This window comes from Lepisosteus platostomus, chromosome 5 (assembly GCF_059453375.1).
Source record: "Lepisosteus platostomus isolate fLepPlt1 chromosome 5, fLepPlt1.hap1, whole genome shotgun sequence".
In the NCBI taxonomy this organism is placed as follows: domain Eukaryota; kingdom Metazoa; phylum Chordata; class Actinopteri; order Semionotiformes; family Lepisosteidae; genus Lepisosteus; species Lepisosteus platostomus.
The window spans coordinates 32,841,292-32,913,380 of record NC_142615.1 but is presented as its reverse complement, the minus strand read 5'-3'; the positions used below and the strand labels follow the sequence as shown (position 1 = coordinate 32,913,380).

The following is a 72,089-nucleotide window of genomic DNA, read 5'->3' as shown; positions in this document are numbered from 1 at the left end:
TGAAAGCAAACGTTGGTCGGGTTTCCTACTTTCCTGCATGAAATAGCAAATCGTTACAAAAGCACCAGCTAATGTCCAATAGCATTAGTCATTTTAATTAACATGAATATACTGTAAGGTCTTGGTACATGGGATTGGATTTCATCCACAATTTAAAAAAGGGCAAATTATATTTATAGGCTTCAGACACATTTTAATACAAAAGTGACCTAAAACTCTGTAACTTTCAGGTTAGTTTGAACCTGTAATGAAAAAGGGGCCTGAAACTTCCATTCTGTGATGTAACTGTCTCTAAAGTCGGACGTGATGTTTCACGGATGTGCAGTGTGCCTTTTCTCTTGTCATGTTCAAAATGACTTGCTGTGTAATTTCCTGAATGCGTGTCCTGTACTGCTCTGTTATTTCATTTAGATTATCTATGTGGTGTACAGATAAAACCAAACTGTATGGTCTAATTCCTGGGTTCGGCACCAGCTGAACCTGAACATACATCATCCGATCTCAACATGATTTGAACACACAACCTTTTGATGTGGTATCAGATGCACTACCATCACACCACTCCCCATAAGTGCTTTTAATTCCCCCAAGGAGAAAAATATTTTTTTTTCATTCTCTCCTGTGAGAAGCGCCGCTCTTCCAACGAGGGTCTCTTCTTCCCAGACCACAGATTATTTTTCCTGTCCGGCTCTCACACAGAGAGCAGACACACTGTCTCCACTAATGTGTTTACTACATCTATAGATCTGACCCCCTTACAGCCCTGATATTCCTGGACAGGATCCCATATTGAGCAGTATTTCTCACGTTCTGAACTTACAGTGTGTACACAATGTACTTTATACACAAAGTAAGTGTTTTCGTAACTCTTGGTGTTTTGTCAAAATGTTACTGGCATGCCAAAATCGCCCCCTCAACTGAACAGTCCCACCCCCCTCAGTTTTGGATAAAAGGTTTGGATAAAAAGTTTTTGAACACTTTCACTTACTTAACTTGAGCCGTAAAAAATAGTTGTACTTTGTCAATGGTCAGATAACTACACTAACCCCGAATTCACAGTTATTACATCAGACTGTTTGATGTGCAGGAGGGCTATCTGTCCAGGAACAGCACGTTACATAGTGTCTATGTTTTGGGGTGTCAACATTATTATGACCTTATTTGCTCAGGTGGACCAATGCCTTGCAGTAGTTTATCCTTATACTTACAATCGTTATATAACTAGGACTGTAGTTATAGAAGTTTGTACTTTCTGTTGGTTTTACAATGATTGCTTAATGATTCAGAACCTCGTTACCGTTGATATTGTTGCAAAAATGAACACATATGGTTGATGCTCCAGGCAAAAATAATCACGTGAGTTCTGATGAACGTGGAACTGTTCTTCATCACTAAATACCAGATTGCTTGTCGTTATCTTCTAACATGAAATACTAATCAGTGGCATGCTTGCGAGAATTCACTTGGATGGTTGCAATGGCTCCGTTTAAACCGAAATATCACTACCCCCCTCAGGATTTCAGACCCCCCCCTACAGATCATTCCCCTGGTGCCAGTCCTGGGTATAATGATGAACATAGCTGCCTTGCAAGCAGTGAATCTGGGTGTGATTCCCACCTGACCCATCAACAAACCTTTTCCAATGAATCTTTGATCAATTTAAAAAAGTCTTGAAGCTGGTAGGCTAGGGAAGAAGCACTGTTTGAGTGCACTGAGGAAAATGTGCTACTGTGCTGTGCTGCTCCAGTAGCGCAATTGGTCAGGTTGTGGTGCTTTTATAGTGGAGTTATACCGAGGTTGTGAGCTCAATCATCACGTGGAGTAGGTTCTGTTTTCAGCTGCAGAAACGTGCTGTTGAATTTATGTCGGTTCTTGTGTTACTTTTTCCTCTCGATGGAGCTGTATTAATGCAGGCACACCTGCTTCCATGTCAAGTTATTTTATCGTTGCTTACAAACCAACACACTGCAGACACCTCTGATATTGTCACTGCTTGTGGGCCACGTGTTCCTGCTGTCAGCCTAACATGATCATACACCTATAGAAATATTACTGCTGTAATACAGGAGCGAAGAAACAAAACGAAAGCACACCAAGTTTAAAAAGGTCAAAATGTGTCAAAGCCCTTCCTCGAGGAGAATGGGGTTCAAACCTACTTGTGCAGAGTATCATGTATTAAGAGGAGATTGCCTTAACCACTAGGCCACCTCCATACACACTTCAGCACCCTCCGGACATGAGTTGCCTCTTTCCCCATACTCAAGGGTAATTTTCCTCTTCCACCTACAATTTCAACATTTACCTTGTGAGATGTCAAACCACAGAGCCTGTGCTGCGCTTCAGTGTTAGCTGTAGTGGACACCCCATTGAACATAAAAAGCATATTGAACTCCTTGGACATAAGCCATTTCTCGTCACTTGCCCAGCGAGCAGGCTCAGCGCACACTGAATGCAGGTGTCTCAGAGCAATTGAGATGTGTACAAGTGGCTGTAAAAGGGATATCTGATGCCAGTGCCATGGCTTAGTTCTCCGACGGCAGGCGTAGCGGCGCGCCGGTTGGAGTATTCTCTGTCGCATTTAATGGCAACGTCATGGCAACGTCAGCTCAAACCACCAAATGGAGACAGGCGTGCCGACAAGCTGACCCTGCTGATGCGGGATTAACACTAGGATGCGAGAATGCTGTGGCTTAGTTGGTTAAAGTGCCTGCCTAGTAAACAGGAGATCCTGGGGTTGAGTCTCAGTGGTGCCTGTCTTGCCACACAGTTTATCATTATGGAAAGCAACATGCTTCTACATTAAATTTAATGGAAGTGATCATTTAATTTTTGGAACAACTTGTTTTTAAAAAAATCCATACAAATTGCGAAAGATAAAATACTCATCTGTTTTGTCAGTGCAGAGGAATTACTGCCAGCTGGCAAGGAAACAAAAACGATATTTTTGTCTTTAGCCAAAAACCTGTGAATGTAGAAAAAAGGTGATGTGCGTTAGTTTTTATGGCACAGTCAGTCCGCATATCCTTCAGTTAAACATAACGTTGGTAAATCAAAAGTCCCCAGAGACGCATTTCAAATTAATCGGACCTCAACACCGTCTCCCCTAAATGTGATGGGGTTTCTTTGGATGTCCTTAAGCATCCTGATAGTTGCAGAGATTTCAAACTTTTGGCTAAAGTCAAACTACAAGAAGTTAATAGTTGAGCGCCTAAGTCAATATTTCTGGGAATGTGACTATGTAAACTTAAATAGTATTCAAAATATTGCAATTTTGTTGTAGTTTAAAAAGATATTTTAGCTGGGGATCCTCAAATGATGAGGGTAGAAAAGAGAACTATTCGACACCATCAGGAGTGCTAAATGTGTGATAAAAGTGTTTTTTAATCACAAAGTGAAAATAGTGAATTTGTCTTTCACTTAGATGTTCATCAAAAGCTCATTAAACAATGAAGGAGAGGCTCGTGTTCCAAATTCACTTCGTGTCTCATTATCTTGCTTTGATTTTTAAAATGTTCACTGTTGACTATACACTCTTCCTAACACGATTAAAGAGCCAAGTTTAGTTCAGAGGTAAAGCATCTCATGCATCGTATGAAGCTCTGTTTTCTATCACCAGCGTCTCCACTCTGATTTCTTTTTAAGCGCGATATATTTTCTGTGATTTCTTTCGTTTGAATGCCCTCATGTGTGAATTTCAGCACAACACATAAACTCGTTTGTTTTAAAGAGATGCAATTTTTAAAACAGACAAAATGAAAGACTTATTAACTAAATACACATAGAAAACGTGCACCTAATTGAGAAAATTTGGACTGGGGCGATGTATTATTGTAGCGGCGCAAGCTCACAGTGGTGCACTTGAGGAATGCGGTACAAGGGCCAGTGGTACATTGGATAACGCATCTGATTACGGATCAGGAGACTGTAGGATCGTAATGCTCTTAAACCCAGTACCATAACCGTAGTGTGTTCAGTCCTACACAACCTTTCTATCGACTGAATAAGCCTCCTGTTCCATCTCCATCTTCTTCCCACACATTCCGGCTATTTCAGCACCGTTATTGTTGGACCACAGTCACAGATACGTAAGGGACACTATTCTGAAGAACCGTCTTAAATAAATAACGTTGCAAAAGGTAACAATAATGTTTTCTTAACGTAACCTTACATTTGGCCGTACAATACAATTTTCTGTACCCTCAAATAAAACAAAATCTTACTGCTTTCTCCTGAGAAACACAAGTTTAGTGTTAAATCACAATAAATAATACAACAAATATACTAAACTAACACCCAGATATGACAACACACAGCTATGACAAAACACATTGAAGACTTAAAAGCCCTTTAAATTTGTATTTCCTTAATTTCCATGCTCTTCCCTTTCCATTCTCTTCCCTCGTAACAACTGAAAACTGTTACGAGTTCGGTAATAGGGACCGAACTAGTGAGTGAACCCACTTGCAGGAGCGAACAAAGCCAAGTCGTAAACCGAAAGTAAACCGTAATCGTAGGAACGAGCCGAGAGTCCAGGGGGAGCAAGATATCCGAAAGGGAACGTGTACCGAAGCCGAAGTGTGATCCGAAGTCGTAGTCCGTAGAGCAATCCGAGAATCCAGAGGTAGCCAGTTATCCAAGACAGAGCGAAAGTACCAATCCAAGCCGAGATCCGAAAAGCCGAAGTCCAAAGGGAAAAACCGTAAGCCGAAATCCAAGACAAACACAGAGTGGAAGAAGCGCAACCAGGAAGCTCGATAGGGAAAACCAATCCTGAGCAACGAGGTAGGGAAGGACAGGTGTTTAAGTAGGATGAGACGGGGGTGTGGTGGTGAATGGGAAAACTGATAGGTGAACTGATGGATAGGGGCTACACCTACTTCTGCCTCCTCCGTTGCCGAGAGGCAGGGATCGTAACAAAAACGAACTATAATAAAGACTGTATATGCATTACTTGTAATACAGCTACTAATAAAAATATACATGGAACTTAATTATTAATAAATAACACTTTTATTAGTAAATACATGTAATGATAACATTCATTGTGAATATTTGTGGTGTCTGGAAAGCAATTTTAGTTAAATATAATAATAATTTTCAAGCAAGTGGTGCATAAGCTTGTTACTTAATGAGTACATTATTTCCATTACATTCAAGACAGTTCTAATGTGATCGATTGTTCTGCTTAGTCCGCTACTGAGTAGCTTAAAACCTATGAAGAGGTGGTTTAAGCTAGACTCCTAATGCAGTAACATCTAAAGGGCAGCAGCTGTTATTTTAGGTTTGTTGCAATTGAGAACAGGTTTAGTACAGAGCTGCTGACAAATTTCAGTGGAGTTTATTGTATATGGGTTTATTGCAATTGATCCATTGTAGCAGCAAGGAAAAACAAACTTCACTTGTGCCTTTTAAAAAAAGGGAAACAGAGTAGTAGTTTATGTGGTAATTTCAGGTACAATGTAAGAACTAAAGTTATCTACTCCCATAGTAATGCGTGGGGTCCTATAAATAGAAAAAAAAAATGTAACCCGAAAACACAACAAACACAAAACGAGAAGTCTTCCAGGAACCTAGGTAAATCCCTGTAGTAGTCTAACAACTACAAAAAAACAAAAAACAAATGCAACAACTTCAAAAGAAAAAGAACATTAAAAACAAAAACACAGAGTCTAATTCGAGAGCTTTTTCAAGTCTTCAGTGCTCCTCTCGTCTCAGTAGACCTCTCTCATATATTTGTGTACAGGTCAGCTGGAGGTACACAGCTGATGTTAATTTAAGTAGGGAGCTGCGTCAGAATGCATGGGCTTCAAAGGAAAAAGTCAAGGTTTATTCCATGCTGAAAAGAGAAGGAAACACAATGTTTCAGCTGTGGAGCCTTATTTGATTGTGACTCGAAGTAAACCTTTACTTCTTCGTTTGATGTTAATTTATCTCCATCAGATACCTAATAATATCTAAACTTGACAGTTGCTTTCAGTAGCTAAAGACGCTGCTCCAGGTGAGGCTCGAACTCACAACCTCGGCATAACTTCGCTGTGCACTGCTGTATAAGTACCGCGCGCTGACCGATTGCGCCACTGGAGCTGTGCAAAGTGTGCTCCTCATACAGACTGACGGTGCAAAAACACAGGGTGAAAACGGTTTCGGTTGTGGATCCATCTATACATGGGAAACACTGAAATAGCAAGGAGAATACAAGAAAAGAAACTGAAAGAATTGTGCTAACAGCAAAGGGGGACGGAGGGAGGTGGTCGGTAAATCAGCCTGGTAGATTGTTTGTAGCGACATTTTTGAGTCAATCGGCACACTGATTTCTCTTCATGTGCCTTGAACTGTGCAGTTTGTATTTTCGTTGTAGATAGGTTTCTTCAGAAGTCCAGTAAATTGACAATAATGGAGAACTAGCTGACGCACCCCGTCGTGAAGACCCTCTGTAAGGTGATTACACGTTTCATTTTCAAGTCGCCTCCTTTACACGCAATTGCTTCCTCGACACTGAGAGAACATGAGAAATGGCTTCAATTTCAATGTGAAGCGCAGTTCAGGCTCGATGGCTTCATATCTCCAATCAATCAAATAAAATTGCAGTGAAGCGATCTAAATAAGACTCTGAAGTACTGGGAAAGATGATTATTTTGAGCGTGCCTCCCAGGGTCTGCTACGAGGCTGAAGTTGGCTTCTTATTCGCCAGCTTCTTATGCGTGTTTTTCGTTCCACCTTAAATGCTGCTGCTGTGATGTTATGTCGCCTTTCGCCTGTAGATGGCTCTCTTCGATCAGTACTAATCCGGCTGGAAAACTGTAGACATCTTCACTGAAAGGGAATATCCAAATAGCGACTGTCCAAACTATATTTTTGTATGGAATATATTTCAGAAAATCGCAAACCAATTTTAAAAACTCACCATAACACAGACTTACACTGGGAAAAGTGATTGCACTTTCTGCTTATTTCTACGGCCTCCCCCCCGATTATGAAAATGTCTCACAGTTCTGACAGTGACGTGTGAAAGACAATGTAACAGACTATCAAAATCCTGAAGTACAAACAATTTTAATGCACCAGTTTTTTAAATATGACCCTCTGATCTTGGCATGTCAGAATACATTGGGAAAAAGTATGGCACGAATTGCAATGGCACGCATTGTTGAGAATATCACTGACCTTGCCGATATTTGCAGGGGATACGAATGTTTTGCACATGTTGAACTACAACATGTAAAAATTGAGCTCCTTAGTCAATATCACTGGGAATGTCCAATAATGACGTACATCAGTAGCCTCAAAGAAACTTAGACTCACACATGGAGTTTTATCTTTGTATGGAGATTGGGAGAATTAATTTATACTCTCGTTGCTCATTAGCTAAATTATTTTAAAAATATGACACAGATTTGTTTGAGAAACTTGTAATTGCCTTAAAGAGAGTCTTCTTGAAGATGTGCACCAGCTAGCTCTCCACTGTCAATTGACAGGACTTGAGAAGAAACTGTTCTCATACAACCAACATACAAATTACACATCTTAAGGAACATGAAGAGAAATCCGTGTACTAAATAACATAAAACTGTCGCTGCAAATTATCACTAAGCTGTTTTATGTATCTGACCACCTCTTTCCTACTTTGCAGCGAGCACAATTCTTTCTGTTTCTTCATTGCTATTTTACTGTCTCTTTCCCCCATGGGGAGATGGATCCACAGCCGAAACTTTAGGTCGGTTCCTGTTACTCTGTCCGATTGAAAGAGCTGTATGAAAGGCACTCCCATCTCTGCAGGAAAGTTATTGCTGCTCTCAACACAATATACTGCAGCCAAATGTGATAGCGATACTGTCACTGCCTGTGGACCACGTGTTCCTGCTGTCAGCCTATTATGTCATGTTCATCCACACCCAGAAACATTACTGCTGTAGCACAAGAGTTATAGGTGCAGTCGACAGAGCATGAATCTCTTAATCTCAGAACTGTGGGTTCAGTACCCACATTGGGTCCCTCTGTGTCAGTTTGATCCCCCAAATCCTCCTAGCATGACCTGATGGTATAACAGTGATACCCAGTACCCAGTGTAATTCAGCTTTCTTTCCACTTGATTCAGATTTTGATCTGAAATCATCGGCCGAACAAAAGTTTGTCTAAATCGAGGGAGATCTGCTCTCAATCAAGTATTAAACACTTCAGCATTTACTGTTTGAATACCGCACTTTGTCAAAACACTGCCGCTTCTTAAGCTAATAAGTAACGGTTTTTGAGCACGCATTGTATTGTTAATGCTTATATTAAAAAAGCATAAATTCACATAATGGAATTTGGACTGAACAAAGTAGTCCAGCCCCTTTACAACATTACATACCCACTGATTAAAGCTTAAAACTACAGTAGCAGGAGTAATAATAATGGCAAGAACATGTTTGGAGTTCGGCATTTCATTTATTCTGCGGAAACATCGTATCGGAATGAACTGCCCAAGATAAAAGAGTAATTGCGGCTTCAGATCATATTTTCCAGAGCATTGCGTTGTTCTGTTCATGCTGACTACACGCTTTAAATTTGTCATTTACTGCAAGCGTTGCTTTTCCAGATTTTTCTGAAATTCCTCGCATTTGACTTGACTTGAACTTTATTGCCATATGTAACCGGTGCTGGTACAATGGAATCCTTACTTACAGAAAGTCTCTCAATTGTAAAACAAGTGTTAAAAAAACAAAACAAAGTGCAAACAGTGCATCAAGACAATGTACAAACAAACAATAGACAATGTGCAAGTAAACATGCAGACAGTTTGAATATAAACAATACAGACGTGTAAACAATGACTGGAGACGTACAATAAATAAATTAAAATGAGGTAGATGGTGATGGTGTAGGTGTGGTCAAAGGGGGATGGCTAAATGTGTTCGCCAGTCTCACTGCTTGTGGATAAAAGCTATTGAAGAATCTAGTGGTAAGTGTCCGTATGCTCTTATATCTCTTGTCTGAGGGCAGTGGGGTGGGCCATATTTACCATTCTCTGCAGTGCCTTTCTTTCTCGCGAAGAGGTGTTGCCATACCACACGGTGATCCCGTTGGTGAGGACGCTCTCGATAGTGCAGCGGTAGAACTTCACCAACACATGTATTGGCATCCCCCATCGCTTGAGGCACCTCAAGAAATAAAGGCGCTGCTGAGCCTTCTTCATGATAGAGTCAGTGTTCACAGTCCAGGTTAGATCTTTAGAGATGTGAATTCCCAAAAACCTAAAGCTGGTGACTGTTTCCACTTCCGTTCCATCAATACTGAGTGCGCTGTGAGTGTGTGGCCTGTGTCTCCGAAAGTCCACTATTAGCTCTTTCGTTTTCTTTATGTTCAAGTCCAGGTTATTGCTATGACACCACCTAAGCAGCTGTACAACTTCATCCCTGTAAGTGGACTCGTCATCATCACTGATCAGTCCTATTATAGTGGTGTCATCAGCAAACTTAATGATGTGGTTGTTGCTGTGTCTTGCTGTGCAGTCGTGAGTAAATAGGGAGTACAACCTTGGACTCAGACAGCAGCCTTGTGGGGTTCCAGTGCTCAGGGTGAGTGGTGTTGATGTTTTATTGCCTATCCGCACCACCTGTGGTCTCTCGATAAGAAAGTCCAGCAGCCAGTTGCAGACAGAGTTGCACAGACCTAATCCCCTGAGCTTTGTCACCAGTTGACTGGGTATGATGGAATTGAATGCTGAACTGTAGTCCAAAAACAGCATTCTCACATACGAGTTCTTAGTGTCCAGGTGTTCCAAGGCTGTATGCAGAGCCAGGGAGACAGCATCATCCACTGATCTGTTGCTCTGGTAGGCGAACTGCAGGGGGTCCAGGGACTCTGTGATGGAGGAGTTGATGTGTGACAACACCAGCTTCTCCAGGCATTTCATCACCACAGATGTTAATGCTACTGGGCGGTAATCATTCAGGCATGCCACTTTTGTCTTTTTGGGGGTTGGAACAATAGTGTTTTTTTTAAAGCAGAGCCAGCACTAAAATATTTCATTCCCGTCGCTGAATACATCGTGGAAACGGTATTTGCAGCGGAATGCTGTCACACATGAAACCTTTTTGTTTTTCGGTTCTGAAGTTTGAAAATGAAAATAAAACGGGGGTCACCTCGTTTGGAAAGAAGTCCAAGCAGCATAAAAACCCGCGAATTCTCACAAATTGTGCTGCATTGTGCTGCACCTTTCTTCTGCTGCTTTTTTAAATCAGCCTTAAACATTTGAATACATACCTTACTGCTGCTAATCACATTCACATGTTTACGAAGCTTTTTTCTGTCCGTTATGTTTTTGCTAAGCAGTTTCTCCGTTTTCCTCGTACTGTGATTGTCAGCGAGCACAACAACACTGAAACAGTGTAAAGACAGATAAAAAAGTCAGGGTAAAACGCCTGACTGTCGGGAGTGGGATTTGAACCTGCGCCTCTATTTGGAGAGCGAAACACAAAGCTTAAAAGACACAAAGCTGTGAATTTGCTGTTTTAAACCGCTTGGTTATTCTGAAAAATGTGTGCTGATTGTACCAGTCGCATCCGATTTTCCGTAACTTTAGAACGATTGATATGACTGGACGAACACAATTTATGGCGTTTAGCATGACATGTAAAACGGTACCGGAGCATTCACGTCCGGACTACCAGACTCAGAAACAGTTTTTACCCCCGCACTATCAAACTATTAAACTCCCAGCCTCTCTCACTCTCTCCTCACCTCTCACCTATGATCTGAACCTCACAGTGCCTTCTTTCTTACCAAAAACCCAAACACACATTGAAAATCTATCTCTACCATACATGTCAAAAGCTCACTCCCCATCATTTCTATCCCTTTATTTCATTCTTTTGATGCATGTTTTTGCACATAACCTGTTACCTTTTTGTTTTTTTGCACACTGCCTGTTGTTGTTTTTTGCACATCGGCTGTTGTCTCTTTCTTTTGTTATACAATTGTATTGTTGTTGTGTTTTTTTCTTTGTACTACTTATGTCCGAGAGCTAGCTAAATACCATTTCGTTATTCCATATACCTGCGTATGTGTATAATGACAATAAACTTGAACATGAACTTTTAACTTGAATTTGAACTTGACATAGTCTTGCAGGCAGTATATTATTTTATCGTTTACTCGTATAAAAAAACATGGTCTTCTCGTTCCTAAGTCAGATTTTTAGTGCTTTCGAACGTTCCTTCCAACCTGGACTGACAGCTTACCAGATCTGTTTGTGATCAGACCATGGAGTCGGGGGCTGTACCAAGCGCAGGTTCCTTCCCAATGCTGAGGCAATCATTCAGAAGATGGGTGTGAAGAGAGATAAGCTTTGTCGACTAAAAAAAGAAGGCAGGATATGCACGAATACTAATCACTGGCGACAGTTATGCTCTCTTACTATTGAGATCCCTACATTGCGAGTTTTTTTAAGACTTTGAAACTAAAGGAAAGCGGTGACAAATGAAACAGGCACGGGTGGGGTTTGAACCCACGCTCTTCAGTTTACGAGACCGACACCTTACCACTTGGCCAACACGCTTTTGAGTAAGCATGGGAATAAGGTTGTTCAAATTATTTTTTTCTGAATCTGGTTTACATCGCCTGGATGCAGCAAAAACAGTAAAAGGTATACTTGTCCTTAAACTCGGACGTGATGTTCTGCAGACATGTGCACAATGTCCTGTTTTCTTGCAGTGTAGACATTTTGCTGTTCACGCTCCGCATTCATCTGCTTTGTGAGTTGTTAGTCCGCACCTGTAACATGTAATGTCAGCCGTCCCCTGTTCTTCTATTTCTCTAGCATGACTGTGTCCTGCTGCTCGGCTTTTGTTTGTAAAGTTTGAGCGAGCGCCCCGTTCAGTGTCACTTTGTCACTGTGGTCAGAAAGCATTCTTGATTCTGCTTGAGCTGCTTCATGAATTCTAGCGACTGTAAGAGCTCCTTTTAAAGTCAGCCCTTCCTCCTGCAGCAATTTATAGTCTCTTATGTGCACATTTTTCCACAAGTTGATCTCTTAACATGTCAGTTTCCAATACTCCAAAGTCACAAGATTTAGCCAGTTCTCTTAGTGCAGTCACAAAAGCATCAACAGATTCGTCCTGAGACTAAGTTCTCTGCCTAAATTTATGCCGTTCCAAAACCACATTTCTCCGCGGTGTAAAGGAAGCGTCTAAGGCAGCTACAGTCTTTTTCTCCAGGGAGGTTGGCGAAAATCCGCTGCACGGAAGCCCCGATAGTGCAGTAATGTAGCACGTCTCACGGCATCCTCAGCTTCTGTAGATCCACCGGCTATTTAAAAAAAATCTGTACGACTCCATCCATATCTTGTATTCCGTATACAAATCCGGAGCTACGAGGTTCAGTAGAAGCGGTGAAAAAAGCCAGGCATAAGCAAAGCTTCTCGGCGCGGCTGCCATATCTTCCAATGGGCAAGCTAAACGAACAGTCAGAAAATTCAAAAGTTCGTTTCTACCAGCAAGAGAACTAAAATCTGCAGTGTTCTGCTCGCTTTGAGTCCGTCAAGCACTCATCTCTCGTCGCCATAAATGTTGTGTATCTTAATAAAGAGACGTTTTTATATTATTTTAACTATTTTGTTAACTACACAGATCACGCCCTTACACCATATATTCCTGCCTTCTACTCTCTCGTTCTGTTGTCTCGCGATGTCTACTCACTATCCTACATTTAGCATGACTTCTTGTTGCAGTTGAGCTCAAAGCTGGAGATGATCTCCATATTCTACCGCCGTAACTAGTCCGAAACGTAGTACACAGTACACACTTTTTAAGTGAACTCAGGTTGTTAAAAAATTAAACCAGCGCCCTGTCACAGAAACGTACCCCAGTCTCCCGCGCAACAAGCGGGGGTACTCAGCACTATACTGTACTAACGAGGAGCGCTTGTCTGCAGCTGAGCGTCAGCTCTGTTTACTGTCGGCAGTCATTTCCTCATTTCCAAAGACTTTTTCACCTGCTCTCAACTTTTAAAGACGGTCATAAACGCTCAAGAAGTAATTCATGTCAGTTGGAAGTCTGTTTCTGTTGTCTCAGCTCTTGATAAAGACAAGCCGTGCGTGGGAGACTTCCTCTCTGAAGACGTTTGCCGTCACCCTGCGAGGGAGAAGAGCCATCAATCACCGAGGCAACCACTGAGACAGTTAACATTAAACACGTGAAATGCGAGATGTTGTGATTTTTTCCCCCGCTTAAGGCTTCTATCGTTTCTACTCTAACGAGAAAGACCTCTTTATTAGAAGTGAGATTTTAACAAACGTCTCCAGGGGTAACTGCGACCTGAACGCAACGCCTTAGACCACCAGCCATCTTGCCTGTGGTACTTATAATGAAGTATATATTTTATTTCTTTCTACTCGTTGATAAGAAAAAAAGTGAAATCATGTAATTAGGGATATGTCTTTTTTTCATGGGGAAAACTAGCCCGAGCAAATGTAAAGTTTAGAGCAGCTCTCAATAAAAATGATCAGAACCCGAAAACGCTTCTTATGCGGATCAGTATATTCCGATACCACTGGTTCTGCAGAAGAAATAAGAAAAGCCGAACTCAAAGCAGAAACGTGTTGCCATTACGGGTACTCTGTCTGCAGCTGCTTAAAGATCTACTCACACCGCGATGCCATTAAGGCTACCTAGTTAAAAAAAAACATCCTCACCTTTTTGAACGTGATTATTAGACACCCGTTAAATCTCAACCGAGGTTTCTTGAGAGATCGTTCAGCGAGCGAGTAATAAAAAACTACTTCGCTTCCAACCTCTGCTGTCACTGTAAACTCGGACGTGATGTTCTGCAGATGTGCAGTGTGCCTTTCCTCTTGTCGTATTCAAGAGTACTCACTGTGTGAGCTCCTCACTGCGTGTCCTGTACTCTACTGTGATTTAATTTAGATAATTACGTGGAGTAGAGTGACAAGATCTACTTGAACATTTTCGGTTTGTGAAATGAAACACTTAATGCACTACTGTAAATACAAGTAATGGACATTTAAAATAACCACAGTACAGCTAGAAGAGTGAAAGATAAAAGACTACTTAGAATGACATTCACAATAGACTTATAAATAGCACAACCGCCCGAACAGGGACTTGAACCCTGGGCCCTCAGATTAAAAGTCTGAGCTACCGACTAAGCTATCCGGGCTCTGAAAGAAAGTCAACACTGTTGGGATCCTCGCAAGTCACGTGTACCATTCCCAGTAGAATGAGTGAGAAATACAGCATGACATGGGTAGTTAAGGGGCTCCCACAGTCCATCTTTCCTCACATTACTGATTTTTTTCAATAGCATTTTGACCTTTTTTCACATTCAGATTTTTTTCACATTTAATAAAATCTTTTAATCAACAACATTAAAAAGAAAACAAATGGAACATTTTTTGGAACAATAATTTAAAAAAAAAACTTTCAATGCCTTGGTTGTATACGTGTGCACATCCTTTATAAAGGGAGTTGCACTGTGCTGAAATTTAAAGAGCATTTCTGTAGAGAAAACAGCCTTGATGTTAAGCTTAGGGAGCCTGTCTTTTAGAAATTCTATTTCTTAACACCTTGCACAGCCTCCCGCCAGACTAACAAATATTTTTTTGGAGAAATTGACTCACACACCGGAAGACACTAACGTTTATTTACGTTAGAGCATGTGAATAACAGTTTAACCGAAAAAGTTTGTAATTGTGATTTTGTTAAAATTCAATAAATCGTCTATCAACAGTTAGAATTCATTAAGAAATTGTTTTATTTCATAAACTATAAGACAATTAAGAGAGTTTATAGGTCATATCCGTCGCTTATGTTCTTTTAACTCTAGAGTTCAGGATCCAAACCCAGCTGCGGACGATTGTGTTTCTTGAATCTCTTGTAATCATCAAAAGTCGATGTGTAGTCCTTCAGTACTTTCTCGAGTTGTGCCATGGATATTTTATACGATCAATACTTGTCATGCTCTTTTGCATTTTCCTTAACAAACGGAAAAAGTTCAAGGTGTGTTTACGGCTGTGCTTCACATCTACACGAGAGCAGTACAGGACACGGAGTGAGGAGTTCGTGAAGCTTTCAGTTTAGTGCGGAGTTCAGAAGGAGGATTCGCTCGCTGAATGATCAATCAAGAAATCCCGGGTTGTAATTTTTGTTCTTTTGTTAAGCATCAATAAAAAATTTAAAAAAAAAATCTGTTTAGCTTTTGGTTTTTTCCCTCCCCCCCCCCCCAAAGTTGCTGCTGGGAGAGGTGTGAGTGGGGTCAGCAGGGGGCGCTCTCACCCTGCGGTCTGTGTGGGTCCTGATGCCCCAGTATAGTGACGGGGGACACTGGACTGTAAACAGGCGCCGTCCTTCGGATGAGACGTCAAACCAAGGTCCTGACTCTCTGTGCTCGTTAACAATCCCGGGGTGTTTCTGGAGAAGAGTAGGGGTGTTACCCCACTATCCTGGCCTGATTCCCCCCCTGGTCTTGACCCATCATGGCCTCCTAATCACCCCCCTCTCTGAACTGGCTCCATCCCTCTGCTCTCCTCCCCACTGGATCCCCCTGACCTGGGAAGAGCTCTGAGTGGAGAGTCCAGACGGATTAATTATTATTATTATTCGTGCTGCACTGGGCTTCAGTTCTGGCAGTGAGAGGGGGACTCTGTGATCAGTACAGATACTTATGACTGTATAATAATACACGATAGAAATGGAAAACAGGGTAGCGCTGTAGTCCCTTCGAAACGTTTTGAACTGCCAGAAGAAGTTTTCACAACCTGGACTCGTGAAGGTACAGGTCTTCTCCCATCGTCCGGAGCAAGGTGTATGGTGTCCTGGTGATTTCTCCCGTTTTGAACGGAGTTTAATGTCTTGTTTCTACTTTATTAGAGAGAGGCACTGAACATCCTGTGATGGACTGGTGTCCTGTCCAGGGTGTGTGAGTGTGTGTGTCCTGTGATGGACTGCTGTCCTGTCCAGGGTGTGTGAGTGTGTGTGTGTCCTGTGATGGACTGGTGTCCTGCCCAGGGTGTGTGAGTGTGTGTGTCCTGTGATGGACTGCTGTCCTGTCCAGGGTGTGTGAGTGTGTGTGTGTCCTGTGATGGACTGCTGTCCTGTCCAGGGTGTGTGAGTGTGTGTGTGTCCTGTGATGGACTGCTGTCCTGTCCAGGGTGTGTGAGTGTGTGTGTGTCCTGTGATGGACTGGTGCCCTGTCCAGGGTGTGTGTGTGTACTGTGATGGACTTGTATCCTGTGAAGGACTGGTGTCCTGTCCAGGGTGTGTGTGTGTCCTGTGATGGACTGGTATCCTGTGAAGGACTGGTGTCCTGTCCAGGGTGTGTGTGTGTCCTGTGATGGACTGGTGGATCACAATATTAATTCTCCTCCTTGATTCCCTCCTTCATCGCCAGAGTGAAAGCGGGACATGGCAGTAAAAACTCAGCCCTGCGGGTGGTGGTCCTCTCGGCCACACGGGGGCGCTGTGGCTCCACGGGGGGGGGGGGGGTTATGTTCAAGTTCCGCTGGGAATCGCACCGACGCGGCGGAGTTCGTGAACGTCCCAGACACCAAGAAAACGAGAGAGAAAAAAAAGGTCGTTTTTGGGGTTCAAGAAGCAACCCCGAGATTCAGGGAGTTTCCCCGCTGAGTTTACTCTGCCAAAAACACGCAGGTTTTATTTTTTTCCCGTGCCCCCCCTCACACAGGCCGTTTCTGTAGTGTGAAGTTGTGTTTTTTTGCGCGGCGGTCGGTGAGGGGCGAAATTGTATTTATTTTTTTACCACGGTCTGAAACAGAAACGGCCGGGTGGTGTTGTAGAGAGGTCGACGTGCCTGGTTTTCCTCGTCTCCGAAGCCCGTTTTTTGGGGGGGGGGTCGTGAGGTCCCACGCAGCGCTCGGAAAAGAAAATGCCGTCTCTTTTCCCCGCAGGACTGGGGGGTGGGAACCCGTGTTTTTTGGACGTGGTGTGGCCCGAAATTTCCGCCCTTGGCCGCTAGAGGGGGGTGGAGGTTGGTCTTTCTTTGACTTGGGGGTGGGGGGGTGCTAATTTCACTGAACTAAACCCCACGGAAACCCGTGTTGGACGTGGGGGTGCTGAATGCGCCCTCGACGTGATTTTGTCTTTAAATTCAAGTGCAGCTTTTGTAACCCTTGGGCCGGAAACAGCTGGACCCATTTCCCCTACCTGTCTGAGGTGGCAACTACCGGGGTCGTACAGGGACACCCGGCTGGCCGCTGAGAGTTGGAAAAATAAAATGTCCACCTAAAAAAAAAACAACCGCGAAAAATGTCGGCTATTTTTGTTTCGCGGCCGAGCAGTGAGCGCGTCGGGGGCGACATCTAGGGGGCGTCACAATGAGCCGCCTGACGTCACAGAGCGGCGGAATCTAGCGGGGGGCGGCGCTGGAGCCCCGTGAGCTCAGAGGAGTGAAGAGAGAGGAGGAGGAAAGGACTATATAGCGCTTTCTAAACACGTGTTTCTTCCAAAAAAGATTCGCGGGTTACTTCGACTTCAATCAAATAATAGTTTCAGCTTCAGATTCACTCTGAAGTATCCCCGTGAAATCGGTAAGTCAGTTAAAAATGTCGCTGTCGAGAAATAACAAAATAAGTTGAGAAATAAGTTGTTTTTTTTCCCGTTACTCCACTCTTATGGGTGTGATCGTGCTGTAAAAAGATATTGAGAGGAGGTGCACCACTTCACAGAGAGTGGTGGGGGTGGGGAACAAGCTGCCCAGCACTGTGGTTGAAGCCGATACCCTGGCTCCTCTCCAGACACAGCTGGGTGAGCTCCTCCAGTCAGGACAGGAGGCTCTCCTGTACACAGAGGGGGGCGGGGGTGGGGAACAAGCCGCCCAGCTGTGTGGCTCCGCCCCCTCCTCTCCCCTCCCCTCCGTGACTCTGCTTGTCTCGGCAGGACGATGGACCGACAGAGATGCCGCACGACCGTGCGCGGTCGCAGCAGGACCCGGGCCCGGAGAGGCGTCGTAAGTCCACCCCTCCCGCCCGCCGTCCAGCGTCCAGCGTCCAGCCCTCCTCCGACTGGCCTCTCCGCCCCCAGCAGCGCTCGCTGTATTATAATAATAATAATAAACTTCACTGATAGAGCACCTTTCACACACATAGCAGCGCAAAGCGCTTGACAGACCAGGTCTCACGGTAACACCTCCAGACGAGGAGAGACACTTCCAGTGGTGATCTTGACTGAGGACACGCCTCGGCTCAAGAGACAGGGTCGCGGGTCCGAGGTAAACCAAGCTGCAGGTCCATTATGGCCTTCTGAGAGCACAGATTGCCTCTGGACGTCCTACACTCTTCCTGGACACACTGTAGAGACTCACCTGTCTAGACTCTTACTGGACACACTGTAGAGACTCACCTGTCCAGACTCTTACTGGACACACTGTACACAGTCACCTGTCCAGACTCTTACTGGAGACACTGTACACACTCACCTTTCCAGACTTTTACTGGACACACTGGTCAGACTCACCTGTCCAGACTCTCACTGGACACACTGGTCAGACTCACCTGTCCAGACTCTTACTGGACACACTGGTCAGACTCACCTGTCCAGACTCTCACTGAACACACTGTACACACTCACCTGTCCAGACTCTCACTGGACACACTGTACACACTCACCTGTCCACACTCTCACTGGACACACTGTAGAGACTGCCCAAGGCCCCTAGTCTCAACACGACTGGGCTTGACTATGTGGTCAGAGCTGTCTCGGAGATGGGCTGTTTGGCGTCTTCACAGGTCACACCGGTCAGGCCGAACCCGGACTGGCAGCGGGAGAGGTCCCGGCCCAAGTCCCGGTGCTTTTCCGTAAGTCTGACCCGGTCACCTTCCGCGAGACTGGACCGGCCGCCCTGTGGTGGGCCCGGTGCCCCACATCTACCCTACAGCTCCCCCCACTGACCCCTAAACTCCCGATACCCTACAGCTCCCAACACTGACACCTAAACTCCCGATACCCTACAGCTCCCCCCACTGACCCCTAAACTCCTGATACCCTACAGCTCCCCCCCCTGACCCCTAAACTCCCGATACCCTACAGCTCCCCACTCTGACCCCTAAACTCCCGAAACCCTACAGCTCCCCACACTGACCCCTAAACTCCCGATACCCTACAGCTCCCCCCACTGACCCCTAAACTCCCGATACCCTACAGCTCCCCACACTGACCCCTAAACCCCCGATACCCTACAGCTCCTCACACTGACCCCTAAACTCCCGATACCCTACAGCTCCCCACACTGACCCCTAAACTCCCGATACCCTACAGCTCCCCACACTGACCCCTAAACTCCCGATACCCTACAGCTCCCCACACTGACCCCTAAACTCCTGATACCCTATAGCTCCCCACACTGACCCCCACAGTCCTGATGGCCGAGAGGTCTCTTCTTGCTGTAGTGATTGAGTGAGCTCTGTGGACCTAACCTCTGTCTTGTGTCCTCATTTCCAGCGTCTCCTAGTGGTCCGGCATTTCACCAGACCTGAAGGTGAGATCTGGGGAGGAGACAGAGCACCCCCTAACACCCCTGAGCTAGGTTTCCGGGTAAGACAGCTTCTTACTGTTGGACACACCTGTCCACACTCTTTCTGGACACACTGGACACACTCGCCTGTCCAGACTCTTACTGGACACACTGGACACACTCGCCTGTCCGGACTCTTACTGGACACACTGTACACAACCACCTGTCCAGACTCTCACTGGACACACTGTCCACACTCACCTGTCTGGGCTCTTATTGGACACACTGTACACACTCACCTGTCCAGACTCTTACTGGACACACTGTCCACACTCACCTGTCCACACTCTCACTGGACACACTGGACACACTCACCTGTCCAGACTCTTACTGGACACACTGTCCACACTCACCTGTCCAGACTCACACTGTACACACTCACCTGTCCAGGCGTAGTCTCTGCTCCTCATCCCCCCTGCGTTGTGTCTCCCCCTCTCCCCGCTGGACAGAATCCCGTGGTGTCTTCTTGTCTCCCCGAGCTCGTCCAGAAGCTGGAGAGGGCGGCCGAGCTGCAGCTGGAGCTCCCGGGGTCGCCCGGCTCGTCCCGCTCGGGCTCACCCAGCTCGTTCCGCTCGGTGTCCCCCCCCTCCTCGCCCGAGAGCCCCCCCTTCATCCCCGCCATGCCCCTCGAGACCCCCCTGCTGCCCGGGGCGGTGCCCCTGCCCCTGCCCCCGCCCGTCCTGCCCCCCATCGCCCGCCCGGCCCCGCCAGGCCCCGCCTGGGGCTCCCCGGTGCGGAGGGCAAGGAGAGAGGCTGAGATGTCTGACAAGGCAAGTGGGGCAGAGTCTGTCCGTCTGTCCGTCTGTCTGTCCATCTGTCCTTCTGTCCGTCTATCCTTCAGTCCATCTGTCCCTCAGTCCATCTGTCCGTCTGTCCTTCTGTCCTTTTCTCTGTCCTTCTGTCTTTCTGTTCTTTTCTCTGTCCATCTGTCCTTCTGACTTTCTTTTCTTTTCTCTGTCCATCTGTCCTTCTGTCCATCTGTCTTTCTGTCCTTTTCTCTGCCTTTCTGTCCATCAGTCCATCTGTCCTTTTCTCTGTCTTTTTGTCCGTCTGTACTTCTCTCTTTCTGTCTTTCTGTCCTTCTGTCTGAGTCTCTCCATGTCTCCCTGCTCTCTGTCTGTCCTGCGTTGTCCCAGCTGGGTCTCTCTCCCTGTGTCTCTCTGTGTGTCTCCCTGCTCTCTGTCTGTCCTGCGTTGTCCCAGCTGGGCCTGTCTCCCTGTGTCTCTCCGTGTGTCTCCCTGCTCTCTGTCTGTCCTGCGTTGTCCCAGCTGGGTCTCTCTCCCTGTGTCTCTCCGTGTGTCTCCCTGCTCTCTGTCTGTCCTGCGTTGTCCCAGCTGGGTCTCTCTCCCTGTGTCTCTCCGTGTGTCTCCCTGTCTGTCTCTCTGTCTGTCCTGCATTGTCCCAGCTGGGCCTGTCTCCTCTGCTCTCTGCCTTCAGCTCTGTTCGCCGATGTCCCGCCAGCCCGTCACTCTCTCAGCCTGTCTCTTGACTTGCAGGAGGAAGAGGAGGTGGAGACAGCTCTTCTGGCAGGAGAGAGGAAGGAGGTCAGTGCTGGTCCCACCCTGCCCCCTGTCCTGTCTGTGGTGGAGTTTTGCCGTCTTGTCTGTCCCTGGGTCTCAGTGTCTCTCTCTCTTTCAGCCCTGTCTGTCAGTGTCTCTCTCGGCCTGCTGTCTGCCTGTCCCTGCCTCTCTGTCTCTCTCTCTTTCAGCCCTGTCTGTCAGTGTCTCTCTCCTCCTCCTCTCTGTCCTCAGTGTGTCTCTCTCCTCCTCTCTGTCCTGTGGTGTCCAGGCAGTGTGTCTTTCTCCTCCTCCTCCTCTCTTTCCTTTGGTGTCCAGTGGGTCAGTATTAGTGGGCTACACCCAGGCTCACTCACTGCGAGTGTGATCTCAGCAGAGTCTCTGTGCTCTTGGGACACTTGACTCACCTGTCTCTCTCTTTCTCTCCCTGTGCTGTCCCTCTCCTGCCCCCTCTCTCCCTCCACGGACTCCAGCTGGAGGAGGTCCAATCACCACCTCCTGTGAGACAGAAGAAAAAGAAGGTGGGTAATGCTCTGATCCTCTCTTTACTCCTGTCCAGTGTCCAGTCAGTGTGTCTGTATGAACCCCTCTCTCTCTCAGTGCAGTGTTCATGTACTGGAGTGTCCAGTCAGTGTGTCTGTATGAACCCCTCTCTCTCTCAGTGCAGTGTTCATGTCCTGGAGTGTCCAGTCAGTGTGTCTGTATGAACCCCTCTCTCTCATTGCAGTGTTCATGTCCTGGAGTGTCCAGTCAGTGTGTCTGTATGAACCCCTCTCTCTCTCAGTGCAGTGTTCATGTCCTGGAGTGTCTAGTCAGTGTGTCTGTATCAACCCCTCTCTCTCTCAGTGCAGTGTTCATGTACTGGAGTGTCCAGTCCGACTCTTAACGTGACTCTCCTGTCTCTGCTTCAGAAGCGCCGATGCGTCTTTTTGAAGTCCCTGAGCTGCGTGTCAGTGGAGACAGATGATCAGGACGAGCCGAAGCTGAGGGACCCCAGACTGGACCGAAGCTGAGGGACCCCAGTCTGTGCTGGACCGAAGCTGAGGGACCCCAGACTGCACTGGACTGAAGCTGAGGGGCCCCAGACTGGACTGAAGCTGAGGGGCCCCAGACTGGTCTGGACTGAAGCTGAGGGGCCCCAGACTGGACTGATGACCTTTTGTTAAGCATCAATACATTTTAAAAAAAAAAAATCTGTTTAGCTTTTGGTTTTTTCCCTCCCCCCTACCCTAAGGTTGCTGCTGGGAGAGGTGTGAGTGGGGCCAGCAGGGGGCGCTCTCACCCTGCAGTCTGTGTGGGTCCTGATGCCCCAGTATAGTGACGGGGGACACGGGACTGTAAACAGGCGCAGTCCTTCGGATGAGACGTCAAACCGAGGTCCTGACTCTCTGTGCTCGTTAACAATCCCGGGGTGTTTCTGGAGAAGAGTAGGGGTGTTACCCCAGTGTCCTGGCCTGATTCCCCCTCTGGTCTTGACCCATCATGGCCTCCTTATCACCCCCCTCTCTGAACTGGCTCCATCCCTCTGCTCTCCTCCCCACTGAGAGCTGCTGTGTGCTGAGCGGACTGGAGCATCATCCAGGTAGGGGCTGCACACTGGGGGGGCTGGAGGGGATCCCCCTGACCTGGGAGGAGCTCTGAGTGGAGAGTCCAGACTTATTAATTATTATTATTATTCGTGCTGCACTGGGCTTCAGTCCTGGCAGTGAGAGGGGGACTCTGTGATCAGTACAGATACTTATGACTGTCTAATAATACACGATACAAATGGAAAACAGGGTAGCGCTGTAGTCCCTTCGAAACGTTTTGAACTGCCAGAAGAAGTTTTCACAACCCGGACTCGTGAAGGTACAGGTCTTCTCCCTTCGTCCGGAGTAAGGTGAGAGGTCACCCCCTCGGGGCGCAGTATCCCCGATGCACCCCCCCACCACCACCCAAAACGACACACACTTCTGTGACGATTGGGAGACCCCGGTTCGACCAGCCCCTGCGGTGGAGAAAACGACCCGCTGGAGAGAACACGCAGACTCCACACAGAAGGGTCACCTCGGCATTTATTCCAACAGCAAAAGAACACCAGAGAGAAACGGTCTCCGAAAGATAAGCGCACACTGGGAAAAACACGACGGGGTCATTACAAATGGGAATAGGAGTTCTTTTTTTCTTTTCCGGACGTCAGTTGTATCGTGTCCTGGTGATTTCTCCCGTTTCGAACGGAGTTTAATGTCGCGTTTCTACTTTATTAGAGAGAGGCACTGAACTTTGGGGAACGTGACATCCACCCAGTATTACTAGTAGGTTGATAAATATAAATGTTCTTTTTCCCCCCGTATGATACCTCGCGAAATATAACGATGGCCAACTCCTTAAGTCGAAATTTAAACCCTTCTCACGCTACAAGACAGTCCGTCAACATCGCCGCGGCCCGAAGCGGGACCTTCGGTATGACGTTGGCGGAAAAGGGGGTAGGGTAAGTACGTCGCAGCCGGGGGAAGCCCCTATCACGTGAGAGGGGTGCGGCGGGCGACGAGCCCCCGGGGGCAAAGAGAAGTTGATTTGCGTGGGGTGTGGAAACACTACACGACCGGTCAAGCGAGCCGTTTTTTGTTTTGTTTTGTTTTTTCCAGAACATCAGAACAACCGCAGAGATGACCATCGATCCACCTCCGGACGTTTCCTTTTTTGTCCTCTTTGGCCTCCAAAATAAAAAAAAAACTGGGATCCATCGTGGCGTTGCCAAATTAAAACGTCAACCACTTTTCGGGCTTTCGTGCTGTCCATGATGAAACCGTCATGGTTGTGTAAGCATACGTTACGTCACAGACCGGCGGCGCTCGGACGTGAGGAGTGTCGTTACGTTTTTGAAACGGGCATGTCAGACAAGATCTCTGACAAGATCTCCGAAAAACCCAAACCTGTAAGATTCAATTTCAATTCAGTTTTTTTATATAGCGCCTTTCACAACAAGAATGCCCCAAGGCCCCGAACAAAGGAGTTGTTCCCCCGCCACCCTCTGTGTACAGTAGAGCCCCCTGTACTGACTGGAGGAGCTCACCCAGCTGTGTCTGGAGAGAAGCCGGGGTATCGGCTTCAACCACAGGGCTGGGCGGCTTGTTCCCCACCCCCACCCCCTTCTGTGTACAGAAGAGCCTCCTGTCCTGACTCCAGTAGGAAATGTCACCTGGAGGCAACACACCGGCTTCTTTTAACAGATCATCTCGGGAATCGGGAACAACGGAGCTGTGTGCGGCCGTCTGTACGGAGGGGTTCAGCGCGGGGGGGCTCCGGGCTCGGGTCTGGACCTGGGGGGGGGGGGGGGTTGGGACTGTCTGTGTGGAGTCTGCATGTTCTTCCTGTGTTCTCCGGGTCCAAAGACAGGCTTTTGGGCTAATTGGCTTCTGGGAAAACTGGCCCTGGTGTGTGTGTGTCCTGTGATGGAGTGCTGTCCTGTCCGGGGTGTGTGAGTGAGTGTGTGTTTGTCATGTGATGGACTGGTTCCTGTCCAGGGTGTGTGTGTGTGTCCTGTGAGGGACTGGTGTCCTGTTCAGGGTGTGTGAGTGTGTGTGTGTGTGTGTCCTGTGAAAGACTGGTGTCCTGTCCAGGGTGTGTGAGTGTGTGTGTGTCCTGTGATGGACTGGTGTCCTATCTAGGGTGTGTGTATGTCCTGTGATGGACTGGTGTCCTGTCCAGGGTGTGTGAGTGAGTGTGTGTGTGTCCTGTGATGGACTGGTGTCCTGTCCAGGGTGTGTGAGTGTGTGTGTCTGTGTGTCCTGTGATGGACAGATGGTACCAAGCCTGGACACCCATGAGACACTGGCTTCCTCAGAAGACTCTGACGGAGGGCACACTGTTCCTAACCCGGGTCCAGAAGAAACTACAGTGATCTATAATTCCTGCGCCTCGGAAGGGTTTATGACGTCTATGTCCGGCGCCCGCGCCCGTGGACCGGCGGTTTGGCGTCGCGCTCCGCAGCTAGCGCTTCGGTGCGAGGCAGGGCGGGAGGGAGTCGATGTGGCCTCGGCGCCATCTTTGCTGGTGAGTCAATTGTGACCGTTGCGGTACAATAAACCATCAATAAACCTTTTCCCACCCCGTCCAGTATTTCTGTCGCGGCCCACGTCCCTTACAATCGACAAACTATAAAAAAACAGTAGCCCTTCGCAACATTACACGCCATTTTTTTTTATTTTAAACGTCCGCTAGATACGCAGGTGGCCCGATACCTGTCTTATCCTCGCCGGCGTCTTTATACCGGCAAGTGAATTTTATTTGGGGTCCCTCAGAATTGTGACAGAAATGTCAGTGAACCACAATAAAAAACGAAACTTTTTTTTTAAAGGCGGTGAATGGATTTTCTGAGTAACCGTGTAGCGACTAACGTAAGGAAAAAAAAGTTGTCTTTCCCTACGAAGACGTTTTGGTACAGGACTTTCTTTAAATATCAGTTGTGCATAGCGTTTTACAAAAAGTTGATGATGATCTTGGAGATAGTTGCAAAGGAAAATTGAGATAACTACCAAAACATTACGTGTGAAACGACAGGACAGAACTTTGAACCCACAAAGAAACAAAGGTATGAAATATTGCCTCGTCATGGGGGGTTGATAATTGTAGTAAGTGTTCCTAATTTTCGTAAAGAAATGTATATTATGGGAGTCACACGTGAGATTTAGTGTATATACGTTTCATATTGTGCATATATACGGGGTTAAAAAGTGGAATGAGTATGATTATAAACTCGTGTGTCCTATAATCAGATAATTTTTTAACAAGCTTTGATTAGACAGGTGAAAAACAACATCAGATCCTTTTTTTTAATATATTCTCCCAGGTGTAGATCCCAAATTGAAACAAATATTAATTTGTTACTCAGTTAAACAGTTAATAGAAGTGAGTGACCAGGGTAAATAAAGGTGGGTCAGTGTAAACTGTTTATTCTGGACCAGACTTCGTCATGTGTGATATGTCATGACTTCTTATATTAAGTTTTATCTTTATATTTAGTTCTACATGTGTAATAGATGCGATGTGTGTCCATAAAAAGGTTTCTCCAGGGGAAAATCAAGTTCGTTTTAAAACCGTGTTTCCTTTTCAGGGTACGTTTGCATTCCAAGTGTGGGGTTTTTGCCTTTTTATCATATTTTGGATGTGAATCCGTGGTATTTTTGCTGAGACAAGTTGCCTTTCTTATACCCGGAGGGATCTGCTCGTGAGATGTCCGCTTGGTCCATTTCTGAGCTCAGTATAAGGTGTAGAAAGTATGACTGTCATCATAACCCGCCTCTCACCCAGGTGTGGAATAATGTTGTGACTATTGCTTCAGCAATAACATGCTGATTGCATGTTTCTAGATGGGTATAACTGAGATCTCAACTACTGAGGGGCCTTATTAATAAAGTCTCCACAGCCGAAGCGCTGTGTCTCTTTTCAGCTGGCGATAAACGCTGCTTTTTTTCCCCTTGCGTTTTTCTCTTCTTCCCACGTTCTCTCTCTTCACTGCCTTCGTCCCCGCTCTATTTCACTTCAGCCTTTCACTCTTGCTTCCTTCCAATGAGGACGGAGCTGCGGGAGAAAGGGCGCTATAGAGGATCGCTGTGGAGAGCTGCTGCTGTGCTTTGACATCTGAGCTCTGTGGAAAACGATCTCAATACAATTCTGAAAAACGCGACTCTCCGAACGCCAGCCGAACAAGTCTCCACAGCCGAAGCGCTGTGTCTCCTTTCAGCTGGCGATAAACCTTTCCTCGATCCTTTGCGAACTTGTAAAACTGTTCATGATCAGAATAAAAAACGCTCATGCTAATACACAAGCACCCGTATCTCGCCAAAGCTGACAAATAAACAGAAGGACAAGCCGCACTGCACGTGTGAACAGGGGAATGAGCGAGCGGGGATAGGGCGCCTCCTGCGCTTAAGAGCTTACAGCACCTGGTATTCCCAGGCGGTCTCCCATCCAAGTACTAACCAGGCCCATCCCTGTTTAGCTTCCGAGATCAGACGAGATCAGGCGTGCTCAAGGGGGTGTGGCCGTAAGCGAGAGCAAGGCTCGCTGGCACCCTTCTTATTGAGAGGACAGCTCCGTCACCTCTTTTACGACGCTGCTTTTTTTCCCTTGCGTTTTTCTCTTCTTCCCACGTTCTCTCTCTTCACTGCCTTCGTCCCCGCTCTATTTCACTTCAGCCTTTCACTCTTGCTTCCTTCCAATGAGGACGGAGCTGCGGGAGAAAGGGCGCTATAGAGGATCGCTGTGGAGAGCTGCTGCTGTGCTTTGACATCTGAGCTCTGTGGAAAACGATCTCAATACAATTCTGAAAAACGCGACTCTCCGAACGCCAGCCGAACAAGTCTCCACAGCCGAAGCGCTGTGTCTCTTTTCAGCTGGCGATAAACCTTTCCTCGATCCTTTGCGGACTTGTAAAACTGTTCCTGATCAGAATAAAAAACGCTCACGCTAATACACAAGCACCCGTGTCTCGCCAAAGCTGACAAATAAACAGACGGACAAGCCGCACTGCACTTGTGAACAGGGGAATGAGCGAGCGAGCGGGGATAGGGCGCCTCCTGCGCTTAAAAGCTTACAGCACCTGGTATTCCCAGGCGGTCTCCTATCCACGTACTAACCAGGCCCATCCCTGTTTAGCTTCCAAGATCAGACGAGATCAGGTGTGCTCAAGGGGGTGTGGCCGTAAGCAAGAGCAAGGCTCGCTGGCACCCTTCTTATTGAGAGGACAGCTCCGTCACCTCTTTTACGACGCTGCTTTTTTTCCCTTGCGTTTTTCTCTTCTTCCCACGTTCTCTCTCTTCACTGCCTTCGTCCCCGCTCTATTTCACTTCAGCCTTTCACTCTTGCTTCCTTCCAATGAGGACGGAGCTGCGGGAGAAAGGGCGCTATAGAGGATCGCTGTGGAGAGCTGCTGCTGTGCTTTGACATCTGAGCTCTATATTCTGGAAATCTAATAAGTAAATTGATTCTTAAAATGTAGAGAGCTTTGCAAAAAAATATATTGGGGCTTTTAGATAATATATTTCAAGGATGTAATTGCTGTGCTACAGTACGTGCAGAATTTTAGAAAACAGTGCGTCAACAAAGTACACTGTTTAGGTTACTTTAGAAGACAATGTACCAAAACAATATATGCTGTCTGGGTCATTAGAATTAGCTGAAACTAACTGATAAGCTTTGAATAACAAATCTAGTGCTTCTTCTTTCGCTTTTTGATGTAATCTGTTTTCTCTTAGGGATAGGGGAAGTTTTAGAAGGGGCAAAGCGCTGAGCTTTTTTACAGCGCAACGTCTTATAAAAACCCTGTACTGCTTGTAACAAATTGAGTCTCTGGTTGCACTTTGCGAAGTGGCAGCAGGGCTCCCAATATTGCAATATTGAAATAAAGACCTTACTCAGGTGAGAACTCTCTCTTGTGGCTTCCTTGATAGTTATATTTCCATGACACCGGTTTTAATGTCTGTAGATTGTATCTTATTTTTATTTTTTGTTTTGTTTCATGTTCATATTATGTGTTTTCACCCAGTTGACTCCAGTTAATAACAGTTCACTCAGTTAATAGCCACTTTTTATGCGCGAAAAACGGGTAATCTTTCTATCTCGTGATCAGCTTAGTATCTTTCTGTAAGTTTTTTTCTTCTTAATTAAACGTTTAAAATACATGAATTTCATAAAGACAACACACGTTTCAAACAAAAAAAAATCATATTCTGTTCTCTTCCTGGTATGTATAACAGATCAGCAGGTCTTATTTTCCCAATTGCTTTTTTCCACTGTATTTATCATATTGGCTAGCCGATGTCCTCTCTTAGCTAGGTAATGTTACTTGTGGATGTGCTTCTGCGTTGCGTAGAAGCACATGTATCCATAGAAAGTGTATTATACTACTATTTGAGCTACAGTACATAAAAATAATTATATCGTTATTAATTTCTTTATGTACGTGATTCCATATTATATTCCCTATTAATCAAATTCTAAAAGTATGCTTTTGTTTACTCCGATAACGAGCACATTCACAGAAAATGTTAATATCTTATGACTTTTCACAAAGTATATTAACTTAAGATGGTCAGAAGGAGCATGTAAAATCGTTTCCGAAACGTGGTAAAATCTTACTACATGTAAGACTTTGATGCTTAAAATGTTTAAGAAGAAAGTGGAATACTGGTGTGTATTTTTTCTTTAAACTACCAATACCAGCCATATACAGTTTACACTATATGTTTATGTTCCTAAATTAATATAGTTTATGGTGGTGTATCGTGGTTGTAGAGGTTTGATGGGTTTACTGAGACAATTATTAATTGTAGCAGTAATCACGAGGTTGTTCGTTGTGGCTTTTAGAAAATCAATCGTCAGAACAACTAACAACGCACACACACGGGTTCAATACACGAGATACATTTATTCATATAAATTGTGCACCAAACATATACTAGTCTGCCTGGATACAAGCGGCAGACCTTACTGTGAGGGTTATCAATATACAAGGTATATAATCTCGAAGAGATGCCAACACAAAGAGATACACAACAGAGAATATATGTCAATATATATCGTTCGGTTACCAAATCGCTAATCAGTGTTATTACCCACTGTTACTCTAAACTCGGAAGTAAATACATTACTCATGAATTAAATTGATAACAACTTGTGTTGAGGTACAACTGAATTATCGAGACACAATGTAGAACATGGGGTTTACTTATCCACTGTGTATGGATTTGGAATCTCCCGGCACGAACACCAAACCAGCTGACAGGCTCTGTTGCAGCCTCTGTTCCAGCGGTTGTCCAATGGGCATTGTCCCGGCATCCTCTGGCTACCGGCCAACCAGTTGAGGTACAGCTCGGAGTAGGACGGGCGGAGGAATCTGACTGCGGCGCGCAGGGCAGTCGTTGCTCTGAGGAGATCTACCAGCAGTCCAGCTGGCTAGTAGAAAGTCTCTATGCACAGAGTGTGACCGCGAGTCCTCACAAGTCACTCTTTTGCCTGGGAAGAAGCTGGTTCGTTCCTGGTCCAGCGCTGCTTCTGAATAAGCTATTCAGGTTGTCTATGAGGGTCCAACTGTAGGCTGCCGTTGATCAAGCGGATCATTCACGTTGGTAGAATTCTGAGTACGTATAAGGATCCTCGGCCTCGCGCTTAGAACAAAGTCCAAGTCCCTTTGCAGACAACAGCAGTTGTCACGTGATTGTCTCTGAGGATGCGCGAAAATGGCCAAGGAGAGCCCCGATCTGAGCTTGCGCTCCCTTTTTGACCAAGACACAGATGTGTGCTGATTGGTTGAGAGTTTGGCGGGCATTAGAGACCCACGTGGTATTGCCACGCCCTGCCAGTCCCTGATTGGTTGGTCAAGGTGAGATATGAGTCACTTACTCTTGACACTTAGGAATGCAGTCCAGATGTCCATCTGGCACTCCCTAGACAGATAGGCACCAATGGATGACCATTGATCATGATAGCCAGGCTAAGCTAAGTGCATCCCCCTTTGGGAGCTGTCCTAGGAAACCTTATCAAAGGAAACCTTAAATCAGCCTGCATGAATAGTTTCTCTGTGGCTGCACCACAGAGATGAACAGAGAGATGAGGCCTAATTTGGGAAAGCTCAGAAACACTTAATTCTGCCTTATTATTAAGCCGCTACATATCCCCCCTTTTTGAAGGTCATGAGGTCCCGAGGCATTGTTGCCTTCAAAACAAAACAGAGTTAAGTGATGTCCCTTGCCATTAGAACATTAATCTTAAATGTCTACATTACTCCTCGAGAATTCATACCGGAACCAGGATTGGATACAAACAGGATGAATAACATCTGGAGTATGTATAAAGACGGTAGGAGACATTATCTAAGTCTAGGAATTACACATCAGGAAGCTCACTGTCAATATCTGATACCTCTGTAGTAGATATTTGGGGAGAAGTCACTTCCTTTCTTTTGACATGCTACCTTTGAGAGTACAGCATTCAGAGTACACTGTCAGTCATGATCCAGCTACCCAGCAGCAGTGTTACAATAACACCAGTTCCTTTTCCCAGCCCCCCGATAAACCACAACACCTGTGTTGGGTATCTGCTAGGGTGGTTTGGAGGTTTGTTCCATTAAAGCAAACTAACTACCTGTACTTCTTCAGGGCTTGCTGTTTCTTGGATTTCTATCCAATTCAATAGTGTGGCACCTGAAGGCATCCACGACCTCAAGTTTGGTCTTATGTTGTCTGGTTCTAGACAGTACAGTGTTAAGTTCAAGCTGTACTATGGCCTCCTCGGGAACTTGCAGGAAAACTGTTTGATTAGGTAGCTGCATTGCGGTAGCTGTATCATGCCTGTCACAAGTCATGGTGACAGTTAAATGTGGTGTGTTGACCAGCCATTTACGTCCCACCTGCTCTTCATGGGGTTCATTAACCTCCCTCTGCTCGTTAGTAGCTTTACACCCTTCATTGGTGAATCGTTTAGACACAGCCAATGGATAGTTTCGGTAGCCATACCCATCTCAAGATTTGGAACTGAATTCAATCTTGGATTGCCTTCTGGGTGAGCTATGAGCGATGGGGTTAATGTCACATACTCCTCTACTGAGAAGAGTGGAATCAAGTGGGTTGGGAATTGTGCCATGGCTAGACTGGCTACAGTGGCACTAAGCTCCCTTAACAGGTCTTGTGTCAACATTCTGGCCTGTTGCACACAAGCATAAACCCACTGTATAACACCAACAATCATGTCCACTGGTTGGGGAATAAGGTTTAACCCTGTTGCATAGGAAGTTGCCTGTAGGGTTTTCCCTAAGCTTTCCAACCTTTGCTGCTGTTGATACAGTCTGTCACTCCCCTCTGGCATCTCGGACACCTGCCTTCTTGGGGCAGTCAGGGGGAGAGTGCCAGTAGCACACAAACCTACCAGAAAAAGCAAACGTGCAACAGTGGTGGCAGCAATCAGTCCTCCCAAAAGTATTTTCGGGTGGCTGATCCCAGTCATCTCCTTCAGAGTGACTGTTGCCTTTCTAAGCTGGCGCACCGTGTACATGGTGTCTTTCTCAGTATGCCCTGTGGCATCTTGGGCACCAACATCCTGGAGATCTGTGGAAATCTGACGCAGCTGCTGATGCTGCTCCTCCTTTTCCAGGGCATCTGCTTTTTCGATTTGTTCATGCCTGTGCTCTAGGAACCCTGCAGGGGGCGGTGCAGCGGTGGAGCATGCCTGACCCTCGGCTGAGTGGTCATCTGGAGCACCTGAGTGATCTGGGATTGTTACCCCATTCTCACTATTCCGGTCCACCCTGCACACCTCCTGATTGAGGAATCCCTCTATCGGCATGTTTACAATCGTTCGCTGGGCGTGGGTGTAGGACACCTGCTCGCTCCCCCCTTCCCTCGCTAGGGGTTCAGGGAGCTGCCCCAGCACTGGGATAGCTAGTTCACTGTCTTTGAACTCACTATCACTCACCAGGCCCATGTCAGTGCAGGCGGGGATTCTGACACCTCTCTTTGCGATGTCCTGCACTGGCAGGCTGGTGACTTTACCATCCAGCTCCAGTCTGGCTGAACCACTGTTGGTCAGACTCAGACTGACAAACTGAGCTGGTGGCTGTAAGAAAACCGGCTCGGCTTTCATTCCCTGTCCCTTCTGGGGGACTGGGTGTGTAGGCAACCCTGCCGTTGAGGCAGGAACAATCAGGTCAGTCTCACTCACTACCTGGTAGTTGTGAGAAATAATGTTACCTGACTGCAGGTTCCCTGGGTCAAAGCAGAGGGAATCGGCATCTGGGATCAGGTGTGTCCACAGCGCAGTAGTCTCAGCGTCCAGCTGGACCTCCTGTCTAACCTGTGAATGTTGCACCAGGGGCACCTGGCGGTGGCCCTGCGACAGCTGCTCAAGCAGATCCTCACTAATAGAGGACCTCTCAGGGCTAAGGGTGAGGGCTACATCACCAACCTGCTCTCCTGCCATCTGGATCCCTTCCACCACTGCGGGGTGGTGGTCCTGACCCCTCTTGGGTGCCAGGGTGCACAGGGAAAGCTCCTTCTCATCGCCAGGTGGGGAGATCTGCTCCTATTTAGGGATGTAAAAGGGGTGTGCTTTACCTGGTGGATCAGGCGGCTGCTTGGAGCACCGCTCCTGTGGCATGGAGGCTGTTGTGACCTCAGCCGGGACACGACTTCCCTGTATATCCGGGGAACAAGAAAATATTTTTTATTTCTTGTCCAGAGGGAACAGAAGGAATCTCCGCATAGGCTTCTGTGTTCGGTGGGCACTGTGTGAGCACAGTCTGCCTCTTGGCCCCCCTTTCCTTCTGTACAGAAGGCTTAGGAGCCTTGACCTGTTTCCACACCTTGCCTTTCTGGTGATCCACCAAAGGTTCCTCTCTGAGTCGCATGCCCTTTTCTTTTTCTACCCGTTTGAGCTTGCCGTGTGACATCAAACACCTTTCAACCTCAGTGTCAATCAGTGTCTCACTGGGTAAGACATCTCCCATGGCAGCCTTGAAGTAAAACCTTCCTGCTTTTCCTCTGTGTTTTACTGCCTGCTCTGTGACTTCAGGGGTGGAGTCAGCACTCACTTGGGAGTGGCTGACCTCATCCAGGCAGGAACCCTTCCGCTCAATCAGATAGACTGAGGGAGGGAGAGGGGGCGGGTCTCCGCCTCCTCCAGTGGAGAGTATCAGCTCATTCACGCTTCCGGCAGCCTTGGGGAGCGGTTGCCCCTGTCCTAATAAAGCTTGTTCAAGCCTGGCCAGGCGGGCGGCTACTGAATCCTTTTGTTCAGCTTTTTCTAGCCCTTTCCCTCCCCCGGTGTTCTCATGGCACTTAGGACGCTGGGTGCGGTCCTGTGTGAGTGCTTTGGAACGGGGCTTAGCCAGCTCAGGAGCCTGTGCTCCTTCGAGCAGGGGGGAATTAACCCTGCTGGCTCTGACGGCGAACACAGTCGCTTTAACAGATTTTTGCTCAGAGCGACTTTGGACATCATACTCCCAGGCTTTCTGCACGAATCTCTTAATATCAGTCATTTTCATGGTCTGTGCATCTGTATGCATTAAGATCATCTTTCTGACTGATGGGTGGAGATTCGCAATGAATAAACCCTTGAAATGTGTGTTCTCTTCGCAACCCTCATCATTTCGCCCTGCAAAATAAGTTCGTCTAAGTCTCTCGTAATATTTGCGAGGGGACTCTGCTCTCTCGTGCTTAATGTTAAGGGCGACGGCTATCGCGGCAGTCGGGTCAATAAACGCACTGTATTCTTCGATAAGTGCTTGACATAGCTGCTCAAAGTCATTACAGACTTCTTTCATCTGCCTAGCCATCCACTCATGTACAGCTCTGCTGGTAGTTTTTCTAACCAGAAACACTTTCTCCTGTTCTGTGACGTTTGGCAGGTACTGCAGGTTATACCTGAGGTCCTGAATATAACTCTCGATATTATTCTCTGACACTGCGGGGTCAAATCTCTCTATGTCCTTCGCTAGCTCTCTCAGAGAATGGAGATTTCTTCTAGCGTCTCCGCTGACGGAGATATGGCAGAGATCGTGGTCAGACCTGTCGCTGCTAGAGAGAGTGCTTAATAGCGACTCGAATTCAGACCTTTTAGCAACCATCGTTAAACTTAAAGAGTATTACTTTTAAGTACGAAATCACAGTTTTACCACAGAAAACCACAAGATCAAGTATGCAATCAACCCGGTAGATTGCAAAAGATCACAAAACAATCAAGCATTGCTTAAAGAGCAAGGAGAACTTTTTCTTTCGGCTTTCAGCACACTGTATTGTTGTGTATGAAACCCGCGGCGTTTTATATTGAATTATTCCGCTTGGTTGACTCATTTCAGTCTTGCCATGCCCGTGCCAGGGATGCCAAATAATGTAGATTAAGCCCACCCAGGGACGCCAAATAATGTAGGGAAAGAGCCTCCGCACGGCACACGACTCGACATCAGGAAGCACATTAAAGTGAAAGCAGGAAGCGCTGCGACATGCACTGTGCAGATCCCGCCACACTAAGAGGTGAGTGGGTCTGTTCGATGCACAAAGAACGCTTTGATAAGCGTCAAAGTCAAGTCATTCCGAGTTGGTCGTCTGTGTTTTCCGATCAGACGCGAAATGCTGAAATGATCTCTCGGCTCCTCGGTTGTCATTTCTGCTCCGTAAAGGAATCACAGCACGCGTCGGCTTCCAGCACGGTGGGTCGGGACACGATGCCGGAGGTCGGAGAGAGCGATGTCTTCCTCGTTAGTATAGGACCTGTCACCTGTCCCCACCTGTCACGCGGGAGACCGGGGTACATCAGGACGCGCATTGAAGTGAAAGCAGGATGCGCTGCGACATGCACTGTGCAGATCCCGCCACACTAAGAGGTGAGTGGGTCTGTTCGATCACAACGCTAGGCGAATCCCCAATCCCCTTTTGTGCGTGGCGACAAAAGAAGGCTGTTTCCACCCGGGAACCTTTCGTGTGTGAGGCGAACGTGATAACCACTACACTACGGTAACGATGGTAAGATGTGCCCAGCAGCCCAGCGCTGAGCTTCGTCAATGCGATTCAGCTGCTTCCAGTGCCTTTATTGGAGTGCGCTGATGGACCGTGCTCTCTCTCCAGAGACCAGCACGCCTGACATGGACGGAGCAGGAAAGGCGGCGCCACATTCTACAGCCCTCTCCACGCAATCGACGAAATCGGGCTACTGAAGTGGAGAAAATCGCCTCTCCAGAAAGTGCAAATATCATCTTGGAGAGTATAAATCCTATTGCCGAAGGTCAGCCCTGTCTACCAGAGTAACCCTCCCACAGCGATGATCAGCTCGTCTCACACGCGAGAAGTTTCGGTTGGAAACAAGCGCCCCCTCTTCTCGCACGTTTTGCACGTTCGAGCGGTTTTAATGCGGCTCCTTCGTATGGTGCTGATCTTTTGGAAAGCAGGAGGCAAAACTGACACATTCCCATACCGGGAGTATGGAGTTGTAGCGGTGAGGCTTAATAATAATGCAGAATTAAGTGTTTCTGACCTTCCCAAATGAGGCCCCATTTCTCTGTTCATCTCTGTGGTGCAGCCACAGAGAAACTATTCATGCAAGATGTTTTCTTTTGATAAGGACAGCTCCCAAAGGGGGATGCACTTAGCTAAGCCTGGCTATCATGATCAATGGTCATCCATTGGCGCCTATCTGTTTAGGGAGTGCCAGTTGGACATCTGGACTGCATTACTAAGTGTCAGGAGTAAGTGACTCATATCTCACCTTGATCAACCAATCAGGGACTGGTAGGGCCGAGTAACCCACGTGGGACTCTGATGCCCATGGAACTTTCAGCCAATCAATGAGCTGAAGTTCCTCCAGGTAAAAACAGGCAACGCAGAGAGCCTGAGAGATTCAACAAGATTCAGATTCAGATTCAGATTCAGATTTGACTGTTCTAAAGGGAATTCAAAGGAGAATTCCAGGGCAGGACGGCCCAGGAGCAGAAGGCTCCCAAGGGCAGGACATTCTCGCAGCGCGCCTCCTGACCATCCTGAGACTCAGTCTAGAGTGGAAGTTGCCAGATAGTAACCAGCAGCAGGCCTCGTGAACAAGTCGGAACTGTGGACAGCTGAATCACTATTCAGAACTAGCTCTTCATGAGGAACGAACCGGTCCTCTTCCTGACTTGCTGGGACCCACAGTCATCTTTTCTCCTGTGCACAAACTTTGCTAGTTAAAGCTAACAGTGAGCATCAGCAGCGCACCGTCGCAAGCCGCACAGCACAACCTGGCACCGAGCCAGAGAGCGCGGATTGGACAGCAACAGCCTGCAACTGTTTCTTTGTGCCCGCAGGAGATCTGAATCCCCAGAAATTGGATGAGTATTTAACTTCAATGCATTACAGCTCGAGAATTCAATTGTTATCCCAACCAGTTGATCTCAATTTAATTCCTAAGAGTTATGTACTTGTTTTGAGTATCTAATGTAGAAGTTATAACCAAGTTCATTTACGAAACGGTCTTAATGAATGATATACTGAACGTATGTCCTCTTGATATATGTAACTCTTTGTAATTGACTGAATATATATCTTTTGTATTCTGATAACCCTCGTGATAAGATCTGTTAGGTTTATATGCATATTCTATGTATTAATAAATGTATCCTTGTGCATTAGTACCTGTGTGTGTGCTTTGTTTGAGTTATATCGCATGGTTGGATTCTAAAGCCATCAAAAGAATCAATTTTGTGATTTACTGCTTCAATTAATAATTGTCCCAGTAAATGCCCAAACCCTACAGAACTGGTGCCTTCAGAGAGCACACTACATTACATTTTGGCTATGGCAACATTACAACGGCAAAACGACTGACTTTGAAAAGGGAATGAATGTCTGGAAGGAGTAGTTTAACCAGCTTGAAATGCTTCTCCGGACCTCTTACTAAAAGAAACCGGGAACCAGCAGTGGCATCGAGTCCTTTCGAACTGGGATCCTATCGCAGCTCGTGGTGTCTTAACTCTTCCGTATCTGATATTGGACCAAGCAATCAGGGGAGAGCGCGAACGCAGTCCCCCACTACCAGAAATGATGCAGTCAAGATTCCCACATTAGGGGAATTCGCAGGGGTCAGCACAGTCGGAGTGCAATAGCCGAGCCTCAATCTGGGTGAACCTCCTTCTTGATCCCCTGCAAACGGCCCGCACCCACAGCACAAAGCGCGCAGCCTAGGCCAGCTCCTCGCCCCGCACACCACCGCCTCCTGCTGGGCCCACTCTTTCGCACACTCACCAGCCACACTAACACTCAAAAGGGTGGGCAAAACGAGAAAACGAGCGCGCCGTTTCCTACACATCTGCAGTCGCCACTGCGCATTCGCAGCATGTCCCGGGACGTGAGGATCTGCTTGAGCAGCTGTCGCAGGGCCACCGCCAGGTGCCCCTGGTGCAACATTCACAGGTTAGACAGGAGGTCCAGCTGGACGCTGAGACTACTCCGCTGTGGACACACCTGATTCCAGATGCCGATTCCCTCTGCTTTGACCCAGGGAACCTGCAGTCAGGTAACATTATTTCTCACAACTACCAGGTAGTGAGTGAGACTGACCTGATTGTTCCTGCCTCAACGGCAGGGTTGCCTACACACCCAGTCCCCCAGAAGGGACAGGGAATGAAAGCCGAGCCGGTTTTCTTACAGCCACCAGCTCAGTTTGTCAGTCTGAGTCTGACCAACAGTGGTTCAGCCAGACTGGAGCTGGATGGTAAAGTCACCAGCCTGCCAGTGCAGGACATCGCAAAGAGAGGTGTCAGAATCCCCGCCTGCACTGACATGGGCCTGGTGAGTGATAGTGAGTTCAAAGACAGTGAACTAGCTATCCCAGTGCTGGGGCAGCTCCCTGAACCCCTAGCGAGGGAAGGGGGGAGCGAGCAGGTGTCCTACACCCACGCCCAGCGAACGATTGTAAACATGCCGATAGAGGGATTCCTCAATCAGGAGGTGTGCAGGGTGGACCGGAATAGTGAGAATGGGGTAACAATCCCAGATCACTCAGGTGCTCCAGATGACCACTCAGCCGAGGGTCAGGCATGCTCCACCGCTGCACCGCCCCCTGCAGGGTTCCTAGAGCACAGGCATGAACAAATCGAAAAAGCAGATGCCCTGGAAAAGGAGGAGCAGCATCAGCAGCTGCGTCAGATTTCCACAGATCTCCAGGATGTTGGTGCCCAAGATGCCACAGGGCATACTGAGAAAGACACCATGTACACGGTGCGCCAGCTTAGAAAGGCAACAGTCACTCTGAAGGAGATGACTGGGGTCAGCCACCCGAAAAGACTTTTGGGAGAACTGATTGCTGCCACCACTGTTGCGCGTTTGCTATTTCTGGTAGGTTTGTGTGCTACTGGCACTCTCCCCCTGACTGCCCCAAGAAGGCAGGTGTCCGAGATGCCAGAGGGGAGTGACAGACTGTATCAACAGCAGCAAACGTTGGAAAGCTTAGGGAAAACCCTACAGGCAACTTCCTATGCAACAGGGTTAAACCTTATTCCCCAACCAGTGGACATGATTGTTGGTGTTATACAGTGGGTTTATGCTTGTGTGCAACAGGCCAGAATGTTGACACAAGACCTGTTAAGGGAGCTTAGTGCCACTGTAGCCAGTCTAGCCATGGCACAATTCCCAACCCACTTGATTCCACTCTTCTCAGTAGAGGAGTATGTGACATTAACCCCATCGCTCATAGCTCACCCAGAAGGCAATCCAAGATTGAATTCAGTTCCAAATCTTGAGATGGGTATGGCTACCGAAGCTATCCATTGGCTGTGTCTAAACGATTCACCAATGAAGGGTGTAAAGCTACTAACGAGCAGAGGGAGGTTAATGAACCCCATGAAGAGCAGGTGGGACGTAAATGGCTGGTCAACACACCACATTTAACTGTCACCATGACTTGTGACAGGCATGATACAGCTACCGCAATGCAGCTACCTAATCAAACAGTTTTCCTGCAAGTTCCCGAGGAGGCCATAGTACAGCTTGAACTTAACACTGTACTGTCTAGAACCAGACAACATAAGACCAAACTTGAGGTCGTGGATGCCTTCAGGTGCCACACTATTGAATTGGATAGAAATCCAAGAAACAGCAAGCCCTGAAGAAGTACAGGTAGTTAGTTTGCTTTAATGGAACAAACCTCCAAACCACCCTAGCAGATACCCAACACAGGTGTTGTGGTTTATCGGGGGGCTGGGAAAAGGAACTGGTGTTATTGTAACACTGCTGCTGGGTAGCTGGATCATGACTGACAGTGTACTCTGAATGCTGTACTCTCAAAGGTAGCATGTCAAAAGAAAGGAAGTGACTTCTCCCCAAATATCTACTACAGAGGTATCAGATATTGACAGTGAGCTTCCTGATGTGTAATTCCTAGACTTAGATAATGTCTCCTACCGTCTTTATACATACTCCAGATGTTATTCATCCTGTTTGTATCCAATGCTGGTTCCGGTATGAATTCTCGAGGAGTAATGTAGACATTTAAGATTAATGTTCTAATGGCAAGGGACATCACTTAACTCTGTTTTGTTTTGAAGGCAACAATGCCTCTGGACCTCATGACCTTCAAAAAGGGGGGATATGTAGCGGCTTAATAATAAGGCAGAATTAAGTGTTTCTGAGCTTTCCCAAATTAGGCCTCATCTCTCTGTTCATCTCTGTGGTGCAGCCACAGAGAAACTATTCATGCAGGCTGATTTAAGGTTTCCTTTGATAAGGTTTCCTAGGACAGCTCCCAAAGGGGGATGCACTTAGCTAAGCCTGGCTATCATGATCAATGGTCATCCATTGGCGCCTATCTGTCTAAGGAGTGCCAGATGGACATCTGGACTGCATTCCTAAGTGTCAGGAGTAAGTGACTCATATCTCACCTTGATCAACCAATTAGGGACTGGTAGGACCGAGTAACCCACGTGGGACTCTGATGCCCATGGAACTTTCAGCCAATCAACGAGCTGAAGTTCCTCCAGGTAAAAACAGGCAACACAGAGAGCCTGGGAGATTCAGAGGGGGATTCTGTGAGAATTCTGTGGACTTTTCTAAAGGGAATTCAAAGGAGAATTCCAGGGCAGGACGGCCAAGGAGCAGAAGGCTCCCATGGGTAGGACATTCTCGCAGCGCGCCTCCTGACCATCCTGAGACTCAGCCCGGACAACCACGGAATGGCCAGTGTGTCTGAGTGCCAGAACTTTCCTTTGTTCTAAGAGTCTAGAGCGGAGATTGCCAGAGAGTAACCAGAGGATCCACCCGAGGTTAGCACCAGCAGCAGGCCTCGTGAACAAGTCGGAACTGTGGACAGCTGAATCACTATTCAGAACTAGCTCTTCATGAGGAACGAACCGGTCCTCTTCCTGACTTGCTGGGACCCACAGTCATCTTTTCTCCTGTGCACAAACTTTGCTAGTTAAAGCTAACAGTGAGCATCAGCAGCGCACCGTCGCAAGCCGCACAGCACAACCTGGCACCGAGCCAGAGAGCGCGGATTGGACAGCAACAGCCTGCAACTGTTTCTTTGTGCCCGCAGGAGATCTGAATCCCCAGAAATTGGATGAGTATTTAACTTCAATGCATTACAGCTCGAGAATTCAATTGTTATCCCAACCAGTTGATCTCAATTTAATTCCTAAGAGTTATGTACTTGTTTTGAGTATCTAATGTAGAAGTTATAACCAAGTTCATTTACGAAACGGTCTTAATGAATGATATACTGAACGTATGTCCTCTTGATATATGTAACTCTTTGTAATTGACTGAATATATATCTTTTGTATTCTGATAACCCTCGTGATAAGATCTGTTAGGTTTATATGCATATTCTATGTATTAATAATTGTATCCTTGTGCATTAGTACCTGTGTGTGTGCTTTGTTTGAGTTATATCGCATGGTTGGATTCTAAAGCCATCAAAAGAATCAATTTTGTGATTTACTGCTTCAATTAATAATTGTCCCAGTAAATGCCCAAACCCTACAGAACTGGTGCCTTCAGAGAGCACACTACATTACATTTTGGCTATGGCAACATTACAACGGCAAAACGACTGACTTTGAAAAGGGAATGAATGTCCGGAAGGAGTAGTTTAACCAGCTTGAAATGCTTCTCCGGACCTCTTACTAAAAGAAACCGGGAACCAGCAGTGGCATCGAGTCCTTTCGAACTGGGATCCTATCGCAGCTCGTGGTGTCTTAACTCTTCCGTATCTGATATTGGACCAAGCAATCAGGGGAGAGCGCGAACGCAGTCCCCCACTACCAGAAATGATGCAGTCAAGATTCCCACATTAGGGGAATTCGCAGGGGTCAGCACAGTCGGAGTGCAATAGCCGAGCCTCAATCTGGGTGAACCTCCTTCTTGATCCCCTGCAAACGGCCCGCACCCACAGCACAAAGCGCGCAGCCTAGGCCAGCTCCTCGCCCCGCACACCACCGCCTCCTGCTGGGCCCACTCTTTCGCACACTCACCAGCCACACTAACACTCAAAAGGGTGGGCAAAACGAGAAAACGAGCGCGCCGTTTCCTACACATCTGCAGTCGCCACTGCGCATTCGCAGCATGTCCCGGGACGCAATTCGGCCTCATTTGCATAACACCAGACCGGCAGATCGCTACGCAAGCTCGCGTCGTGCACCTGCCACACACCGAACAAACACCGGAGCCTTTTCAGCAATTTCCAAAAAACGGGCCTGCTCGCCTGCCCACAAGGCTCCGTCTCTTACCCGCTCTCCAGAGCCTGCTGCTGTGCTGTTCTCTCGGCACCGCTGCAGCACACACAACTCCTGCAGTGCGGGGAGAAAGTTTCCACGCTCCGCCGCAGGGATGGCTCGCTGTGGAGCTTAGTACTGATAACACTGCTGATATTGATGGAGTAGAAACAAGTGATGTATTGGCAGCTTTATCTGGGGCGAGCAGTCCTGGAACAACTACAAAAATGTTAGGATTCAGAGGAAGAAATATTTTTCCACCTCACCCAATCCTGTTGCATTAACGAAGCTGAAGCTGGCTTCTTATTCGCCAGCTTCTTATTCGCGTTTTTCGTTCCACCTTATAAGATGCTACTGTGATGTTATGCCGCCTTTCGCCTGTAGATGGCTCTCTATAGTTATTTTTAAAAATACTAATCCGAGTGGATTACTGGACATAGCCTCAGTAAAGGGGAATATGTAAATAATTATTATCCAAATTGCATTTTTGTATGAAACACATTTAAGAAAATCGAAAACCAATTTTCAAAACTCACAATAACACAAACTGGCATGTTAGACGACAAGTAAATAAGACAAAAGCAAACCATTCATTCACTGGCATTTTCTGCATATTTACCACGACCTTGCCTTCTGATTATTAAAAGTCTCAAAATCTTGCATTTTGCAAGAAATGTTAATAGCTGTCTACAATGGGACATTTAGAACATGGCATGTGAGAATATGGTTAACCGAAGATGAGCAAAGGGTGATGGCACTTTCTGCTTATTGCTATGACCCTCCCTCCTGATTATAAAATAGTCTCACAATTCTGCCACTGAGGTAATGTGACAAATTATGAAAATCATTAAGTATAAGAAAATTTACTGTACCATTTTTTAAATATGACCGTCTGAACATGTAAGGATTAACAGTCAACAAAATAGCACCCCTTCTGCTGATTTACTTTTTCCCTCCTTCCTTGTCACCAGAACATCTTAATATTCCGACACTAAGGTAGGAGAGACAAAATCACTTATCATGTACATTTGTAATTACGACACGTCACTGTTGCATTTCTGCGTTGTGACATGTAATACCCACAGTGGAAATTCATAGTTGTGATTATAGGAATGTTATATATCAGGTGGGTAGCTGCGTCAGCATGCGTAGGCTGCAAAGGAACAAGTAAAGGATTATTCCATGTTGAAAAGAGAAGAAAGGAAACACACCGTTCTTCAGGTGTGAGAAAGACAGGGCAGTATGCAAAGATTATTATCCTTTTATCTTTGCTGATTGCAGTTTATCTTTGATGACAGCATCAAAGACGTTAAGGAATTTTTACACCTAATAAACAGACACTTTTTTTGAACACCCTTATTTACTGTTAACAAAAGAGCTGACACGTATTATGTGTGAAAAAAAGCTGCTAAACAGCTCGACCTGCTGCCCCCTCTGAAAGACACAGTCACTCATAGAATTATTGAAATGGCGGATGGTTTCAAAAGTACACTGGTAGAGCGCGTTAAGATGAGCAGATGCTTTTCATTGCAATTAGATGAGTCTGTAATCGATTTGGCCAATTCGCTCGTTTATGTTAGATATGAGTTTGAGGGTATACTCACCACTATACTAACAAGGAAGACATCGCTCTCTCTGACCCCAGGCATCGTGTCTTGACCCACCATGCTGGAAGCCGACATGTACTGTGATTCCTTTACGGAGCAGAAATGACAACCGAGGAGCTGAAAGATCATTTCAGCATTTCGCGTCTGAACTCAAAACACAACTGACCAACTCGGAATGACTTGCTTTTGACGCTTTTCAAAGCGTTCTTTGTGCACAACGACTGTGCCGCCTAGCAGATACAAATGGGTTGTACAACTTTGAACTAGCAAATGGAAGAGGGCTAAGCCCCCTCTCTTTTAGCCCAGGTTCGATCTGTCTCCCAGAATCACCAGGGCGCGCACACACACACACCCGTGTGCCCTGGTGATTCTGGGAGACAGATCGAACGTTGAAGTGCTCTACTTTATTTCTAAGGGCAACTCAACATTCACTCCTACCCTGTGAAAAGAAAAGACAGCGTCCGCAGCAACAACAGCTCAAGTCTCTGCACAGGAGCTAAGCTGCCCCCATCTCCTCTGCTCTGCTCTGCTCTGTGGCTCCTGCGGAGCGGAGTCCTGCCTGGAGCGGTGTTTGCAGGCGGCGGCTCCCCGCGCTCTGTCTGTGCATCGTGTCCAAGAGGTCCTGGGAGGAAGAGAGAGCCCTCCCACTCGGGGGCTTTTCCACGGTCTGTGTGAGGAGTTGTGGGTGTGTCCAGTAGCTTATCGAGCATGTTGTGTATCTTAATAAAGAGCCTTTCTTATATGATTTAGACTATTTTATTAACTACACAAATCACGCTCTCACACCATATGTTCCCGCCTTCTACTCTCTCGTTCTGTTGTCTCGCGATGTCTATTCACTATACTACATCCCTTCCTTTGTTATTTTTAAAGTCTATAACTTTACCATACAATTGTAACAATTTTATATCAACACACAGTAAACGGTTATTAACTATTACAACAAAATGTATATAAACCCTTTCATTTCTATTCAATACATCCATCTTTTTTTACAGCAATTTCTATGCGTACCAACCCAAATTTTAGTTCAATTTCTACTTAAGTCACTTCTAAAAATCACCTCATTTCTAGCAGTCTAAGCAACATCTACATAGATAACACAAACAAAACAGGGCAATTTAACATTTGGAGAGCTATGCAAGTCCTGTATTTTTAAATGTCTCTGTATTGAGCCGGTTTCCTGATAACCCTGCCACTAATGGTTGTTACGTTACTTCTGGGTAAAGTTACTGGCTCTCCTACAGATGTACTGTAGTGGAAATCTAATGAGTTAATTGATTCTTAAAAATGTAGAGAGCTTTGCAAAAAAATATATTGGTGCTTTTAGATAATATTTCAAGGATATAACTGCTATGCTACAGTACGTGCAGAATTTTAGAAAACAGTTCGTCAACAAAGTACACTGTTTAGGTTAGTTTAGAAGACAATGTACCAAAACAATATATGCTGTCTGGGTCATTAGAATTAGCTGAAAGTAACTGATAAACTTTGAATAACAAATCTAGTGTTTTTCTCTCGCTCTATGAGGTAATTTGTTTTCTTTTAGAGAAAGGGGAAGTTTTAGAAGGGACCAAGTGCTGAACTTTTTTACAGCGCAACGTCTTATAAAAACCCTGTACTGCTTGTAACTAATTGAGTCTCTGGTTGCACTTTGCGAAGTGGCAGCAGGGCTCCCAATATTGCAATATTGAAATAAAGACCTTACTCAGGTGAGAACTCTCTCTTGTGGCTTCCTTGATAGTTAAATTTCCACGACAGTACTCTCCACTGTCTGAGGACTCGGCACTTCCTGCACGTCAGAAAGTCCTGTATTCACAGCATTTTCTGTTTCTGCAGATTCAAAATCAAGATCCAATGGAGGAGCGTGTCAAAGATGTTTTACATTTCTCATTATTTTTGAGCCATCTTCCACATTCACTAACTCAAAAGAGTTACAAGAGGTGTTTCTCAATAACACATAGCGAGTGTCTTTGAACTTGGCATCCAATTTACCGGTGTCTAGGCCAGCCACAAACACTACGTCACCGACCTTGAAGTTATGATCCATGTCTGGTCTGCATATAATTTCATTTTGTGTGCATACTTCTCATGATGTCTATGGATATCTTTTGTCTTTTGAATGTCCCTTGGCTCTTCTTCTTTCTTTTCCACGTTTGGTAGTTTAGTCCGGATATCACGCCCAAAGATAAGATTAGCTGGGGTTTCTCCAGATGCCCTGTGTGGTGTTGATCTATAAGTCAGCAGAATCTTAGGGAGTTCCTCTCTCTCTTTTTTCCTTCTGTCACAGCTGCTCTGAAGGCCTTTTTCAGGTATCTGTGAAATCTTTCAATTTTGCCATTACATCTCGTATAGTAAGGTGATGCACGGATGTGTTTAATTCCACAATTAGTCAGAAATGATTCAAACAACTGTCCTATGAATTGCCTGCCATTATCTGTTACTACCTCTAGTGGATAACCAAATCGTGCAAAGATGTTCATCAGCTCTCTAATAACTGTGGCTGAAGATATGTCTGATACAACAACCGCCTCAGGTTAAGAAGTATAATAGTCTATGACAGTCAATATGTATTCATTCTGAATGGGACCTACCAGGGCAATGCCCAATTTTGTCCAAGGCCTTGGTGGTAATTCAAGTGGTTGGAGAGGTTGATCCTCCTGCAATAGCTGATTCAACACACAAGTGGAACATTTCCTGATTAGTCTTTCAACATCACTGTCCATGTTGGGCCAGTAAAATTTGCTTCTCAGGTACTGTTTTGTACGAACCACACCCTGATGTGTCTCATGTGCTATTTTCAATGCTTGTCTGATTTTTGTTTTCGGTAACACAATCCTCTGTCCTCTTAAAAGCAGTCCATCATATGTAGATAACTCCAACCTACACCTGTGGTATGGCTGCAGTTCGTCTGGAATTGGATTAGGCCATTGTCCTTTTTCCACCATGGACATCAACAATTTCAATGTGTCATCTTCGTTTGTTACTTGTTTAAGTTCCTCAAGTGTCAGTGGATGCCGTTCATAAGTGCTGATTGAAAGCACTCTATCAACATAATTATCTACGTAACCAGTGTCTTCTGTGTCTAGTAAAGGAAGACGTGACAATGAGTTTGCAACATTGGTTTTCCCTACTATGTGTTCAATTTTGCAATCATACGGCTGTAATCTCAATCCAAGTCTTTATATCCTGGGTGGTAACAATGTTGCCTTTTTGGGATTGGACATGTAAATGAGGGGTTTATGATCCATTTGAAGTGTGAACTTGCCTCCCCATAAATATTTCCTAAAATGTTCCACAACCCAAACACAACCCAAGGCTTCACGCTCTATTTGCGAGTAATGCCTTCCATGGCGCAAGCTAAACGAAAAGTCCGAAAATTCAGAAGTTCATTTCTACCAGCAAGAGAACTAAAATCTGCAGTGTTCTGCTCGCTTTGAATCCGTCAAGCACTCATCTCTCGTCGCCATAAATGTTGTGTATCTTAATAAAGAGACGTTTTTATATTATTTTAACTATTTTATTAACTACACAGATCACACCCTTACACCATATATACCTGCCTTCTACTCTCGTTCTGTTGTCTCGCGATGTCTACTCACTATACTACATTTAGCAGGACTTCTTGTTGCAGTTGAGCTCAAAGCTGGAGATGATCTCCATATTCTACCGCAGTAACTAGTCCGAAACGTAGGACACAGTACACACTTTTTAAGTGAACTCAGGTTGTTAAAAAATTAAACCAGCGATCTGTCACAGAAACGTACCCCGGTCTCCCGCGCAACAAGCGAGGGTACTCAGCACTATACTAAAGAGGAGCGCTTGTCTGCAGCTGAGCGTCAGCTCTGTTTACTGTCAGCAGTCATTTCCTCATTTCCAAAGACTTTTTCACCTGCTCTCAGCTTTTAAAGACGGTCATAAACGCTCAAGAAGTAATTCATATCAGTTGGAACTCTGTTTCTGTTGTCTCAGCTCTTGATAAAGAAAAGCCGTGCGTGGGAGACTCCCTCTCTGAAGAAGTTTGCCGTCACCCTGCGAGGGAGAAGAGCCATCAATCACCGAGGCAACCACTGAGACAGTTAACATTAAACACGTGAAATGCAACATGTTGTTATTTTTTTCCCCGCTTAAGGCTTCTATTGTTTCTACTCTAACGAGAAAGACCTCTTTATTAGAAGTGAGATTTTAACAAACGTCTCCAGGGTTAACTGCGACCTGAACGCAACGCCTTAGACCACCAGCCATCTTGCCTGTGGTACTTAGAGCAGCGCTCAATAAAAATGATCAGAAACCGAAAGCGCTTCTTATGCGGATCAGTATATTCCGATTCCACTGGTTCTGCAGAAGAAATAAGAAAAGTCGAACTCAAAGCACTGTGTTGCCATTACGGGTACTCTGCAGCTGCTTTAAGATCTACTCACACCGTGTTGCCATTAAGGCTACCTAGTTAAAAAAAAACTTATCGTCACCTTATTGAACGTGATTATTAGACACCCGTTAAATCTCCACCGAGGTTTCTTGAGAGATCTTCAGTGAGCGAGTAATAAAAAACTACTTCGCTTCCAACCTCTGCTGTCACTGTAAACTCGGACGTGATGTTCTGCAGATGTGCAGTGTGCCTTTCCTCTTGTCGTATTCAAGAGTACTCAGTGCGTGAGCTCCTCACTGCGTGTTCCGTACTCTACTGTGATTTAATTTAGATGATTACGTGGAGTAGAGTGACAAGATCTACTTGAACATTTTCGGTTTGTGAAATGAAACACTAAATACACTACTGTAAATACAAGTAATGGACATTTAAAATAACCACAGTACAGCTAGAACAGTGAAAGATAAAAGACTATTTAGAATGACATTCACAATAGACTTAAGAACAGCACAACTGCCCAAACAGGGACTTGAACCCTGGGCCCTCAAATTAAAAGCCTGATGCTCTACCGACTGAGCTATCCGGGCTTTCATAAAAATAGACACTGTCGGGATCCTCGCAAGACACGTGTCTCTTGTTCCGAAGAGCAGTCATACCTGACCCGTCTGGAATGACCACTGACAGACTTTATCATGAAGCGACGGCACCACTCCCAGTAGAATGAGTGAGAAATACAGCATGACATGGGTAGTTAAGGGGCTCCCACAATCCATCTTTCCTCACATTACTGATTTTTTTCAATGGCATTTGGACCTTTTTTCACATTCAGATTTTTTTCTCATTTAATAAAATCTTTTAATCAACAACATTAAAAAGAAAACAAATGGAACGTTTTTTTGGAACAATAATGAAAAAAATATTTCAATGCCTTGGTTGTATACGTGTGCACACCCTTTATAAAGGGAGTTGCAACAGTGCTGAAATTTAAAGAGCATTTCTGTAGAGAAAACAGCCTTGATGTTAAGCTTAGGGAGCCTGTCTTTTCGAAATTCTATTTCTTGACACCTTGCACAGCCTCCCGACAGACTAACAAATATTTGTTGGAGAAATTGGCTCACACACCGGAAGACACTAACGTTTATTTACGTTAGAGTATGTGAATAACAGTTTAACCGAAAAAGTTTGTAATTGTGATTTTGTTAAAATTCAATAAATCGTCTATCAACAGAATTTATTAAGAAATTGTTTTATTTCATAAACTATAAGACAATTCAGAGAGTTTATAGGTCATATCCGTCGCTTATGTTCTTTTAACTCTAGAGTTCAGGATCCAAACCCAGCTGCGGACGATTGTGTTTCTTGAATCTCTTGTAATCATCAAAAGTCGATGTGTAGTCCTTCAGTACTTTCTCGAGTTGTGCCATGGATATTTTATACGTTCAATACTTGTCATGCTCTTTTGCATTTTCCTTAACAAACGGAAAAAGTTCAAAGTGTGTTTATGGCAGTGTTTCACATCTACACGAAAGCACTTGTAACAGTACAGGACACGCAGTGAGGAGTTCGTGAAGCTTTCAGTTTAGTGCGGAGTTTAGAAGGAGGATTCACTCGCTGAATGATCTCTCAAGAAATCCTGGGTGAGATTCAACAGGTGTTTTCTGCAACAGCCATGACAAGTGTGAAGCAATCGCAGGATTTCCTGAATTTGAACTAAATTATTAGTTCAAATAATTTAGGATTTAACAGAACTAAATGAGGTACATTTAAAACAGCAGCGCAACTCTGCAGCACGTCGAGTGTGCCTGCATTTAATTGTGTAAACCTGGGTCTCTCTGAACACACAAGTTCTCACTCAACAGAAGATTGCGATGTGAGTACTGTAATATAAAGCACCTGGAGATGCCAGGGATTGAACCCGGGACCTCATACATGCGAAGCATGCGCTCTACCACTGAGCTACATCCCCGATGGAAAAGGTAATGGAACAGACTTGTCCAGATGCTCACTGATCACAATCCACCACTCACGAAGAATGCCTGCAGTTTCCCACTTTCGCGTTTCCTCTACTACAGAGTAAATGCATGGGAATAAAGAAATAAGGAAGGAAAAACAATCGCATTGAAGCTTCAAGAGACTGGGCACAAATTAATCTATTATTTTTGTATCCAGTCACACGTGCGCCTGTGGTTAATTCCCAGACGCGGGAGTGCTTTTTTCTACCTCCTTACTCGACTGTCTTTCAATTCTGTTTTATTTGAAAGCTTTTTGCATCTTTTAAGTGCTCTTGATTAAAATATGCATAGAAAAACAGCACTACTGATGATATTCATTGACCGATGCACACTTGTTCTGTACAACTCGAGTGATAAAGCCCTGTCTGCAAATATTGTAGAAGAACATAAAAGGGTGAGACAACGCCCCAACCACAGGAATGGTAACAGGCAGGATCGTGTTCTTATTTGATAAGTCCTTTTGAGATGTCTTGTCAATGCACACAGGCGTTAGAGCTGAATAATTTACTTTTAGTGGTGTTTTTAAACAAAGATGGAACATGTTATTTCTATACCAGGAAGAAAGGAGCAGACTTTAAGAGGCAAAAACGACACCTTATCAAAGCTAATATCAATTAAAATGACATCACAACAAAAGAGTGGAGCCTTGAGTGAATAAAATTAGTTTTCATTGGACGTATGTGTCTCTATAACTTTGTTGGTGAGAGAGAGGATTGTGATAATTTGCAGGTGCTTCTCGGAAGTGCGTTGGTGGTACAAGCGCCTTCCAAATAATTGAGTCGGGTTTGAATCCGCCAGTACAAACCCAAATCTTTTCAAGATAATTTGTGGTCCGCTAACACATCTTTTGAAACACTACAACAGGTAACACCCCGTGTGAAACATCATGAACATCTGTTAAAGCCTGAGTTTTACATACTCTAATGTAAATAAACGTTAGTGTCTTCCGGTGTGTGAGCCAAATTCTACAAAAAATATTCGTTAGTCTGTCGGGAGGCTGTGCAAGGTGTTAAGAAATAGAATTTCTAAAAGACAGGCTCCCTAAGCTTAACATCAAGGCAGAAAAAATGCAGTTTTCTCTACATAAATGCTCTTTAAATTTCAGCACTGTTGCAACTCCCTTTATAAAGGGTGTGCACACGTATACAACCAAGGCATTGAAAGTTTTTTTTTTTTAATTATTGTTCCAAAAAATGTTCCATTTGTTTTCTTTTTAATGTTGTTGATTAAAAGATTTTATTAAATGTGAAAAAAATCTGAATGTGAAAAAAGGCAAAATGCTTTTGAAAAAAATCAGGAATGTGAGGAAAGATGGATTGTGAGAGCCCCTTAACTACCCATGTCATGCTGTATTTTTCACTCATTCTACTGGGAGTGGTGCCGTCGCTTCATGATAAAGTCTGTCAGTGGTCATTCCAGACGGGTCAGGTATGACTGCTCTTCAGCACAAGAGACACGTGACTTGCGAGGATCCCGACAGTGTCTATTTTCTTTCAGAGCCCGGATAGCTCAGTCGGTAGAGCATCAGACTTTTAATTTGAGGGTCCAGGGTTCAAGTCCCTGTGCGGGCAGTTGTGCTGTTCTTAAGTCTATTGTGAATGTCGTTCTTAATAGTCTTTTATCTTTCACTCTTCTAGCTGTACTTGGTTATTTTAAATGTCCATTACTTGTATTTACAGTAGTGTATTTAGTGTTTCATTTCACAAACCGAAAATGTTCAAGTAAATTTTGTCACTCTACTCCACGTAATCATCTAAATTAAATCACAGTAGAGTACGGAACACGCAGTGAGGAGCTCACGCAGTGAGTACTCTTGAATACGACAAGAGGAAAGGCACACTGCACATCTGCAGAACATCACGTCCGAGTTTACAGTGACAGCAGAGGTTGGAAGCCAAGTAGTTTTTTATTACTCGCTCACTGAAGATCTCTCAAGAAACCTCGGTGGAGATTTAACGGGTGTCTAATAATCACGTTCAATAAGGTGACGATAAGTTTTTTTTTTAACTAGGTAGCCTTAATGGCAACACGGTGTGAGTAGATCTTAAAACAGCTGCAGAGTACCCGTAATGGCAACACAGTGCTTTGAGTTCGGCTTTTCTTATTTCTTCTGCAGAACCAGTGGAATCGGAATATACTGATCCGCATAAGAAGCGCTTTCGGTTTCTGATCATTTTTATTGAGCGCTGCTCTAAGTACCACAGGCAAGATGGCTGGTGGTCTTAGGCGTTGCGTTCAGGTCGCAGTTAACCCTGGAGACGTTTGTTAAAATCTCACTTCTAATAAAGAGGTCTTTCTCGTTAGAGTAGAAACGATAGAAGCCTTAAGCGGGAAAAAAATCACAACATCTCGCATTTCACGTGTTTAATGTTAACTGTCTCAGTGGTTGCCTCGGTGATTGATGGCTCTTCTCCCTCACAGGGTGACGGCAAACTTCTTCAGAGAGGGAGTCTCCCACGCACGGCTTTTCTTTATCAAGAGCTGAGACAACAGAAACAGACTTCCAACTGACATGAATTACTTCTTGAGCGTTTATGACTGTCTTGAAAAGCTGAGAGCAGGTGAAAAAGTCTTTGGAAATGAGGCAATGACTGCTGACAGTAAACAGAGCTGACGCTCAGCTGCAGACAAGCGCTCCTCGTTAGTATAGTGCTGAGTACCCCCGCTTGTTGCGCGGGAGACTGGGGTACGTTTCTGTGACAGGTCGCTGGTTTAGTTTTTTAACAACCTGACTTCACTTAAAAAGTGTGTACTGTGTCCTACGTTTCGGACTTGTTACAGCTGTAGAATATGGAGATCATCTCCAGTTTTGAGCTCAACTGCAACAAGAAGTCCTGCTAAATGTAGTATAGTGAGTAGACATCGCGAGTCAACAGAACGAGAGAGTAGAAGGCGGGAATATATGGTGTAAGGGCATGATCTGTGTAGTTAACAAAATAGTTAAAATAATATAAAAACGTATTTTTATTAAGATACAAAACATTTATTGCAACGAGAGATGAGTGCTTGACGGACTCAAAGCGGGCAGAACACTGCAGATTTTAGTTCTCTTGCTGGTAGAAACGAACTTTTGAATTTTAGGACTTTCGTTTAGCTTGCGCCATGGAAGATATGGCAGCTGCACCGAGAAGCTTTGCTTATGCCCAGCTTTTTCCACCGCTTCCACTGAACCTCGGAGCTCCGGATTTGTATACGGAATACAAGATATGGATGGAGTCGTACAGATTTTTTTTAAATAGCCGGTGGATCTACAGAAGCTGAGGATGCCGTGAGACGTGCTACATTACTGCACTATCGGGGCTTCCGTGCAGCGGATTTTCGCCAACCTCCCTGGAGAAAAAGACTGTAGCTGCCTTAGACGCTTCCTTTACACCGCGGAGAAATGTGGTTTTGGAACGGCATAAATTTAGGCAGAGAACTTAGTCTCAGGACGAATCTGTTGATGCTTTTGTGACTGCACTAAGAGAACTGGCTAAATCTTGTGACTTTGGAGTATTGGAAACTGACATGTTAAGAGATCAACTTGTGGAAAAATGTGCACATAAGAGACTATAAATTGCTGCAGGAGGAAGGGCTGACTTTAAAAGGAGCTCTTACAGTCGCTAGAATTCATGAAGCAGCTCAAGCAGAATCAAGAATGCTTTCTGACCACAGTGACAAAGTGACACTGAACGGGGCGCTCGCTCAAACTTTACAAACAAAAGCCGAGCAGCAGGACACAGTCATGCTAGAGAAATAGAAGAACAGGGGACGGCTGACATTACATGTTACAGGTGCGGACTAACAACTCACAAAGCAGATGAATGCGGAGCGTGAACAGCAAAATGTCTACACTGCAAGAAAACAGGACATTGTGCACATGTCTGCAGAACATCACGTCCGAGTTTAAGGACAAGTATCCCTTTTATTGTTGTTGCTGCCTCCGGTTTACATTTGGCGATGTAAACCAGATTCAGAAAAAAATAATTTGAACAACCTTATTTCAATACTTACAAGTAGGCGCGGTGGCCGAGTGGTAAGGCGTCGGTCTCGTAAACCGAAGAGCGGGGGTTCAAACCCCACCCGTGCCTGTTTCATTTGTCACCGCTTTCCTTTAGTTTCAAAGTCTTAAAAAAACTCGCAATGTAGGGATCTCAATAGTAAGAGAACATAACTGTCGCCAGTGATTAGTATTCTTGCATACCCTGCCTTGTTTTTTAGTCGACAAAGCTTGTTTCTCTTCACACCCATCTTCTGAATGATCGCCTCAGCATTGGGAAGGAACGTGCGCTTTGTACAGCCCCCGACTCCATGGTCTGATCACAAACAGATCGGGTGAGCTGTCAGTCCAGGTTGGAAGGAACGTTCGAAAGCACTAAAAATCTGACTTAGAAACGAGAAGACCGTGTTTTTTTAAACGAGTAAACGATAAAATAATATACTGCCTGTAAGACTGTAATGTCAAGTTCCAGTTCAAGTTTAAAGTTCAAGTTCAAGTTTATTGTCATTATACTCATACACAGGTATATGGTATAACGAAATGCTATTTAGCAAGCTCTCGGACATAAGTAGTACAAAGAAAAAAACACAACAACAATACAATTGTATAACAAAAGAAAGACAGAGACAACAGCCGATGTGCAAAAAACAACAACAGGCAGCGTGCAAAACAACAAAAAGGTAACAGGTTATGTGCAAAAACATGCATCAAAAGAATGAAATAAAGGGATAGAAATGATGGGGAGTGAGCTTTTGACATGTATGGTAGAGGTAGATTTTCAATGTGTGTTTGGGTTTTTGGTAAGAAAGAAGGCACCGTGAGGTTCAGATCATAGGTGAGAGGTGAGGTGAGAGTGAGAGAGGCTGGGAGTTTAATAGTTTGATAGTGCGGGGGTAAAAACTGTTTCTGAGTCTGGTAGTCCGGACCCGAATGCTCCGGTACCGTTTTCCATGTCATGCTAAACGCCACAAATTGTGTTTGTCCAGTCGTATCAATCATCCTAAAGTTACAGAAAATCGGATGCGACTGGTGCAATCAGCACACATTTTTTCAGGATAGTCGAGCGGTTTAAAACAGCAAATTCACAGCTTCGTGTCTTTTAAGCTTTGTGTTTCACTCTCCAAATAGAGGCAGGGGTTCAAATCCCACTCCCGACAGTCAGGCGTTTTACCCTGTCTTTTTTGCCTGCTTTTACACTGTTTCAGTCTTGTTGTGCTCGCTGACAATCACAGTACGAGGAAAACGGAGAAACTGCTTAGCAAAAACATAACGGGCAGAAAAAAGCTTCATAAACATGTGAATGTGATTAGCAGCAGTAAGGTATGCATTCAAATGTTTAAGGCTGATTTATAACAGCAGCAGAAGAAAGGTGCAACACAATGCAATTTGTGAGAATTCACGGGTTTTTATGCTGCTTGGACTTCTTTCAAGCCTATGAAGTGACCCCCGTTTTATTTTCATTTTCAAACTTCAGAACCGAATAACAAAATGTTTCATGTGTGACAGCATTCCGTTGCAAATACCGTTTCCACGATGTATTCAGCGACGGGAATGAAATATTTTAGTGCTGGCTCAAATGCGAGGAATTTCAGAAAAACCTGGAAAAGCAACGCTTGCAGTAAATGACATATCTAAAGCGTGTAGTCAGCATGAACAGAACAACGCAATGCTCTGTAAAAACGATCTGAAGCAGCAATTACTCTTTTATCTCGGGCAGTTCATTCCGATACGATGTTTCCGCAGACTAAATGAAATGCCGAACTCCAAACATGTTGTTGCCATTATTGTACTCCTGCTGAAAGAAGAAAGAAAGAAAGGTGTCGTAAATGAACTTTGTCGCCCGTGGGAGATGTCAAGTGCATTGGACATGAAAAGTTCCCGATAAAACCCATTTCTGTACGTTTCTCTTAGTGTCGGGGCTCCTATTGAATGTAAAGGAGGCAACATGCTCAGCCAGCCGACTCAGCGCTAACTTAACGCAGGTGTCTCAGAGCGGAATTATTCAGAACAGGAGCCTCTACTTCTTTGTATACTGAGCTTTCGGGTGAACGTCAAAGTGAAAGACAAATTCGCAATTTTCACTTTTTGATTAAGGAACAAGAAAACACCATCCTTCAAACTGGATTCAGACCAGGGACATAAGACATACTCGCTGTTTTTTCTACAGTTTTAAGAGCTAGCAACTGAGCTATCGAGAGGTCTAAAATAAACGTTTTGTCACACGCGTAGCCCAATGTAGTGTAGTGTTCCTCTTTATTTAAATCCCAGTTCGACATCAAAATACTCACTCCCCATAGTCTCGTTTAGTAGAAGAAATGCAGGCTTCTACTCTATAAACGTCAAGAGTTCTTCTAAAACATTTGAAGGGATATCAGTGCAGGCGGAAATTGACTCTTTTTCTTTATGATTTGGTCATATGATTTTTCTTCATATGATTTGGTTTTGATTTTGAATCGTTATATTATTAAGTTTGTGCTTTCTCTGTTTTTATCGTATTGTGAACTTATTTTTTAAACAAATGCTTACAAAGGCAAACAGGGCACGCAGTACAAGCTAAATACCCCAGACTGCGTGTAAAGTCCTCCTTGAGGTATGCTTTCAAAATAGCTGCACCAGGCACTTGGACACAGATAAACACAGGGATTTAAAATTCAGGAATATGAATGGTCAATTGCTTACAGTTGGGTTTTTTACGTTTCGTATTTAGCGATTTGTGTATAAATCTTTTAAAAATTCATTAAAATGCTAACAATATGTAAAATAAAAACAACAGCAACGTTAAATGCCGGGAAGACGGGCAGTTTTTTTTACAATCAGATTCCAATCTCTAATGCTGTGTTTGAGAGCTGTGTGTGAGAGCTTACTGTACATAACTTTCCTTTTCTCACATTTTCTGAAAACTATTCCAAAGGGGCACCTGTCACGGACGTCCAAAGGGACTAGCCATGGGGAGTAGGAGAGCAGAAAAAGACCCATATGCGTAGCGGCGAGACGGGAAAAAGGCCCGGGCTCATTAGTGCAAAGTGTTCAGGAATGCCGTATAGAAACCTATGCCTTCTCGGCCTTTTGGCTAAGATCAAGTTCAAGTGGCATGCCCGCAGTTCTTGTCTTTCCAAAGGTCTAGAAGGCGATCGAAGATTCTGAAGAGTGCTTGAGCTGGTATCGCTCTAGGTTGAGCCTAGGGGGTTAAGGCCAAGCAGCAGCTGAGCTGGGTGGGATCTGGCAGTAATGTTCTCTCTCTCTGCTCTCTCCTCTCCCCTCCCCCTTTCTCTTGCTCCGCCTCCTTGGCCTCTTGGCTGGAAGTGGGTACACGTGGCCTGCCCGCGGTGCTTGCTTTCTTCCTTGAGACTCGGAAGCTCTCTCTCTCTCTGCCTCTGCCTCCTTGGCCTCTGCCTCCTTGGCCTCTTGGCTGGGAGCAGGTACACGTGGCCTGCTCGCGGTGTTTGCTTTCCACCTTGAGACTCGGAAGCACTATCCGCTCCCTCTCTCTCTCGCTCTCTCGCTCTCTCGCTCTCTCGCTCTCTGCCTCCTTGGCCTCTTGGCTGGGAGCAGGTACACGTGGCCTGCCCGCGGTGCTTGCTTTCTTCCTTGAGACCCGGAAGCACTTTCCGCTCTCCTCTCTCTCTCTCCTCCTGCGCCTGCACCTAGCTGGGCTTTGCCCACAAGGACAAAGGCCAGGGCTCCCTCGCTGCTCCCTTTGCTCTCTCTCTTTCCCTCCTTTTTTTTTTTTCTCCCTCAGAGATGGCAGACAAGAGGACATTGATCCGGTTCCACTGGACAAAGAAGACGGAGCCGATGCCGACTGCAAAGGCCTTCTTTATGACCTTCCTGCAAGGGATCTTGCAGTTGGTGGCCGGAGATCTCTACTGCCTCCAGGACAACAAGGCAGAGAGATATGGAGGCCTACATGGCTACGGACGCATCGTACGAAAAGGCAACGAGACTGATCAGGGAGAAAGGTAAGCACCCTGGTTTCTCTGATTACAGGCCAGAGCCGATGAGGAAGACGAATCAGAGGACCATCACGGTTTGCACATACAACCCCTACGTACCAGCGGAACGGGTAACAGCGTACCTAGGGAGGTATGTAACCGTGGTGGGAAAACCGACAGAGGTCAGGGACAAAGGCATCTGGTACGGCAAACGCCAGTACCGAGTCCTCCTGAAGGAGGACCCAGAGGGCGTTGACGGTTTCCAGCAACCCCCGGCTCGCTTCAACATCGGAGCCGACAGGGGGTACCTCTACTACCCCAAGATGGCGGATTTTTGCAGCAAGTGCAGACAGTCCGGCCACAAGACAAACACATGTGACATCGTCAGATGTCACAACTGCAATGAGGACGGGCACCTGGCAAAAACCTGCCGGGCAGCCAAAAAGTGCGACGGATGCGGCGCCGAGGGAAACCTCCTTCGCCAATGCAAGGTAAGCAAACCTTCGTTTGCGCAGGTGGTGGAAGCCGGCAGGCAGAAACCGGTCTCCAGACAAAGGGAGAGGGCTGAGAACAAAGAACCCGCACCTCCCCCGCTGAGAACCGAAACTGCCGAGGCCACACCCCCAGCCGCATTGGTGCCACAAGATGGCCACCAGGAAGAGGGACAAGATGGCCGACCGGAGGAAGGGCCCTGGATAACTCCCAGCAAAAAGGGAAAGCGATAGCGGGAGAAGAGACCCAGGGCGGACCCACTTTCGGAAGGACAGAAAAAAAGAGTGGTAAGGGAAAACCGTTTCCTCGTCCTAGAGGAAATGGAACTTTCTTCCCTCGAGGCCCAGGAACAACCGGAGGAGGCTCCCCAGGAAACGGAACCCCCCTCCCCCGAGTCCCACGGACAAAAAGAGGAGGCAGCCCAGGAAGAGGTAACCCCCTCCCCCGAGGCCCAGGGACAACAGGAAGAGGCAGCCCAGAAATTGGAGCCCCCTTCCCCCGAGGCCCAGGTAGAAACTGGAGGCCCCCGAAACTCCCGGAGAAAGGGAAGAAAGGAGCCTTCCCGAAGCAGTGGCGGAGAGTATCCTCGAGGACGACGAGGATTATTTCGAAGCTGCCCTGGAGCCCGGACTGATGGTAGGGCTGGACCTGTCCAGCATGTTTACATTTCAGTCCCCAGCGAAACCTGGAGGGAGCCCAGCATATTCCCCCCAGGACCCGAACGAGAGGAGTTACATCTAGGCTAAACAGTGCCCAGATGTAGACTCCCAAGTTTCAACTGTAAGTACAGAGAGGAGGTTTAACTTTCACTAGTTTAACCATGACTGTGAAACTAACCTTCCTAACAACTAACGTGAGAGAGCTGAGAGACCCGGTGAAAAGACGGGGAGTCTTTCATGATCTGGCCTCAAAGTCTTTCTCAGTTTGTTTCTTACAGGAGGTCCACCTGAAGGATGAAAGCGACAAGCTGACATTCACCAGGGAATGGACGAAGGGAGAATCATGCTGGAGCGTAGGAGGGGTCCACTCTTCCGGAGTGGGAATTCTCCTCGGAAACACAGAGATGACGCTGGTTTCCTCCTTCTCGGTGGTGCAGGGCCGGATCCTGGTCGCAGACATTGACTTTAGGGGGCAGAAGTTGAGAGCGATTAACGTCTATGCTCTGACGGAACCCTCTATCCGGAAGGAAGTGTTTGCTGACCTGGTCTGCTGCTGCACCACCAACAGACAGATGGTGCTCGGCGGGGACTTCAACGTCGACCGGGAGAAGGGGAGTGACGCTAGCTCGGCAGAGCTGGAGTCGCTACTCAAGCAGTTCTCCCTGGTAGACGGCTTCAGACGGTGCCGCCCTAACGACGCCGGAACGACCTGGAAAAACTCCCGGGGAGTGTGCAGCCGCCTGGACTACATCTTCCTGCACACGACCTGCTCCCTGGAGTCGGCGACGGTGTCCCCGGCGTGGTATTCCGACCACGGTTGCTTGACGGTGGTGGCTAACACCAGCCTGCCGGCATTCGGTCGTGGGTACTGGAAGCTAAACTGGGAGATACTGGAGGAAGACGACTTCAGGGCACTGTTCCGGAAAGACTACGCGAGCTGGGTTGATCTGAGAGACGGCTACAGCTCCGTGGTGGAATGGTGGGAGTCGGTGAAGGACGGGACCCGAACCCTGGCGCAGACGTACTGCAGACGGAAGGCGGCCAGGGAGAGGAAGGAAGCTGCACGTCTCCAGAGGCAACTCGAGGAGGAGTACAGCTCGGCTAACGGGGGAGGAGCCTTCAATTCAGCCCGGGCACGGGACCTGAAGGAGAGGCTCCGCAAACTGCACACCGAGAAAGCCAAGGCTTTCCTGGTCAAGGCACAAAGGGAGCATTATGAAAATAATGAAACCTGTTCCTCTTATTTCTTCAACCAGGTCCGGGGAGCCCAGAAAAAGAGGGTGATCCACAGCCTGAGACGGGGAGATGGAGAGGAAGTGCTGGAGAATGGCAAGGTGCCGGGGCCGGACGGACTCCCCAAGGAATTCTACACCTGCTTCTGGGACACCCTGGCGGCAGATCTGGTGGAAGTGGTGCAGGAGATCTTCCGCCGGGGGAAACTCGGAGACACCATGAGGGAGGGCGTCATCTCCCTGCTCTTCAAGGGAGGAGACGCCGCCGACCTCAAAAACTGGAGGCAGATCACGATGCTCTGCGTGGACGTAAAGATCCTGTCCAAGCTCCTGACCGGCAGACTGAGAACCGCCCTCCCCCACATCATCCACAGCGACCACATTTTATTCTTCCTGCGCAGCTCTTGTGTAGGTGTTGTTCTCAATTACAGATCCAGGAACACTGATTGTTTTTTCTATTTTTTTAAATTAAGTACCCCATGGTGCAACGGTAGCACGTCTGACTCTAAATCCCCAAGTTCATTTTCAAAGTATATCGGAGTCAACTGATACTGATCAGGTTCTGCTGCTACTGAACCCGCAGTCTTCACCTTAAAGTTCAATTCCCCAAGCCTTTTGACCTTATATGTCCATCCCTTCTCGTCAAAACTCGTATTTTCACAGGGTACCCTTAAGAAATTGCAGTATAGAATGAAAAAACTCCAGTAGATCTCGGCCGCTGTTGGTGATTTTCCTTTTAAAATAAATGAATCTCTGGAAATTTTACGGAGTGTATCACTTTCACTGAGACCGTGAAGTGTTAAGCTGTACATGCGTCTTTGTGGCTCAAGTGTTAACAAAAAGGGTGGTGGTTTGAGCCCTTCAAGGGACGCTATGAGCCTTTTAATGTACACACCCTCCTCACTTCATTTCTCCACGGCCGGTCTTGTATCGCTAACAAATACAGAGCCTGTAGGAGGCAGTAAGCTTGCATATTTTTTTTCTATTTTTCCATCGCTCCTTTGCCGTGGGGAAACCCCATTTAGCAACGTCGCGCTTCATCCTTCTCCTGAGGTCTGCCAGGATCCTCTCCTCCAGCTCTCTCGCTCCCCACTCGATGTTGTGCCGGATGAGATTGTTCCTCACGTCCCACAGGCCTTTTTTTGTGAGGGACAGCAGCAGCCATATCAGGAACTGCGTCCCTCTGTCCAGTCCGGTAGGTGCCCTACAATCTTATGATCCGAAACCAGACGCGTTGTTTATTAAACCGCTGGCATTTCACATGACCTGAATTCCCCCATAGGGTGCTCAGCGTCGCTACTAGTAATGCACCGCTCCGTCTAAAATTTCAAAGTGAGAAACATGTGTTTTCTGATTTTTTATGAGTTTTAAAATATAATCTCTTTAAATCAGACAAGGGGTTTATGTTTCGCACTGAAATTCTGATTGACTGAGAATTCAAAGAAAGACTGTTTTCTTCCACAACACCGTATAATTATCATGATTTTCATAATTTGTTACATTGTGTCTCACACCTTTGTGTCAGAATTCTGAGATGTTTTTTTCTAAACAGGGGCCATCGCAATACAACAGAAAGAGCAATTAGCTTTTCCCTATGAATTCTTTCATGCCATATTCAGAGGGTCATATTTTAAAAATGGTACAGCAACATTTCCTGAAGTTCAGGATTTTGAGAGTCTGTTACATTGTGTCTCACACCTCAGTGGCAGAATTGTGAGACGATTTTATAATCAGGAGGGAGGGTCATAGCAATAAGCAGAAAGTGTCATCACCCTTTGCTCATCCTCCGTTAACCATATATTCTCATATGCCATGTTCTAAATGTCCCATTGTAAACTGCTATAATAACATTTCTTGCAAAATGCAAGATTTTGAGACTTCACGTTTTGCCTTTGTCTTATTTACTTGTTGTCTAACATGCCAGTTTGTGTTATTGTGAGTTTTGAAAATTGGTTTTCGATTTTCTGAAATGTGTTTCATACAAAAATGCAATTTGGATAATCATTACTTACATATTCCCCTTTACTGGGGATATGTGCAGTAATCAACTCGGATTAGTATTTTTAAAAATGACTATAGAGAGCCATCTACAGGCAAAAGGTGGCATAACATCACAGCAGCAGCACTTAAGCTGGCGAATAAGCAGCCAACTTCAGCCTCGTTAATGCAATAGGATTGGGTGAGGTAGAAAAATATTTCTTCCTCTGAATCCTAACATTTTTATAGGTGTTCTAGGACTTCTCGCCTCAGATAAAGCTGCCAATACATCACTTATTTCTACTCTATCAATATCAGCAGTGTTATCAGTACTGAGCCCTAAGTGTAGGTCCTGTCATCATATAAAAACTTGAATGTATCGATTGCATTCACTTGAAAAAATCTGATAAAATTGAAAAATACATCGGAAACAAATTTGCTTGTTTTTTTTCAGATCCAGAAGAGAATCATCATGAGACTCAAAACAGACCTGTTAGTAGTATAAAGCGACACCTTTCGTCAAACTTTTGACAGGTACCACGCCCCCTTTTCCAGCCAATGGTCGTCTGCGGTGGTTGGCTGTCCCGCCCCCTTGCCAGCCAATGGCATGTTGTTATTTGTGCATGTCCCACCCCCTCAGGAGCCAATGGTGTGTCGTTGTTGGAACTCCCGCCTCCCCCCCGGCCGGTCGGTCCGGAGACTCAGGGTCCCAAAGCCCCAAGGCAGTGCATCCCTCGCTTTAGGTGTGTGAAAGTGTGTATTGGTTTGTAAAGGGACCATGTCTGCCGTGGGGTTGAGTGCGCTCTATTATAACTCTAGGAAATCGGCGGCGCAGGGAGTCTGGTGTGGGCCGCGAGAACCCGGGGTGTGAGCGGCGCTAGCCTCGGCCGGGTGGCCGAGTGATTGTCCGGCCAGGCTGCTTATACGCTGCACAAGCTGAGTCTCAAAAGCAGCAGGGGTGCAAGCACACACACACACACACACTGACTGCGTAAAGTCTCACGGAAAGAATTTGCAGGACAAACACCATGTGAAATGTGAACCGCTTTATTTCAACAGGGGGTTTTCAAACACAGAAACAGCGCAGCACACACGCGTTACTGGCTCCTGTTTGCATTCAACAATTAAATGTTGGTGCGGAAAATTAGTTCGGTACACGTAACCACCACCCCAACATTGCTGAGAAACTTTGCGGCATCTGAAAAAGCATTCATAAACCCCTTCCGCTCCCCGTGTCTAAAGCCATGCGAACCACACTGGGCGATCTGATCTAGCAGGGCAAAAAAATTTGCCTGCGTAATCAGCGGGATGGTGTTACCAAAGGTTCTGTGCAAAAGACGCTGTATTTTGGAATACACACTGTAGAACACCCCAGTGTTTTTTCTGTTTGGGAGTGTTAAAAAACCTTATTTTAAAACTGCTTAGCTTTTAAAGTTAAAAGCGACTGGTCTGTGCGCGGGTCTATAGGCCATTAACCACGCCGCTTGACCCAGTAGCGCCACCACAGCTGTAAAGGAAACCGGTGTAACAACATGTCCGGGTAACTTGTTCCATTCACCTGCAGCCCTGTGTGTAAGGATGCACCACATGTGTGGCGTTTTTATCATAGTTATCGTAGTTTTCTGATTTTGACAGTTTAGATTTCATTGATTGTTGTGTTGAAAAGTCTTATTTTTAACACCGTGTAGTTTTCTGATTTTGAGATGTGGAGCATTGGCGTGGTAATAAAAAGTCTTATTTTTTCACACAGCCGCTGTATCGACGAGCGGCGAAACAAATGTGGCGGAAACGTCGGACCCTAAGGTGGTGACTGCATCGGAGACGGCTGTTAAGACCCTGACCAAAGCCAGACGTTTAAGCCTGCGGAGAGAAATCATAACGCGCCTAAAGACTTGGTGTTGGGTGATGTGCTAGATTCAGTGCGCGGTATTACACAGTCACTATCAACTGCGATCAGTAATGAGGTGGCCAAAAAACGAGCTTTAGAGCATCTAAGAGCGGTTTTAGCCGGTGTACAGACCTTGTTTCCAAAACAGATCCAGGTTTTCACCGCTAACCTCTTAGATATAATTTCTACAGAAGATGCCGCTCTAAGCTCAGGATTTCAGACCATGATGATGATATTTCATGCTTCATTGGTGCAAAACCCCGGTGATAAATGAGTAAACATGCGGTCTAAAAAGTGTTTAAAAGACCGAGCGCTTGCCAACAGCAAGCGTTTGTACATAAATAAAAGAATTAAACTGGCAAAAGCATGTTTGTTGCGTCGTCAAAGATTCAGAGAGAGGCATCAGATTTCCCAAGGGCCGCCCGAATCACGCAATGAGAATGCCGTGGTAGAAAATAACTTAAGGCCCGAGGTTGTTGTAGCAGAACAGGATGTCGGTAACCAAGAACCGGTTGTACTGAACGATCTGAATCAGGTTGGTGGCGGTGCAGGGGCGAATAGAGACCCCTTAGTTTTCCTGGACCGTATACGTAGTTATAACAGGTCTTATAATAATTTTAGAGCAACAGAGCACCATGAAGAATTTCGTTTTGTTAATCTCGACAGAATAACCTCGTATGTACAGGCTATAGACGCTGTGCATGGTGCAGTCCAGAGAATATTGGATGAACTTTCTCCAAACATCGGGGCGAATGATTTTGTACAGCTGCGTTTGACTGCGGGTGGTTTTAACAAGCCCTTGTTCTCACGCAGGAGACACCCCGGAGAATTAAATGCTGCCGATTTTTTAAGCCACATCTCGGACCTCTTACAGAGCCACACAGAGGTTCTCACCGATGACACCCTCCGCTTAGTGGTGACGATAGTTAGGAATATGCAGGGGGGTGCCCGCTGAAGACTTAAATCCGTTCTGTACAGCCGGGTAATTGCTCAGAAAAAAGCGCACCTTATCGACTTACATTACACGGGCGGTAATCTGTGTTTCGCCGGGTGTGTGTACGGTTTGTTGAATGAGGGTTGTACCGATGGGGAAATGTTACAGGGCGCTAAACGAATGCACAAAGAGTTGGGTTTTCCAGAGAATCGGAAAATTAGTTTGTCAGACATTACCGCTTTTGAAAAACATTTAAAGGTGGTCATTAAAATTTTGTACCACGACCAGGGTGATTGGAAATATTTTACAACGGGGCCCACACCACCAAATTTCTAAAATACTTTTTGTTCTACTGCATGAAGATCATTTTTATGGGGTTTTAAATATTAAAGCTTTTGTGGGGGTGGCGTATTTTTGCACTAACTGCCATGCGGCGTATAGCCACAAGAACGCACACGCCTGTGTTAAAGCTTGTAAAACCTGTTTAGATCCCCAGTGTTGCGAAATTGATGCCGAAATTCAGAATTGCCCGGCCTGTAAGGTCTTTTGTCGTAGCTCTCAGGGGTTGGCGAGACACTTTCGAAATGCGGCGACGGGTGTGAGTAAGTGTGAGCGCAGGGTCTTTTGTGAGAAATGTGAGGTTTATAACCTCTCTAGTCACAAATGTAAAGAGAAACTGCTCGCGTTGTAACAACGTGATCGACACCCCAGACACACATTTGTGCTACATACCGCCTTTGGACAACCCCAAAATTTCAAACAAGTACATTTTTTTCTACTTTGAATGCATGTAAGAAACAGGGACACACATACCAAATTACGTCCACGCCCTTCATATTGACAATAAACGAAGCTGGGAATTTTATGGTGAAACTTGTCTAAAAGATTTTGTGTGTAAATTTATCGATAGACGTTTTGAAAACCATACGTTCATATCACACAATGGCAAGGGATATGACAATTACCTAGTAATCAGACAGTTGTTAGCTGAAAAGATGGACGTTGAACTAATTAATCAGGGTGGCAAGATAATGTGTATGACTGTAAAAGCTCTGAACATCAGATTTATCGATTCTTTAAACGTTCTACCTATGAAATTAAGCAAACTGCCGGCCGCCATGAGGTTCCCAGGGGCTAAGGGGAATTTTCCACACTTGATGAACACTTCAGAAAACAAAAATTATGTCGGACCGATGCCGCCGGCATAACTTTACGGCGTTAACTACATGCTGCCGAGGGAGAAAGCCGAGTTTTTGGTTTGGTAAGAAGAATGCAGGGGAAGTGTGTTTAAGAGAGAGAGTTGAAACGTTACTGCCAGTTGGATGTGGCAATTCTAAGAGAAGGCTGTATCAGGTTTCGGGACGAGGTCATGAATATGACCAGACAGACACGCGTGACTGAGTCAGGGGCCGCCTGCGTTGTGTGCATCGACCCCTTTCAGTTTGTGACCATCGCTAGTGTCTGCATGGCCATGTTCAGACTTATGTTTTTACAGGAAGAGACGATAGCATTGCTACCCCATGAAAATTACCACCGGCAGCAAAAATGATTTTCTACACCCAGCATTCAATGGCTTATGTACATCGAACACACAGAGCCCGTTAAAATCCAACACGCGTTAACCACGGCCGGTGAGTTCAAGGTTGGCCCATATTTTGTGGATGGTTATGCTGTAATTGACGGAGTGCCGACAGCCTTTGAGTTCAACGGTTGCTTTTTTCACGGTTGTAGCGTTTGTTATTGTGAAAACGATTTTAATCCGCTGACAAACACTACTTTTGGTTGGTTGTACAGAAAGACGATGGTTAAAATTAATTTTCTCAAAATGAGAGGTTTTAACGTGCGTGTTTCGTGGGAGCACGAGTTCAGAGACACGCTTGTTGAAAATGGAGACTTGGGTAAATTTCTAACAGCTGCGCAGTTACCAGAGCCTCTGCAACCGCATGAGTCGCTTTCTGGGGGGAGAACAAATGCGATTTGTTTGCATTACACAGCGCAGCCCGGTGAAAAAATTAATTACTATGATTTCACCAGTCTGTATCCGTTTGTGAACAAAACTAAAAACTAAAAAATACCCACTGGGGCACCCCCGAATAATATATAACAACTTTGGAGATTATCTGTTTTCGGTTCCAGTTCTTCCAACCAAAATTGACAAAAAACTGTCAACACTGTCGTACATGTGGTGAAACAAAACAGACCACTCCCTGTGAACACAGTGATGAAGATCGCGCCTTGACTGGTGTCTGGTGCACCCCGGAATTACAGATGGCCTTAGATCTGGGGTATAGAGTGTGTAAAATGTACGAAATTAGGCATTTCGAAAAGGCCTCACACAATCTTTTTACAGACTACATCTAACTGCATCTGAAAGGGAAACAGGAAGCTTCGGGGTTTCCAGAGTGGTGTACAGATGTTGCAAAACAAAGATATATCAGCGAATATTATGAAAAAGAGGGTGTCCGGCTGGACCCCGGCAACATTAAAAAGAATCCGGCCAAAAGACAGCTTTCAAAAATTGCCTTGAACAGTTTGTGGGGGGAAGTACGGACAAAGAGACAATTTACCACAGACCACCCCGATTAATTGTTCAGGTACTTATTTACGCCATATCATGAGCTGACCAGCGAAATCGATGCTGGACAACACATCAAGTTTGTATCAACAGGTCCCAAGTCGTATGGGTACAAGCTGTCTGGTGGGAAAGCCTGTTTAAAGGTAAAAGGTGTTCACATTGAGCGTAATAATGGTGAAAAAGTTAACTTTGAGAGTCTGCGGGACTTGGTTTTTGACTATGGCGTTAACCCTTATGCTGAGTGCCGGGAATTTAAACACATTTCTATTCAACAGCCGATGATCGTGCGTGTTAAAAAGGATTGGCACATTGAGACCCGGACCTTAAAGAAAACTCAAAAGGTGGTGTATGACAAGCAGGTGCTGCAAGAAAATTTTACATTGTTGCCCTACAGATATTAAACACTTATTTATAAATGGAGGGGAATGCGGTGGCGGGTATTTGGACCTTGAGGCTCAGGACTGCTCAGTGGGGGAAGGCGGGACATCTGCTCCACAATGACACACCATTGGCTCGGGTGGAGGGCGGGACAGCCGACCATAACAACACACCATTGGTTGAAAAGGGGGCTGGACATCCGCCCACCACCGCCTCCCATTGGCTGAAAAAGGGGGCATGGTACCTGTCAAAAAGTTTGACGAAAGGTGTCGCTTTATACTACTTACAGGTCTTACTTAATATTATTTCGATTAAAAATAGTATTTTAATAAGCAATAAATGGCACATAAAATAGTTTGAAAGTGAAGACCACATAAAATCAACTACAAATGTGGGAACTTAAAATTTGTAAGATTATTAATTGCATGTAGCACATTAGCAACACTACAGTAATGCTAATATAACAATAGTGTAAGAAAATCCTGATCCAATTCCTTTCAAATGTTGACACAAAATGTGAATGACTTCAGAGTTTCAGAAGTGGGTATTGGGTCTCCTGATGGAGATCAGAGATGAACTGAGGTGTGTGGGAAGGTGTACAGAACCGTTGGACTCCCAGTTCCACATCAAGAGGCTGAGCACAATGGATGAGTTCTGTACACACGAGCGAGTCCTTGCTGCTGGTATGATATTACTGTATATTCTCTCTGTGGTGTAGAAAATATTCACTAGTATTCTAGGTTACAGATGGGTCAAAATTTGACAGCCTACATCTGATTAATAGGATCCATCTCTGGTATACTTATTTTTAGTTTATAATGTATAATATTACTTATCTTTTAATGCCAAAATAAAGTGTTTTACATAATGTTCTATGTTCTAAAACGTTACTACAATTTAAATTTGAAATATGGTCACTTTGTATTCTAAGACTGAGCAAATACTGCAGAAAAGTGCAGTTAATATGTAAAAATGTGTTCGTTCCATTGAGTAGTCATGGGTAATGTGTATGTCTGATTAGTTGATTAATGAAGATCCAGTAGTAAAAACGCTTCTAATATTATTTCAAATATATTATTTCCAAATAAACCAACTTTGGAGAGTAGGTGGCAGTGATGTCAGAGGGAGTGTGTTCACAGTGTTGTCAAGGTATTGCTTATTGATTTTTTAGATGTTTTTACATTACATTTTTACATTTTTACAGAGCAATGCTCTGCTCCCTGGGGTATCTAAATCTACTCTGAACAAGCTGCAGTATGTCCAAAATTCAGCAGCCAGAATCCTGACCAGATCTAGTGCAAGTGTTCACATTACTCCTATCCTGGAGTCCTTGCACTGGCTTCCGGTCAAATTCCGCGTAGACTTTAAAATTCTCATGCTCACCTACAAGGCTTTACATGGCTTGGCACCTCAATACCTGTCTGAACTTTTATCGCCCTACTCCCCACCTCGCAACCTCCGCTCTTCAAATTCTGCCCTCCTTACTGTCCCCCAAGCCCGTCTACATTGTATGGGCGACAGGGCCTTCTCCTGCTGTGCCCCCAAGCTCTGGAACTCCTTGCCCAAGGATATTAGAGAGTCACCTTCTCTAAACTCCTTCAAATCCAGACTCAAAACCCTCCTTTTCAGAAAAGCCTTTACTTAACTGGTTCCATTCTTCACCCCTCTGCTCTTCTTAATACCATCTTCCACGGTCTCCTCTATTGTTATTGTTGTATTGTTGTAATTATAATTGTGTCCTGTCTTGTGAAATTTTCTTATTTATTGTTGTAGTCTTCTTATTTATTGTTATTGTCATCCTGTAAAGCGCTTTGAGAAGCCACCTTTAAAGGCGCTATATAAAATAAAGTTTATTATTATTATTATTATTACTTTGATCAAGTTAAAATATGCACAAAATTTAGTTTATAGATACCTATGTGCTAACCACTGATTTTGCAAGGTGTAAAGCTGCAAAACTGTCTTTTAAAATATAAGGATTACAGTAGTACATTTGATCCTAAATATTTGAGTAAAAAAACATTGACTGGAACTCACTTGAAAAACATCTAAGCTCAGAGAATTTGGTTTTCAGACTTACGACAAATGAACTGATGATGGAATTCAACTTCGCTGGCATAAACTGGAAAGATCAACGACAAAAGAGGGGCCTGGGAGACACAAATCTTTATAGAGCAATTAAAGGTTCTCTTATTCTATGTTGTACTTTCAAACTTTGGGTATCTTTAATTAGGACAGACTATTGGTCCATTATTATGATGCAAGCTAAACTTAATACATTGATTAAGCTTTGAGCTTAGTAAACCTTAATGGTTCTTTCTTGAGATTATATTCAAAAAGAGATTAATCATCATTTATTTGAGTACTAATATTATAAACATTTCTTCTAGCTGCAGAGCTGAAGTCCCACCCAACAACAACAGAAAAAGAAATAAAGGAACGCACAATGCTTTGTTTGAAGATTGCGTACGCAAGGCAGGGGGCCTGGAAGTCTGGACACTGAAAATGATAAGTTGCTGGTTCTAACTGTTAGGACAATAAGAGAGGGCTTTGCAAATGGTGAACAGTAAAAATTGGTCTTAACTTCACATTGAAATCATATTTTCTTGGAAATATAGAAGTTAAACGTTTCAAAATTTACATCTGAATTGAAATGTGTTTTTGACTTTAATATTAGCATGTTCAGGTAATTAGTGTGTGTTTGTCTTTACTATATATATTGCCATGTTACAAGAATTTGTAGCTAAAGTTCACTAGTTGTGTCTTTTTATAATTAGCCTTTGTTGATTTCAATATTGTATATCATGTATAATTTGAACTACATATTTTTCAGGTGTGTTTGATTATTCTGAAAATTAACAAATTCCTAAACTAAGTCATCGGCTTGATTTATGCCTTGATTTAAAATCTCTTTGATGTATAATAGTCCTCTAAAGTTATCTGTATAATAGAACTCCAACCATTTATATATAATGAACATATACGTATATTAGAATTTCATTCTAGACAAATTACGGACCACATTTATACATCTAAGGTATGCGTTTAAAAGACTTATATTCTACATCTTTTGCCCTCTGGGCCAATTGCTGTTCATGAGCTCCTAGCTCCACTTGTTCCCAGTGGAACCAGCCTGGAGCAGCAGAACAGAGGTTTTGTTTCATTATATTGTCTGCCATTGTAAAACAAGTTATCCCTTAGGGATAAAAACTCTCCCTCAAGTCATGTGTATCTCCTGTATTTGCCCCATACTCCCAGGGCTCATCTCTCAGCTGAGTGATCAAAAGCTGAACTCCAAGATACTGAATTTCACATTGGGGTACAACAGAGCCTGCTGTGAAATTGGGCAGGGGAGGGTCGGTTGTACTCCTGAACTAGTCCCCTCCTCTCCTACTCTCATATTTGCATCACAGTCTATAAACTCCAGCCCTATTGCTTTTTTATTTATTTTGTTTAAAAAACAGCTCTGGTGAGTTATGTATTTAACAATAACATTTCACAAATCTATCCAAAACAATTCTGGTACAATTCTCTTTAGCTTAGTGGGCAAGACCTGAGGCACGAACTAAGGTGGGAGTGGCGGGGGTACAAGCCCTAGAAACCTAATCCCTTACAATAAGAGAAGGACAGACAGTTAAAGGGGGATAATTTCGAAGTTGCAAATATGAGATACCATAGCATGGTTTTTTTCACTACCTGGCAAGACGGGCTTCCATAGTTATGTGTATTCTTGATATATCAGAAGGGGGCACTCTTCTCTTTATCGCACGTAGTCCCGAATACCGTGTATGGAGTTTGCGTGAGTG

General features: G+C 45.4%; 5 non-coding genes and 3 pseudogenes across 5 annotated transcripts; 2 read left to right on the top strand and 6 right to left on the bottom strand.

The window, feature by feature from the left end:
- Positions 1-5,990: 5,990 nt before the first annotated feature.
- On the bottom strand, positions 5,991-6,084 carry trnai-uau (transfer RNA isoleucine (anticodon UAU)). Its single transcript has 2 exons — positions 6,047-6,084; positions 5,991-6,026 (listed from the first exon to the last, which is right to left on the bottom strand). It is a non-coding gene; the product is annotated as a tRNA-Ile (tRNA).
- Positions 6,085-26,956: 20,872 nt separating this feature from the next.
- Positions 26,957-27,075, bottom strand: LOC148665638 (5S ribosomal RNA). Its single transcript, XR_015937278.1, has one exon. It is a non-coding gene; the product is annotated as a 5S ribosomal RNA (ribosomal RNA).
- Positions 27,076-27,612: 537 nt separating this feature from the next.
- Positions 27,613-27,731, bottom strand: LOC148665637 (5S ribosomal RNA; annotated as a pseudogene).
- A 9,815-nt stretch (positions 27,732-37,546) lies between these two features.
- LOC148665636 (U1 spliceosomal RNA) lies at positions 37,547-37,688 on the bottom strand (annotated as a pseudogene).
- A 4,081-nt stretch (positions 37,689-41,769) lies between these two features.
- LOC148665635 (U1 spliceosomal RNA) lies at positions 41,770-41,911 on the bottom strand (annotated as a pseudogene).
- An 8,208-nt stretch (positions 41,912-50,119) lies between these two features.
- On the bottom strand, positions 50,120-50,191 carry trnaa-cgc (transfer RNA alanine (anticodon CGC)). The gene has a single exon. It is a non-coding gene; the product is annotated as a tRNA-Ala (tRNA).
- A 1,544-nt stretch (positions 50,192-51,735) lies between these two features.
- Positions 51,736-51,808, top strand: trnak-uuu (transfer RNA lysine (anticodon UUU)). The gene has a single exon. It is a non-coding gene; the product is annotated as a tRNA-Lys (tRNA).
- A 2,427-nt stretch (positions 51,809-54,235) lies between these two features.
- Positions 54,236-54,307, top strand: trnat-cgu (transfer RNA threonine (anticodon CGU)). The gene has a single exon. It is a non-coding gene; the product is annotated as a tRNA-Thr (tRNA).
- Positions 54,308-72,089: the final 17,782 nt, after the last annotated feature.